This window comes from Phocoena phocoena, chromosome 10 (genome assembly GCF_963924675.1).
Source record: "Phocoena phocoena chromosome 10, mPhoPho1.1, whole genome shotgun sequence".
In the NCBI taxonomy this organism is placed as follows: domain Eukaryota; kingdom Metazoa; phylum Chordata; class Mammalia; order Artiodactyla; family Phocoenidae; genus Phocoena; species Phocoena phocoena.
Window position 1 is genome coordinate 77,592,043 of NC_089228.1, and position 60,948 is coordinate 77,652,990.

The 60,948-nt window shown below is 39.2% G+C and overlaps 2 protein-coding genes and 1 non-coding gene across 3 annotated transcripts; 1 reads left to right on the forward strand and 2 right to left on the reverse strand.

The window, feature by feature from the left end:
* Positions 1-11,566: 11,566 nt before the first annotated feature.
* C10H6orf141 (chromosome 10 C6orf141 homolog) lies at positions 11,567-12,142 on the forward strand. Its single transcript, XM_065886391.1, has one exon. The coding sequence runs from the start codon at positions 11,567-11,569 to the stop codon at positions 12,140-12,142; it is 576 nt and encodes a 191-aa protein (XP_065742463.1).
* An 18,032-nt stretch (positions 12,143-30,174) lies between these two features.
* Positions 30,175-30,282, reverse strand: LOC136130153 (U6 spliceosomal RNA). The gene has a single exon (XR_010656343.1). It is a non-coding gene; the product is annotated as a U6 spliceosomal RNA (small nuclear RNA).
* A 2,018-nt stretch (positions 30,283-32,300) lies between these two features.
* Positions 32,301-53,909, reverse strand: RHAG (Rh associated glycoprotein). Its single transcript, XM_065885970.1, has 10 exons — positions 53,725-53,909; positions 43,189-43,372; positions 42,494-42,644; positions 40,618-40,765; positions 40,262-40,428; positions 38,033-38,170; positions 37,368-37,489; positions 33,382-33,455; positions 33,098-33,171; positions 32,301-32,381 (listed from the first exon to the last, which is right to left on the reverse strand). Exons 1-10 carry the CDS (start codon positions 53,885-53,887, stop codon positions 32,301-32,303), a joined length of 1,302 nt encoding a protein of 433 aa, XP_065742042.1. The 5' UTR covers positions 53,888-53,909.
* Between the last annotated feature and the right edge of the window lie 7,039 nt (positions 53,910-60,948).

A 60,948-nucleotide genomic window follows, 5' to 3' on the forward strand; every position in this document is an offset into this window, starting at 1 on the left:
TAAGTTGTCTGTGATAATACCTAAAGTTTTGTATCCATTTTCCCTAATCTCAGTAAACACTAGGAGCAGAGAAAAAATAAAAAAAGTAAAACACAGCCAATGGAATAGCACAGCACCTACAACAAAGATGATTTCTCCCTTCTAACCTGGGATGTTAGCATTAAAATTATTTTAGTTGGGGAAAATAAAAATAGTAAAAAAAAAAAATGCAGATGGAGGGATTGTTGTGTCAGTATAGGTAACATTAACAGCCTAATTCTCTTTCCCCAAGTTTCTATTCACCCAGGTTTCTCAATCTCTGATAGAAATCTTGGCTCCAGCTATTAAAACCCAGTTGCCGACAGCCCTTTGCTTTTTCTGATCTTACTGTACCTGAGCAGTGAGGTGAAAGAGAGAAAGAAGCCACTCCCAGCCTCTCCCCTTTTCTTTACCCCCTCCAACCTCAGCAGTACTGGTGGCATATGTGTTCCAGCCCTGTTCCAATTTTGTTCACTTCTTTTTAAAATTATTTATTTATTTTTATTTATTTATTTGGCTGCGTCAGGTCTTCGTTGAGGCACAAGGGATCTTTGTTGAGGAGTGTGGGTTTTCTCTCTCTAGTTGTGGTGCGTGGGCTCTGTAGTTTGCAGGCACATGGGCTCTCGCTGAGGGGCACGGGGCTTAGTTGCCCCATGGCATGTGGGATCTTAGTTCTCTGACCAGGGATCAAACCTAAGTCCCCTGCATTGTAAGGCAGATTGTTTACCACTGGACCACCAGGGAAGTCCCTGTTCACTTCTTGAGTGAACTTTATTTTCTTGAGTGAACTTTTGTTCACTCCCCCTTATTCTGGCTCTTGTGATTTTAAAAGTTACAAATAAAAATAGCTAACATCCGGGTATTCTTCTTCCTAATTGATGTGCGGCTTTCTCTCCCTCTAACAGATCTATGTGTTTCCAAGGCAAAATATACTCTAGGTTTTAAACACTGTTAAAAGACATTGCTTATAATCCAGTAAGACTGTCAGACTTTAGTTAGTACCATGCAGTTACTGCAGTGAACACGAGATGTCAGATTTTAGTTCTAGATTATTTCCCAAAGAGAGCACTTGATATATTTCTAGTTGTCCCGTTAGAATTTTTGCATTTTTTTTTGGCTGCGCTCTGCAGCTGTGGTATCTTAGTTCCTGGACCAAGGATTGAACCCAGGCCCCAGCACTGAAAGTGCCGAGTCCTAACCACTGGACCACGAGGGAAGTCTCTCTGCTGCATTTTTGACTATTTCCTTTCATCAGATTCCTGAGACTAAGAACATGGAAAATAAATATGCAAAAATAACAATACAAATTTCAGGAAAAGAAAATAGGTTAAAAGGGGAGATTAACCCCACAAACATTAAAACATACTATAAAACTTATATAAAGTGTAGTAATGGTACATGATTGTGCAGAACAAAGGGGAAAAAAGGTCCAGAAATAACAAGTACACAGGAAAGTTTAAAATAAGATCAAAGTGGCATCTCAAGTCGCTGGGGTAAAGATGGAATTTTAAATAAGTGGCAGTGAGACAAATGGATAGCAATCTGAAAAAAAGTAAAATTAAATTAAACTCATATTTCATACCTATACAAGAATAAACTGCAAATTGATCCAAGATATAAATAAAGCCTTTAAAAAGAAAAGAAGTCATATAAATACTAGAAGAAAACATTGGTTGGTTCCTTTATAATGTGGGTATTAGGAAAGGCTTTCCAAATTCAGAAGTAATAAAAGAAAAATATTAAGTTTGATAAATAAAATACATATGTATGTGTGCATGTGTGTGATTTCTCAGTGGCAAAAGATCTGGTGTCAAAATATAAATTACACACTAGGAGAAACTATTTGCAATTTATATCACAAATAGAGAACTATTTTCCATAAAATATAAAGAACCCTTAACACTGAGGAGAAAAAAAATTTACTCAAATCCAACAGAAAAATGGGCAAGAGACATGGTTAGTTCACAGAAAAACAAATAAAATGACCCTTAAACATAGGAAAAGATGCTTAACTTCACTCAAAAAAAAAGTGTGATTAAACTGTCATGCAATACTTTTAAAAAATATTGAGAACCCAAGTTTGAAGCTGTAGAAAATAGGCATACTCATATACTGGTAGTGGGAGTAGGAAAGTTACAACTCCAGTGAGGGGAATTCAGTACCATCTAATAAAATACATATGCATTTATACAAGCAATTCAACTTCCAGAAATTTACCCTGAGGATTCCTCCACAAATATAAAACCAATGTTTGCACTGGGTTATTCACTCCAATATTATTTGTAATAACAAACTTTTAGAAACAACCTAAATTTCCATCCTTCAAAGTCCAGGTGAATGAATTACAACACATCTACACAGTGAAGCACTTATAGCAACAAGGAAGTTCTCTGTGATGTAATTTGAGGTAATTTCCATGACACGTTTTTAAGTGGAAAAAAAAGCTACATGTACAAGAGTATGTAAGAAAGAATGAGAAAATTAGTGTATATCAAATAGATCTCTGCTAACTTTCCTTTTGCAAACAGAAACACAGGAAGATTAAACGAGAAACTATTTTTTAAGTGACCTATAAGTAGTGGAGTTAGGGATGGGAGCAAGACTTCCCCGAATATATATCCCTTTTATATTGTTTTGACTTTTGAACAATGTAGGAACCTGGGATTAAAAATAACATCTATTCTTTGGCTCTGTTGACTAAAAAGGGCTACAAGTAACAACACTCAGTGATCATCCCTGATAGTCAGATCTTCATAAATACCTTTCAGGGAAAATAGAACTCTTGGAGAAAAGGCTGAAGAACAGGAAAAGGAAAGAACACCTTGGGCAAGAAAGTAAGGAAATGCTCGAGACTAAATGTGGTCATGTTGGGAATTCCCTGGCGGTCCAGTGCTTAGGACTCCACGCTTTCACTGCCAAGGACCCGGGTTCAATTTAAAAAAAAAAAAAAAAATTGGTCATGTCAAAAGAAAACAGAACTGGTACAACAAACTTCCTACTTGGCAAATTTGATACCATATATAACAGCATCGAAAATAACAATAATGTAGTGGATTATAACACATGAATTTTTTAAAAAAATCCTTGAATCCACAATGATAAGAAAATGAGGTGGTCTGGCAAACAAAAACTCTTCTTTACAGAAGAATACCTACTAAGGAATGTAGAAGGAATGGCAAATTAGAAAGTTGACATTTTGCAATCTCCAATTTAAGAATTAACTCAAGCAAGGATTATTATTAAATAATATTAAATAAAATTTATTTAATATTATTACTACTTACAAATCGTAAAGGGTAAAATGGACCTGTATAATGGAGATGACCGGTGGTCACCATCTTTACCAAGTGGTCAAACTTAGCATGAGCCGCAGTGGAAGAACCCAACATTGTGTGCCTTTTGACACAATGCAGTGAGAAGTGCAATATATCACCACATAGATTTCTGGCCAAGACTGCGTAACCTGAATCTAATCATAAGGGAAGAATCAGAATAATCCAAATTGTGGATGAAACATTCTATCAGATAATTGGCCTGAACTCTTCAAAAAAGTTAATATCAGGGGTGGGAAGAAAAGATGTGAGTGCTTCATTCTAGATTTTAGGAGACTAAGAAGCTTAATCACCTGCGACTCATGAACGTTTATTGAATTCTGGATCAGAGGAACAAACTCTAAAACACACATTTTGTAGACCACTGGGAAAAATTTATTATGATACATTAAATGATACTATCGAATTAATGTAAATTTTCTTAAGTACGATATTGGTAATGTGGTGGCATTTATTTTGTTAAGATGCATGCTGAAATATTTAGCAGTAAAGTATGATATCTGTAACTTAATTTCAAATAATTCCTAGTAATGTCTATATAGTGTGTGTGTGTAAAGACAGAGAGGGATCAAATATGATAAAATATCAGTGAATCCAGGTGAACAACAGCTGTTTATTACACTCTTCTTTTAACTAATTTTATGTTTGAATCAAAATAAAACTAATGGTAGAAAGTGGCAGATTTTTACAGGCAGCTTAACCTATGTATAAATGACAAACACAGGTCACCACAAATTTAATGTAAAATATTGCATTTAAAGTATTATTTTATTCTCAGTTTTCCTTGACTCAAGAGTTCTTTCTCTTTTCATTGGAAACTCCATGACTAATAATTACTGATAAATGTTGAATTTGTGATGTTTGACTCTACTCAAAAACCTTAGACCCAGAGACATAGGAGACAATTTAGGTGAGCAATAGATGATGGAAACCTGAGAGGCAAAGAATGCAGAAGTAGAAACAGAGAGGTCTTAAAGGAGGAAAGAAAGAAGAAGCAGAGCTCCAAAGAAAAACACTGAAAGATAAACACAGTAGAAATAGAGAATTAATTATTTCAACAATGGTATCAGGCACTGGTCTAGGTACTGGAGATACAACAGTGATAGTTACATTGTGGTGAACAAAAGTTTTAAAAATCCCTGCCTTCATTTATTCTAGAGGAAATGGCATCTACTATGTGGCAGGCACTGTTCTGGAGGCTTTACACATATTAAATCATTTGCTCCCGACAACAACCCTATGGGATTGGTACTATTCTTACCCCCAGTTTTCAGATGGGTAAACTAAGGTAAGAAAAAGGTTAAGTAGGCCGCCTAAAGTCGTTCAGCTAATATATGGCAAAGGTAGATATTAAATCCAGGGAGTTTGGCTCCATAACTCACGCTCTCAAATTCTGCACTATATCACAATAGAAAGGAAGGAAGGAACTGCATAAAAGACCAGAAAAAAAAAAAAGGAGGAGAAAGTGCAGAGAAGAGGTAAAAGAGACACAAAGCATGGTCAGAGGAAAGGAGGAAAGGGTACCTATCAGGAGTATTAAACTGAAGGAGGGCTAAATTCCATGCCTTTCTTAATGAATTTATGGCTTTGAAAATAACATAAGATTGTCCTCAGTAAAAGAGTTGAGAAAGAAGGGGGAGGAGAGATAAGCAGTGGGGTTACTAAATGATCAGTTTAATCTACTACAACATTCTGTCCAAGCCTTGCCCTGGAGGGATGAATTATGAAGTATGAATAAGAGATAACAAGGGATTATTACTAACAGTTTCTTTGAGTTCCTAGACATTCCAGGTCAACTCGTTTGCAGACTTGCTAAATGAGAGACTCAGTATTTTCCAGCCACTCTTGTTGATAAAACGTAGCAAATTATAACAGCTAGATATTTGGGGAATGAAATCTCTCTAGATGTAAAATATCACTGAGGATTTCTACAGCTGTTATACCCCATATCTGATCACATGCACATTGGTTAATAAAATAACATAATGGGAAGAAAAATTGCCTTGCCCCATTAAAAATATTTTATTATAAACTAATCAAGATTGGGTATATTAAGATCATGACCTTTATTTTATTAACCTGAGTGATTATTTTATATGAAGTATTTCATAAGTATTAATTCACCCATATTGAGTCAAAGATTGAATTATCTCTGGAATAGTACTACAGGCTGCTGTTGAACAAGTCAAATTTTGTTTATGCTGAAGATGAATGTAGGGTAAAGAACATTCGTTCTTTATTATCATAAAATGCCAACTCAATTACTAATGACAAAATTTCCTGTTAAATAAGTTGTTTATTCATAGTCAATGAGAGAGCCTGGTCTTAAATCCCAATCTCTGACAGGAGAGGAGGATGATGAATATACTTTAAAATGTTGGATAATGCAGGCAGCTGACAATGAATTATAGTTTAAAAATCCCCTTTATGCAGCTACTATTCAGAGCGCTACATGCATCATCTCTTGCAGCTAACTGGCACACCTAGCATTCTTTGTCCTTTCAAAGTACCTGGCCGACATCTCTTAAGGGTCGCCAACTCTCTGTGGAGTGAAAAGGCAATGTGCTTAAATGTTTCATTCAAAAAATATCATACATATATACCATGTTAGTCTCAGGGCCACATGTTAGGTAAACTAAGCCTCTTCTTCTCCCAGGAACACACCCTTTGGTAATACAAAATTTAAAACAAAGACTCCTTTTTAAAAAATTTGCCTCAGTTTCCATTTTATCTCAGACCACTGGGCTAAGCTGCTTGATATCCCCAGAACTGCCACATTCCCTCTCTTCCTCTTTTTTCTCCAATTTATAACTAATAACATTAGCTCCTCTATTCTAAGATTATGGGTCTGGTACTTATTGTCTAGCTCCAGCCATTGACTTCTGCATCTTTCCCTAAGGATTTCATTAAAAACTGTGGTTTGGGTTCCCAGTTCTAAAAAACAATAATGAACTTTAAAAAAGTAAATTTAGGGCTCCCCTGGTGGCACAATGGTTGAGAGTCCGCCTGCCGATGCAGGGGACACGGGTTCGTGCCCCAGTCCGGGAAGATCCCACATGCCGCGGAGCCTGCGCGTCCAGAGCCTGTGCTTCGCAACGGGAGAGGTCACAACAGTGAGAGGCCCGCGTACCGAAAAAAAAAAAAAAAGTAAATTTAAAATATTTTGCAAGTTTCATAGTTTCAAAGTGTTACCAGAATTGTTTCATTTGACCTCCACGAAAACCCTGGGAAGCACACAGGACAGGTATTATTTATACCTTGCAGATGAGAACATAGATTTGGAGGCATTGGGAGACTTGCCCAAGATAACACGGCCCATCACAGTCACTTGACTCAGTCCAGTGTAGATTTTCTTTGCACAGTCTGAGTTCTTCAGGTCCCAAGAACCTTAGTTGTCAAAGGAAATATGATTAGAATCTCTTCTAAAAGGCTCGTAGTTTTCAAGGTCTATCCATAATCAGGCTGGATTTTATTTATACACAATAACCTCACCCTAGTCTCAGACTTGCACTTTGTGTTCATTTAGGTGGCTTGTTTCTTTTTTCATTTATTCATTAAACTATAAACAGTGATAGGCTGGGGTAGGATTTTGAAGATATTTTATGTCATGCCTAAGGGTCTGAGTTTATTTTTGTAGCTATGGGGATTGGAGAGGTAAGGGCAGAGAGGAAATACACACATACACATCAGCACTCAGTTAAATATTAGATATGTGGGGTGGGTCTAGCCACTGAGGGAAAGGGAAGACAATAGAATTGCTAGTCAAGCTAATCCTTGGGATAAGGAACACTTGAAAGAGGGGACTGATTTAAGAGAATAAATAATGAGTTCAGTTTTAGGTATTTTAGGTTTCTAGTGTGTTGACTGAAAAAAAAAAAGCACAACATAAAAGTTGAGAGTTATGTTTTATATGGGGGACATTCTTAGGACTTCAAGCCTGGGAGACAGCATCTCAAATAACACTGAGAGACTGCTCCGAAGAGGGCGGGGGGTGGGTGTGGGAGTGGGGGAGTTTTTGCAACAAAACCAGGTAGTTGAAATATCAAAAGATTATTGTTAATAAAAGAAAATCGGGTATCTCAAGTTAAGTTTAGCGCTTCTCTATGTTTGGGAAGATGCAGGAGTCTGGGCTCACTGAAATCATCCCTGTGCTATGCACCCCAGCTATCTGGGGTCAATTAGCTATCTGGGGCAATTATCCTATGCTTTCTCATCCTGAGTTTCCTTAGGTGCACCGTCGGGGGTGACTGCCGGGGCTGACGGCTAGATGGGCTTGGAGTGGGCAGCCCCTTTGCCTCCATCCTGAGTTCCCTCAGGGCCCACAGTCTGGGCAGCTGTAATGTAATGGCTTAATGGCTGCAACATCCTTTGTTTACTGATATGGCAGGCAACATTTTAGTTCTCAAGTGACATTCAAAAGAGGTGTCCAATAGAAAATTGAACAGAAACATTTTTCACTAGGTTAGACTGTGGTAGGAAGCAACCCTCAAATTTCATTGTTTTACTGTAACAAAAGTTTGTTTCTTGCTTAGAATATGTATCAGCTGCTGTAACTTTGCTGGATTCCAGTCAGCTCTGTCCCATGTACTGTCTTCATTCCCAGATCACAGCAAAGATGGCAGCTCTGATTGGAGCCTGCCCAAGGCCAACCTTGCAATGACTCTTCCTTTTTGCTCAGATGCATCCAACGTCACACCTGTTTAAGCTGAAGCAAGTCACACGGCCAAAGTCAACATCAGTGGGGTAGAGAAGTGTATGGGAATAAGGAGCATTGCAAGTCATGTGGTACACAAGCCAGGAAGTATGATCTTCTTTCAGGATGAGGAAATAAATAATTTGAGACAATAATACAATCTACCACAAGTCTGGAAATAAGCATCATGGTCTATAATAGAGAGATAAATTGGAGAATCATCAGAGTACAGGTTGCAGTTGAAGCCACGGGATGGATAAAATCATGGAAAGTGTTTTAGACGTGAGAGAAGAGAAATGTCAAGGACAAAACTATTCTCTACACGTGCCTCCGTATTCACCATTGCACCATTGCTCATAATGTTGCCTTATCCAGAATACCCTATCTGTCACTCCCATATCCACACTCTGTTTATAATAGTTAGTGTGATAGACATCAGTGCAATTTAAAAAAATTCTTAACAACACCCTGACTTCTTTTTTGGAATGTTACCTTTCCCTACCATACAGTTTTATTAGGTGGGGAAAGTCCAGCTGTTTGCTTTTCCATTACAGAAACCAAGGGGATCCCCCAAAGGCTTCTTTGACTGTACCTTTTCATTTACTGTCCTGTATTGTGAAGGGGTAAGCAGGTTGCATAAACTGAGCCAGATGGATACTTCTGAGTGGAATTTGACTCCTGAGTAAATGCTACAGGGACAAGTGTGAGAGTTGGAGTGCATTCCATCCAGCGGAGAAATCTGTTCCTGTTGTACCAACTCCTTATTCCCTCGGCAACAGCTTTGATTTCTACCTGTTTTAAAGTCTGGTATTCCCACTTTCCCAACAAATCTGTCAATATCTCCTAACAAATCTCCTAATATCCTTATGACAAAGCCTCTTTTCCTTAAATTAGAGTTGGTAGTAGGCAGTTCAGAGGGGAAGTAAATGGGTTCACTTTATCAGCACCCTTTATCAGGCTTTTATGCACTGTGAGATATTAAAGCATAGCAGACACCACTATCCTGAAGGCAAGCTGCCTATTTCTTTGTTTATGTTCTTTTTAGACTTTATCTCTTTGAAGTTTAATTTATTTGGCGTTTCCTCTTAACATTCTTTTATGCATTAATACACAACTCCTTGACATCTAGAAATTCAGGTGCTTTATGGTGGGTGAATCAGGCTCACTCCTCAGCAAATAGGTTTTCCCCATTCCCCATGCCCACTCTAATCCCTCACCCAATCCCCATAGGCATGAAAATTTGAAAGCAATAAATCTTGTGGTTTACATTACACTTCCCTCAGAATACAGACACCTTCATTGGAATTCTCCCAATATTCCTGCAAGGAAGGAAAACACAATGTTCTTATTGTCACATGAAAGCAAAAAAAGACCTAGAGTTTATCTATGGTCTAGAGTATTATCATTGGTAATGTTTCTTATAATGTTGTCTATGAACCACTAGCATCAAAATTGCTGAGGGTCTTGCTAAAAATCCACATTCTAAGCCCTCCCCGAAACCTATAAGAGTAGAATCTTTGAGAGTAGGGTAGGGCATTAGCCTGCAGTTGATTTTCTTGTGCATTAAAGTTAACTTATTATCTCCTACGTTTGAACAGAGAATTTGATGTATGTAACTGATGTAAAGAATGAAAATTCCAACAGGACAAGCAATTCAGCTTCTTTCCTCCATCACCTAGAACAGTAGCTGACATTTAGCACACACTCAGTGATTCCTGGTTAAGTAAATGAACAGAAAAGAACATGAAGTCATTTAAAATAGGACCAAACATTTAAAGAAGGTCATTTAAAATAGGACCAAACATTTAAACTTGTGAGACTCCTGGCTCCACTGTTTATTGGTATTTGATCTTAACCTCCCTGTGCTTCAGAGTTCTCAAGGAGACTGTAGAGCTACTTCGTTAGTTTGCTGTGAAGAATAAATGAGTTTGGGCTTCCCTGGTGGCGTGGTAGTTAAGAATCCGCCTGCCAATGCAGGGGACACAGGTTTGAGCCCCGGTCGGGGAAGATCCCACATGCCTCGGAGCAACTAAGCCTGTGCGCCACAACTACTGAGCCTGCGCTCTAGAGCCCGAGAGCCACAACTACTGAAGCCCACGTGCCTAGAGCCCGTGCTCTGCAGCAAGAGAAGCCACCGCAATGAGAAGCCCACGCACCGCAACAAAGAGTAGTTCCCACTCACCACAGCTAAAGAAAGCTTGTGCGCAGCAATGAAGAACCAATGCAGCCAAAAAGAAATTTATTTTAAAGAAAAGAATAAATGAGTTTAAATATATCGAATGCTTAGAGCAATTCTTGCCTAATACACTCGAAAAATTTAGTTAATTGTAATTTAGCAGTAACTGGCCCAAGGTCAGGCATCCAGTCAGCAGACATCAGAAGGTCCTCTCTTTCCAAAATATCTTTCACCATACTACTTGGTCCTTCAAAGTATGGGCAGAAACTTCCACCATTGCAGTCATTTTTTTCTAAAGCAGACAGGAAAAGTGAACACTTTCTAATAAAGCAAGGACCTGTAACCAAGGACAAACTGGAAATCACAAGCTAAGCTTCTTTTTTTCTGTTAGCTAGCTTTCCACATTACCCTCAGGCAAAGTTAAGTATGTCAGAGGGCCTGGCAACGAGAGATTCTGAAAGCCTACCCAGAGATCCATATATATGTATTTTTAACTTCTGGGGTTAAACAGGTTGTGTGTGTGTGTGTGTGTGTGTGTAGGGGTGGGGGTGGGTGAGGGAGGCAGGGGTGTAGTGAAAGGGGAAATTTTAAAAACGAACACAAAATTCTAAATCCTTAAGTTCTTATAGTGGTTTGGTTTTGTTTATTTCCGTTTGATCAAAGGCACTTATGCCCCTTTGGACAAGCATGACCAAAACCAAAATGAAGACCGGTGTGACATTCCCGCATTCCTACGAAGAACAACAAACAATACAAAGGCGTTTTCTCAAAGGGCTCAACTTTCCCAATCAGATGCTTTTGATCTACATTCGATAATCTTGGTAGGATGGCGAGGGTGGATTCGGAATGGACACGGAAACTTTTATCAGAAGAACTTGATTAAATAAGACTTTTTTTTTTTTAACTTCCATGTTCCTTCACTTCAAGGAGAGTCCTTGGAAAGAAGACATACACTGTGTTGGGCATTTCGTGGGGCAGTGCGGGTGTGTGTGCGGTGCAAGGGTGTCTCCTGTTGTTTAGAGACAAAAACGGTGGTGGGCTGGAAACTAGGATAGAACTGAGAAGAGAGAGGGGAAAGACTCAGAAATGAGATCGCGGCCGCAGGTCTAGGATCGCAGGTAAGAAGAGGAGGAGCGATCGTGGGGTTGCGGGGGAAGTGAGGCTTTTCGCCTTTGAAAAGCCCGAAAGCCGCGAGAGAGGGAGGGAGGCGCGGACGGGAGGGGGCGGGGACAGTCCCAGGCCCGGGAGGCGGGGAGCGCGGAGGCCACGCCCACGGCCGATCAGCAGTCCTGCGCTTTCCAGAGCTCCTCTGGCGTTCGCTGCGAGAACCGGCGGAAGATCCACCGGATGAATGGCCCTCCTCCCGGGATGGGGGCCCCGGGTCCGCGCGGGTCTCCGAATCTCGCGGCCTCGCCCCACAGCGGGTGGTGCGCCCTGCCGTTTGTGCGCGAGGCGGAGCGCGGGGCTCTCCTGGCCCTGGGCGCGCCGAACCCCTCGGTAGCGGGGGCTAGCAGCAGCCGGCGCGGCGCCCACGAGCATAGCCCCGGAGAGAATGTGGACTGTGACTCCTGGGTCCGAGAGAAAGTGCTCTTTCTTCTAAACCCGGAGAGGTGGCTGGGGACTCAGGGGGACTCCGTACGGGAAGAAGTGGCCGATGAGGAGGACCTTTTCAAAGCGGGAGGACAGGACCGGGAACCCGACTGCCCTTCGCCTCTCTTTCCAAGGGAAAAGCGAATTTCTGGCAGCCGTGTAGACGCTCCCTCCCGAGCTCCAGGGCACCCACCCAAACCCCTCCTCGTCCGGGTCGTGGATTATGAGGTGACACAAGAAGTCCTGCAGGTCGCGTGGGCGAAGGGCTGCATGACCACGCTGACCGAGGAGCGCTCCATGACCGCGGTCACTTTCACCGCCAACACGGAGTGAGACCAGTTGGGGGACGCCGGGACCCTTGGAGAATCCCGAGCCCTCGGCACAGAGAGAGAGAGAGAGAGAGACCCCTGTGTCCACGCCGCGGAGGGAGAGTTTCACGGTCCCTCAGGACCTGACTCCCCGAGGAGATTCAGTGGGGAAGAGGAGCCCGAGGAACGTTCAGGAGTTGGTGAAGGAGGGCTCATCCTTAAGAAAAGAAAATGCTCTTCCGGAAACTCCAGCCAGAAGTTAACCGACAACAAGAACCTTTTAAGAGGCTTCAGGGAGGCACACGGCACCCAGTGCAGACTGAAGAACTGTAAGCAACACGATACCTCCTTTATACTGTGGCTTAAATGCTCTGACGGTCTGGGGACCTTAGAAGAGGGGAGGAAAGGTATTTTCAAATTGGCAGAACGTGGGAATTTTGAAATAAGAAAATCTGTTGTTAATTTTTATTTTGAGATAACTCTCGGTCACTTTTCTGCCTCCCCGCCCTCCCCTTCTCTTTAAGACCTGAAAGCAGAAGTGAAGTTTGAAGTCTGCTGTCTGCAGAAGGGTGGGGGTGGGAATATATGGGGAGAGGGGCTTGTTTTGAAACTGAAAAAGAAAGTAAAAAGTGAGAAAATAAAATGTAAAACAAAACAGCCAGTAAACAAAATCGTTTTTTGTTACTGTTTTCTGGTGTGCACATCTTTTTCTTTCTTTCTTTCTTTTTTTAAAATGTTTTTATTACCTTTAAGTGTTAGGAAGAAAAGAGAGGAGCTAGGAAAAGAAGGGGAGGAAACAGAAGACTGAATTTTGAAGGTGAAATGCTGTTTCAAAGGGCTTTACCCCAAGTATTTAATTTAGTTCAGTAAAAATGCTATTAATATGAAATTTTTAGTTATCTTAATGTTTGAAACACTGCAGATAAATCTTCTGCTCCAAAGGTAGATAGAAATATATAGTTTGCCATAAAATGACTGTATATCTTATTCTTATTCGAAGTTTCTTACTAATAAGATTTGTAGTCGAGACTGGATTGAAAAAAAATCTCTCCTGATACTGTTGAAAAAAAAATTTCTTCTGATGCTATTGAAACAACTCATTTTTATTTTGTTTATTTTTTATTAAACACCATCTTTATTAACTCCAGTAGTGGGGCCTGGTTTGGAGGTGTGGAGCAAAGCACCCCCTCTAGAGATGACCTGATGAACTGAAGGAGTTATCTGGTTACTGCAGGAATTAACAAAACAAATGGGACTCTGGCTTTTGAGGAGTAAACTATTGAACAGGGAGGGCCCCCTCCCTTACTCTTCCTCCTTTGCCCCTTATTTTCAGTTTAGAGCTTGACAGGCCCTCAAATATCATCTGATCCACCTCTTGCCTCTTGGCAGATAAGATAGGTAAGATATGTCCCTATTTTACAGTTGAGCCAACCTAGGCCTAGAAGCCATGTGGCTTATGTAGGTCACGAAGCTAGTTACTGCATATGCCTACTAAGTAGGTAAGAATATGATCATCTCCCTCCTAAAAGTTTGGGGATGCCTTTAGGACTTACTTCTAGGGAGTCAAAAGATGAGTGAGGGCAGCCTAGGTTTTCTGACTCAGTCAGGTATGAGAACTACTAAGATCACCTTGATGTCCCTGAGTCTGGCCAGGCCTGTGGGCTTGAGATTTATCACTAGCAGTTCTCAGTGTGATCCTCACTTGAGAGAGGAATTCAGCACCTGAGCTCATCTGTGCTCAAAACTGCTTGGTAGGTAGAAAAGGTAATACAGACTCCATGAAATGAATGATCTTTTCATCCAACAACCCTGCCTGGCTCCAGTGTGAGGTTAAACTTCTTGGCAGACGAATTTCAGACCTGACTCAATAAGTTTGGTTGTTGTGAGTCAACATATGCCCCATGTGATAGAGCTTTGAATAGAGACAAGAAAAGCCTCTTTAAAGTTGACCAAAAACGGTAGCGGCATTCTGTTGCCTTCCCTATGGAGCCAACTCAGGACTTAAGCTACTTGGGTTCACAACTACTCCACCTCTTACTAACTGTGTGACACTGGGCAAGTGTTTCACCTCTCTGTGCCTCTGGGTCCTTATTTGTTAAATAGGGATAATAAATAGTATCAATCTTATAGGGTTTTTCCTAGGATTAAGTTAGATGAAAGATATTTAGATCAGTGCTTGGCATATAATAAATGCTCAAAGTGAGCGATTATTAGTATTATCGTTATTGTTTAGTTCACTTTCATCCTAACCAGGCTTTAGGGCTTTATTTAATAAAAAGCACCAGAAGGCATACAACACAAGAAATCTTATAGAACCCAAACAAGTGGTTTTTAAGGACTTTTTTCTGCATTCTTGAAACAAAATTCTTATTTCTAGCTTTCCCCAACATTTAATGGATCAGTAAATTTAAATTCCTTAGTAATGATACCCCCCACATACATAGCTTGTGATAAGATTCATCCTAAGTTTAAGAGGCCTAAGGTACACCATGTTTGACAGTCTTTGAAGAGGTTTCTCAGACTGCTTCATTCCCCTTGGCAGGTAGGAGCTTGGAGTACTTTCTTTAGGACCTGTCAGGTTAGTTTGTTTGCCCTCAGGGATTTTAAATCTGATGCCCTTGTCATCTCAGAAAAGCAGAATAGGCACAATTAATTTTCATTTCATCTCCTTTCTGTCAAAAAAGTATTCAAGTCAGCTGGACTCCTTTAATCCAAATATGTTTGGGTTAATTTTCTTTCCTTTAAGTAAAAATTATTTTTAAAGTACTTAACCCCCCTGCTAACTGCCTATAATGTGCTTATACGTCTTCTATAAACAGATGTCTCCCTGATTCAAAAAGTAATAAGTTGAAGTCTACTGAATTTGCTTCACAGATTTTCCCAATCCAAGCAGAACCCTGCTGTGGGAGGAAGCTGAGGAATCTTTTCCCAATTAACAGTGTCCTGGGGGCTTCCCTGGTGGTGCAGTGGTTAAGAATCCGCCTGCCAATGCAGGGGACATGGGTTCGAGCCCTGGTCCGGGAAGATCCCACATGCTGCGGAGCAACTAAGCCCATGCGCCACAGCTACTGAGCCTGTGCTGTAGAGCCCGTGAGCCACAACTACTGAGCCCATGTGCCACAACTACTGAAGCCTGCAAGCCTAGACCCCATGCTCCTCCACAAGAGAAGCCACCACAATGAGAAGCCTGCGCACTGCACCGAAGAGTAGCCCTCGCTCACCGCAACTAGAGAAAGCCCACGCACAGCAACAAAGACCCAATGCAGCCTAAATAAATAAATATATAAATATATTTTAAAAAAGAAACCAAACAGTGTCCTGGGAGTGAATCTGAAGGGAAGCCTGGGCATCCTCAATACCAAGAAGTCTCTGAGAATGACTGGGTCTTGGCTCTGTGGTCTTACCTCCACCTCACCAAAAGTGTGATCATCTACAATTGTCTTATGTGGATGAGTCACAGCAAGGACTTTGGAAGCCAGCTGACCACTCAAGTGACCATAAGACACATATTATAGTCACATAACTGCCATGGATCAAAGCAAGTGTCAACCTCTCTTAACCTTTGTCCACAGCCTCCATCACCTTTGAGAGTCATTACATTTGAATCACTGATCTTATTCTTCTTGGTCATCACCAGCACTTGATGTGCCTTTCTGCTTAAAAACAAGAAAGAAAGAAAAAAGGAGAAAGAGAAAAGGCTTTCTGTTAACAGAAAAAGTTATATTCATTGCAAAAAAATATGAGGAAATGTTATTTTGTGAGGAAAAAGAAAAATGGAATAAAAGAAAACAAAAACTCACCCATGACCCCAAATCTCTTTTAGTAATTGGTATGCTTCCAGTCTGGTTTTATTTATTTGATGTTTTAATGTGTATATACATACACTTTTCTGATCATAAACTGTATATAAAATCTGAGTATTGTTTTTATGTAAACTAACGTATACTGTTGCTATCCAAGGTGGGGTCTGTGAACCAGAAGCTTGGGCATTCCAAGAATGATTTTTAAAGAAATGCAGAATTCCAAGCCCCACTCTAAATCTGTTGAATCGGAATTCACATTTTGACCAGATCCCTGGGTGATTCACATTAAAGTTTGAGAAGCATTGACATATATGCTATATTTAGTTCTGTATCCCACTTTGTCACTTACAAAAACTTAAAGGTTTTTCTTTTTCTATATGGAAAACAATGCCATGGTAATAACACTTTGTAGAATTATGAAAACATTTAGAGATTACAAAAGAGTGAAACATATATTGATTTGTGAATTGGCAAAGAGATCTCTAAAAAGCTTCGCAGTGTTTTTTTAAAGAGCCTTATTATTCTAAAGTTTTCCTAATGAAAGATTGATTGGTTATTGGAGTTCAAACTATTTCAGAAATGTGGTTCTTTTATTGTCTAAGAATGTGAAACCTTACTTACTTAAAAATCCCCTTAAGGGAAGAGGGCAGGAAGTCATTAAAGAAAGCCGATTCCAACACTTGCAAGCTGAGTCAAGACTCGCCAGCCACTTGTAATGAATTGCCAGGGGGTGGGGAGAGAGGTAGAGCCTGAATTTGAATCAACTGATTCAGATAAGAAAGCAGGCTGTGACTCTTGAACACCCTGACATCCTTATAACCCTGGTCAGTACTTTGCTCTTTCATTACGGAGGGCAAATCTTTGTAACTTTTCTTCTGTAGATGAAGATAAGAAACAGTCCAATTTACTTTGGAAAGAATAAGGAATTATAATCATTTATTAGGCACAATGTAGCTAATAGTTAACAAAACATAAGACTTGGTTAGCTTTAAAGCAAGGAATAAATTTAAATTCAAACTCAGATTTCTAAGTGTAAGATAGAATGACTACTTTTAGGAGGCTGCAGGCTTCACAAAAGTAGGACAATCAGAGGCTGTTTATTCAGAGCTTGATTATAGAAAGGGAGTCAGCCAGCATCACTTGCACTGGGCCAGGGAGCAAAGGCAGGCGGGGCAGTGGGAAAGTTTTACAGTGACCAAGATGATCTTAACTTTATTCTCAGCTCAACTAAACCTTAGGTTTCTTCCTGACTATAGCTCCTGAGCTCTTTAGAGCATTACTTGAGAAAACTTGCAATTGTAAATTTCTTTCTCTGCCCCTTTGAGATATAAATCTCCCAACGTCTTGCCAGTTTTACAACCCAGGAACAGGACCTTCTTTCTCAAGCATCTGGAAGCCATCCCTTTGAAATGTAATCTAGAAAGATGGGGGCCCTGACTCCCAGTCTCTGCAAGGGGGGGTCAGAGCCCAACTTCATAAGCCTTAGTTAGCAAACACAGATGGCTTAATGGCTTTGACCAACCTCCCCCTCTAGTACTTCTCCACTACCTCACCCCAGTGCTTAAAAGCTATCCCACCTTTTGTTTCAAAGGAGTTGAGTTCCGTCTCTCTCCCCTATTGCAATAGACTTGAATAAAGTCTTCCTTGCTTCTTTAACTCGGTCTAGTACAATTTTTGTTTGACAACAGTAAAGAAAGGAGGGGTTTCATGTATGCTCTGATTGGAAGCTACTAGCATGGGAAAGCTAGAGGTGGGCTATCAAGAGGGGCTTCTTATATAATGGTTTAGGGCTCTCTCTGGTAGGTCCTGAGTTGGAAGGGTGCAAAAAAAAAAAAAAAAAAAAAAAAAGAAAGAAAAATAGGGAAGCTGGTAGTCATTGACCAAGTAAGTCCTGGTCTTTCTGGGCTGATTGCAGCAGAGGCTGTGGTTTGCCTTCCCAGGCTAGTTGCTCCAGAGGTTGTAGATTCAAGTTCTACCACCTGGTAAATAGTATCAGCCTCAGGATTTTTTTCTAGGAGTAAGTTTAAACTACTTAGAACAGTGCCTGGTATACAATAAATACTCAAAATTATTATTATTGTTACTATTGTTGTTATTGTCGATTTTAATTTTTATCCTAACCAGCTTTTGTTTTGTTTGTTTGTTTTTAAGAGCAAAAGGCATACAACACAAGAAACCATATCAAACCCAAACCAGTGGTTTTTACTAAGACTATTTTTCTGTTAGAAACTAGAAGTTAGAAACTAGAAGACCCAGTCACAGAATTCTGGAAGGTCCAGTCACAGAATTCTTTTTTGGAGAAAATCATGTTATAATTATTTCTTAAAAACATCCGGAATGCAGCACCACAAGTAGTTTCTTCATGGGGTGAACTATGCTTTGGCATAGTTCAGCCCTGACTGTTGGCACCCAAAATGCTATGTAATGGACTAATGCTACCTTACTGAGAGAAAAGTCAAGGTTCACCTAGGTATTACCCAGTGATCACTGAGGTTGGTTAGTGCACAAGCTTAATCTTAAGGCTGGTTTGTTGGACGGCCTGCTCCAGGCTTGGAACCATGAGTGTTAAAGCTGATTTGTGTGCCTGTTGGATCATCCTTAGGCACATGTCTTACTTCTAAAAACTCTTGTGACTTTGAGCTTATTTTGAAAGCCTGTTAGGTCCATGGAAAAGCCGGTACAATTGCATAACCAGAATTCAACTTACTTGGGAGAGGGACAGGGAGGTATACGGGGCACCAGGTAATTTTTACCAAATCAAAAGAACTTGAAGGGGAGGGCTTGTGAACACAGTCACCTTGTGTAAGCATTCTCTGACCACTGATGTCCATGTTTCAGAGAGAAACCCTGTGCAAGCCTATGGACTTCCCAAGCCAGCCTCAATATTGACCCAGATTTCTGAGGTTATAGGTTCAGGGTTTACAGTCTTTCCATCCCAACATAACTGGATGGGAAAATGTGCAAACTTACAATTGAAATAATATTAAATCAAAATATGGGAGTAGAAGAAAGGAGGTTCTGTGACCTATATTCAGTGGCAGGATTATATTTAGGCAATGGGCACGGTTTGCCCCAAGAGTGAAAAATAAGCAGTACAACATCTTCAGAGATTAAAAAAAAAAAATGATAATGCTGGACTAAAAGCCTGTGTGCTTTTTATCATCACCACGGACTTAGTAATAAAATACTTGTCCCTGAAAAAAATCTATTGTTGATCTAAATTCTAAAAAATTCCTGTGATTACTGTTTGAACTTTAATAATACAGAGGTAAGCCTCCAATGAGCACATTTTCATTGTCCTTTATTATTATTTTTCTATGTGGAAGACAATTTAAAGAACTCTCAGTGTTGCCCCCCAAGTCAATCTCTCTCTCTCTCTCTCTGTCTCTCTCACACACACACGCACACACACACACACACACACACACACACACAGAATCAGTTACATGCATTCATTTAGAGAGTAAATTCCTAAGAGTTCAGAATCTTTCTTACTCACTTGGAATGCACTTTGTGTCTCTGACCCCTATATATTCCTGCATTTTAAGAGTAGATTCAGGGACTTCCTTGGTGACACAGTGGTTAAGACTCCTTGCTCCCATGCAGGGGGCCTGGGTTCAATCCCTGGTCAGGGAACTAGATCCCACATGCATGCTGCAACTAAGAGTTTGCATGCCACAACTAAGGAGCCCACCTGCCGCAACTAAGACCCAGCGCAACCAAATTAATTAGTTAAAAAAAAAAACTCTTTTAAAAAAAAAGAGTAGATTCAATATAAACTGTAATCCAGTGGTTGTAGTGATTTAGAAAAAGAACTAGAGTTCAATTCTGCCATTATATGTGACATGTATAAAATTTTAAATAGGGAAACAGCGAAATGTAATATTTTTTGTTCAATAAGTGCAAATTTAGTTCACACATGAACAGTTTTATTAGATTTGGATAATTAACATGAAATTTATTATTTATTCATCATTTTAAAACTAAAGAATGAATCAAGAAAATAAAATATCCCATGAATTGTATAATTTAGCAGTTCTGTTTCTTTTGCAGACATTTCAGTTTTATTAAAGTTTATTAGTTACTTGACAGTAGTTTACATACATAATTATTATATCAGACTCACAGAAGGATCAAAGTTATTGTTTTAGTTTATGATTATTATTGAATATTATTTTCTCATATTAGTGTTAAAAATTATCTGCTACTGGTGTCACATTCACTAAGTATGCCACTGCCAACATGTAGTCATAAAGTCATAAGAACGGGGGACTGAAAGGGTTGGAATTCAAACTCAGATTTCCTGATTTCGAATCAAAGCTGTTTCTGTTAATCCCTATATAAGAGAAAGTAAAATCTCTACCTTAATGCAGTAAGTAATAAGTGATAAGGATAGAACTGGGGAAAAGAGTGCCTTCAAACACAACCAGAGAAACATGAGGGTTTGGAGAGATTTAGCTCTCAAAGTTCAGGCATAAAATTGATTTTATAATACTTTTTCTTATTGTGACACTTGGGATTATATTTTAGTAATATTTCTGTTTGTGTATGATAAAAAACAGTATTACTACTCCTAGATTTCCTAAAGTAGAATTCCTGAGGTAAGCTGGGCAAAATCCTTTAAGGATGGGGCCACCCTGCAAAAATCTATCTGCTGCTGCCTTGTAGGCCGAAGAAGCTCCGGGTCCAGGTGCGTGAGAAACCATGGAAGCCCTGAACAGTGTCTGTCAGAGCTCAAGAATAAAAGTCAAAGTAATTATTGTTTACAGGGTGTCATAGAAAACATAATTTCTTTAAAGATGAACAGTAGTAAGTCCAAGAGCTGATAAAGGGCTCTGGAAATCAGTATGTATCTCTTCACTTGTAAAACGAAGGTTTGGAGTTAGATGTAGCTGGCGTATCCTCCAGAGATCATTGTTTACGTTTCTGTGGCATTTTTTTCCCCCAAAACTATAAGGCAAGGAAGTGTTGAGAGAAACTGAGCTTGAAACACTGCGAATACATGTATGTTACTTTTCATTTACTTTACCTCTTGTTCCAGGTGTGATATTATGTTTTTCATTTTAAAGCAGGAGTCATGAATACATGCAACATTTTCTTGTATATTATCCTGTGCCTATGTGTGTATGTGTGTAAAAACTAGGAGAATGGATTGTGCTTTGTATCTCTCTGCATTCCTTAGTTACCAGTAGGTAAAGAAAGTCTATTTTTGGGGTGACTGCTGTTTACCCATCACTGAATGGGAATCTGGAGTGATGCTAAGCCATTGTTTGTACAAGTGAAAAGATGACAAACTGCTTATGGTGAAGTTTTGCTAAGACTCTTTTCTGGAAATGGAGAACTCATTTCAGTTTCTTAGAAATCCAGACAATTATAGAGTAAGTTCATTTAGTTCATGGATTTCAAATTTAATGTAAAGCTCTTTTCTTTTCCCCGCTTTGCTTTCTTCAAGAAATCCTAAGAGAAACACTGGTATTTACACAATTAAAACAAAGCTTCTCTGGTTGGAATGAAGTGGGTTTGCCCATCGTTGCCCTGCTTGACTTTCTCTTCAAATTCCTGAGGCTCTGCCCGACCTAGCCTCACCCACAAGGAATCTTCAAGGACTCCCTAAGAAAATGTCCTTCCAATGCTTAATGTCCTACAGCCAATTGAAAACCGGCGGGAGGACTCTTCCATATTTCTGAAGTTTAGTGCCACATGGAAAGATAAAACCTTAGCACTGGCCTAAGACAAAGCCAAATCTCTCCAGATTTTTCAAATCACCTTTCTCAAGTAAGATGCCTTACCTGCTGAAAAGGGCATGAAAGCTTCCTTCTTGATAAGCTTCCTGGTAGAGTTAAGGAAATAAAATGCTCAGGATTAAATGTGTCTGGTTTTTCCTACTGTGTTTGATCCCAAAGCACAGAGGTCAGGGATGACCTCAGTGCCCTAGAGATAAAAGTGTTATTAGTGACAGAGATGAAACTTCTTCCTAAAAAAGTGGCTCTTTAAGATGTATGGTGACCTTGGTTGGCAATTTTTGTGAAGCAGTGTGTTCTAGAAGGAATAGGAAGTGGAGAAGGGGGAGGTGGGGCTTAGGATTGAGTGTGGAGTAGTCATGTACTCAACCAAATTTTCATTCGGTGCCTACTAAAAAACACAAGCTTCGGATTCAGAACTGGGAATAAATTCTTAGTCATGTATCTGCTATGTGATAACAGCATGTTATTTAACTTTTGATAAATTCCAGTTGCTAAATTCATATGATGGGAGTTAAATAGTCCTCATTTGGTGACTCTGAGCCTTCCTGGTGGGTCTGGGGGCTCTGTGAAGGTTTGATCTTTTATCTCCAGGGGCAGTGACGGTGGACAAACTAAATTTAATAAGCCCATCAAAACAAATCCTCAGAAGTAAGCTACCCCACTTCCATAGCATGCCACATACTCTGAAACAATGTAGGGCTGTCAACAAAAGTAGTTTTAATTTTGATATGGGAAAGAGTATTCTGAAAACTAAAACTACACTAAGATAATAATAAAAGCAAAAGCTTGCCTTGAAATCGAGGGCAATGTTCACTGCTTCAGCTTGGTGAATCAGTTTCCTCTTTTTTTATTTTTTATTTTTTTTATTTTTATTTTTTTGCGGTACGCGGGCCTCTCACTGTTGTGGCCTCTCCCGTTGCGGAGCACAGGCTCCAGATGCGCAGGCTCAGCGGCCATGGCTCACGGACCTAGCTGCTCCACGGCATGTGGGATCTTCCCAGACCGGGGCACAAACCCGTGTCCCCTGCATCGGCAGGCGGACTCTCAACCACTGCGCCACCAGGGAAGCCCTCAGTTTCCTCTTGAAGAAAGTTTTGCCATACTATCATTGTGGTTAGCTGTTTTATTGCAGGAATTGGTATAGTTTTCAAGTGACAGAAAGCAATCAACTGCTTTTAAGTGTTTTGTTAAATAATATTCATCCATTCATCCATTCATTCATTTATATGCCTGGGCATCATACATGGACTTTCTCCTTGTAGTTGTGCTAGATTATTTCCATTCCATGAAAGAGAAGACTGGGGCTCAGGGAAACAAAAGGACCTAACAGCAGTAGCACGGGGTCAGTTAGATGCCCCACAACTCCAAGGCTCTTTCTAACAAAACGCTCTACCTAGCTCTCACCAGTTCATCTCAGCGCCTCTGTGATTTTGAGCAGCACGGTGTTCTTTCCCTTTCCCCTCACCCCTCTTCTTAAACCCTTACCTTTGGAATATAGTGATTTTCAAATATAATATTTGTGGTGGTTGCACAGGGTAAGCTTGCGGGCAGGATATCAGCAAATCTTCTGTACTTCATGAATGACAGCGTCTTCGTAAGGCATTTGAGTTCGGTGTGCCATTCGAGGCACCCACGACTTTGGTGATCTCATCATGGACCTTTTCTGGATAAAACAAAGCACGGTTACAGTCTGCAGTGGGAGGCGGGTATTGAAACAGTCTCCCCATTTTCTTTAAATGTGAAAGTCAAGCCCAAGTGCTCTCTGAGTTCTGACTCATCTTTTCCCCCCACTGCTTCCACCTCCAGGCCTCTATTCCTAGGGCTCCTCTGGGGACCTGCACGTAGTGATGCCTTCAGATCATCTCAGGTTGCTTAGAGGGCAAAATCTACTTTCTTATATCACGAGGAGACTAAAGGTACAAACTATCCTCAAGGGTAAAAATTAAGGTATCAGGGCAACTCTAGAATTCTGCATTGTCCAGTCCAAGAGTTTCTGCTTCCTCTCCTTCAGACAATGCTCTGAATTTTAGAAGACTTACTCTGGGTCTTAGGATATCGCATCATGAGCAGAATCCCCCAGCACAGCGTGGAGGCTGTGGTCTCTGTACCTGCTGCAAACAGATTACTAACAAGTGCCACCAGATTGTCATCACTGAAACAGTCAGTAGATGTTATCTTTCTTCTGAAAGAGGAAAAGGAATCATTAGTGATGAAATAATTTTATCCTGGGCAGCCATCACAAATAACCTTAAGTGAATTGAAAAAACAAAGTGTTACATTCTTGCCTCAATCGAGTGGAATTTTATTTTATGAGAATGTTGTGCAGAATTTTAGGATAAAGCACATCCCAGATGTTAATAATGATACATAATTCTAAAAAATGGGAAAGTCTGCTTCTCATTTAGGAAGACTGGGAATAAGTTGTTTTTTTGTTTTTCTGCGGTACGCGGGCCTCTCACTGTTGTGGCCTCTCCCGTTGCGGAGCACAGGCTCCGGACGCGCAGGCTCAGCGGCCACGGCTCACGGGCCCAGCCGCTCCGCAGCATGTGGGATCTTCCCGGACCGGGGGCACGAACCCGTGTCCCCTGCATCGGCAGGTGGACTCTCAACCACCGCGCCACCAGGGAAGCCCAAGAGCACTGATTTTTAACTTAATGAGAACTGCGTGCAGATCCTAGCACAGACCTTCAGCATGTTACTCAACCTCTTTGAGCCTTCATTTCTTTATTTTAAACTGAGGAAAATAGTAATAATACATAAATGGTTGACTTGTTGTGACAAGTTAAGAATGAACAAATATACAGCTCCTGAAATATACTTAGAATTATACCTGGCATTTCTCACTTTTTTCCCCTCTTTTGTTCCCTGACAAGCATTTTCATTTGTTTCTGTCTGTATCCCCCTTCTGTCAGAGTTGACTCTTTCATTTTGCTGTCACTAAATTTTCTACCTTTTTATGCTACTGACTTTTAACCATGCATCTGAGAGATAACTCATTCAGTTGACTTGATCAAGAAAGAAATATCTTTCCCTTTTGTGTTAGAATGACTATGAAAAAGGAACTATATTAATAGACTGGATTGAACAATCTTTTACCTATTGTCTTCTTGATAGCAATATTTCCTCAAGTTTTTACTGGTTGCCATTATATTATATATTTACCTTTTAGTGTATCATTCTTTTTCTCCAAGGAATTAAAAATTCTTGAAAGCAAGGACTCTTCCCCTGACCATTCCTACCCCCTGCCCCCAACTATGGAATCCCCAATGTCTAGAACAGAACAGCTCCTGACACTTACTGAATTGAAACTGGTCAATAAATGCAGGAGTAAATGAATGATTGAAGTCTTCTGAACATTTTGTTTCTAAAGAGTCATTCCCAGTAACATAGAATTTGGGGAAACTGAGTGACCATGCGTATCAAATTCTGTCATTTTATGGGTAGTGCAATTTAGACCCAGAGAGTTCAGATTTGGTAAGGGTCATGCACTTCTTCCTAATAGAGCTACGATTAGGACTTAGGTCTGCTCCTGCTGCAGTGTGTTCTTCACACCACGTGGCTTCATGCCATGATACTAAATATATACAACTACTTGACTCCTCTGCTTGGCATGACTTTGGCTTGCTGGAACACAGTCCTAGATAATCCTGTCTGGCAGGCACTAACGAAAACCTTGAGCCAAGTCTAAAAGAGGCAGCTGCAGGCACAGAACAAAGGGCTGTATTTCTTTGCATAAAAAGTGACTGTTAGTTTCAGTGACATCTTTTCTGTGATATCCACACTTAACAGTGTTCCCATCAACTAAGCTCTTTTTCTAAAACAAAGGACGGAGGGAGAGACAAAAAAGAGATTCCAATCAGACCAAATGGGAGCGTGTCAGGGATTAAAATGACTTGTAGCTGATTCAAATTGTTATTATAATAATAGGTAATGTAATATGTAATAGATCCTAGTGATGCTGTTATAATCCCAATATTACAAATGAAAAAAATGAGGCTTTAAGAAGTTAACCAATCTGCCCAAGGTCATGTATTTATTAAGTGAGAGAATTCAAGTTTCCTTGATTCCTGGGCTATTAATTTCTTTAATATATTGCTACTTCCCAGTATTGATTCACACATCTGGCTCTAACTAATATAGCACCTGGAAATGATGATAGCTGACCAGCAATCAAATGTTTCTTGATTGCTCTGATTCTGACTGTATAAAGAAAATTGCTGGATATACTCAACCTTATCTCCTAAGATCTGAGTGAAGAAAGCTGGGGATTTTCTGTCTATATCTGTTAACTATTGAGAGAGGAGTAATGATTTTTCTGACCATAATGGTGGATTTACCTACATCTCTTTGCAGTTCTATCCATTTTTGCTTCATGTATTTTGAAGTTTTGTTATTAGGGGCATAAATATTTAGAACTGTTATGCCCTCTTGATTGTTTTATTATTATGAAATTACCTTTTTTATAACTGTTATATTCTTTTTTATTAAATCTACTTTGTCCAATATTAATACAGCTCTCCCAGCTTTCTTGTGACTAGTGTTAGTATGGAATATCTTTTCCTCATCCTTTTACTTTTAAGCCTATTTTTGTCTTTATATTTAAAATGCATTTCTTGAAGGCAGCATATATTTGGGTTTTGTATTCTTTATTTAATCTGATAAGGATAAGTCTTTTAATTTGAGCCCTTAGCCCATTTATATTTGATGTAATATTGTTAAGCTATTTGTTTTCTATTTATGTTAGTGTTTTTTGCTCTTTTTTTCCTGTTTTTCTCTGTTCTTTTGGATTATCTTTTTTTTTTTAACATAAATTGATTTTATCGCCTTTGTTGGCTTATTAGCTATAAAACTGTTTTGTTATTTTAGTAGTTGCTTTAGGGATTTCGTACACACCTTTAATTTATCATTCTCTATCTTCTAGTGATATTACACCACTCCTTATAGTATAAAAACTTACAATAGTATATGTCCATTCCTTTTTCTCTGGTTTTTATGATACTATTCTTACACATTTTACTTTACATATATTATAAATACCAGAGTACATTGTTATTTTGTTGTTTAAGCATTTAATTATCTTTTAAAGCACTTAAATAGTAAGAAATTTTTTTAAAGTTGTGTATTTATCCAAATAGTCACCATTTCAAGTGCTCTTCATTCCTTTGTGTATTATGTTTCCATCTGGTATAATTTTCTTTCTGCCTGAAAGACTTCCTTTAACATTTTTTGTAGTAGTATGGACATTCTGGTGATGAACTCTTCTATCTCTTTTTCTTTTCAATTTATCTAAACTAAAAATACCGAGAAAAAAAAAAAAACCCAAAAAATCCCACCCAAAAAATAGTTCACCTATTTCTCCTACTCTCTACTCCCTGCTTCTAGCAACCACCAGTCTGTTCTCTGTATCTATGAACATAGTTTTTTTTTTTTTGTATATATATTTTTAGATTCCATACAAGGAGAGATAATAAGTTATTTGTCTTTCTCTATTTTCACTTAGCATAATGCCTTCGAGTTCTGTCCATGCTGTTGCAGATTACAAGATTTCTTCCTTTTTTAAGTCTCAACAATATTCCATTGTATATGTATACCACAATTTCTTTAGTCAATAGTTAAAAACTAATTTCTCAGATTTAAGACATGAACCAGAAATACAAAGAATTCCAGAAATAGGCCATCTGAGTAGAGTTTGAGAATTTTAATCAAATCGTCCAATCAATCTAAATGGTATTATTTACTACTTAAAGTGATTTTGGAATGGATAAGGCGTAAACACACCAAAAACATTCAGTGCCTCAGAGCTGGGCTACGTTTTAGGGGTGGACCTCAGGGAGAGGGGCTTTGTGCCCTGTGCCCAAGCCTGAGATTAAAAGGTCATGGAAAGCATGAGGGGGGGCAAGGAAGGGCAGCATTTGGCTGCCAACTGGGTAGTGACTCAAAAAAAGCAGTAGAGAGGAGAGAGGCCTTCTAGTCTATAAAAGAGGAAAAGGAAGAGAAATAAGGAAGAAAATTAGAAAGAAATAAAGAACAGACAGAAAGAAAGAAAGAAAAAATATTTTAGGTTCATAGACATACTATATATATAAAATATATGCATATAGCATTTTCAGATTTAAGAATATTCACATGACAAAAAAATATATTTATATACATATTCAGGTAAAAATCCCCTGAGAATCTTTAAAACAAATGAGTGGGTCCCTAACTTCATTTTCATATTCACTCCTGAACTTTACCTTATTTTTCTTGCCTCAGTATGAATTTTAGCCTAGTTTCCCTTACATAAATGTAACCTATAATCTGTATAGCCCCAACATTTAGTCACATCTGTCAAACAAAAAACCAACTGAGAAAGCAGAGACTTAGTTCAAAAGGATTATTGCAAGGCAGGGAAAGGGACTATTGTAGTAGGGTGAATGCTGCAATCATAATGAAGTCTGCAAGCATCTTAGGAGTACAGAGAGGGGTGAACAAGGCCAGGAAGGACAGGGTGCATGGAAGTGGGGTGACAGGTGGGATAGTGTCAGAGAATTTTCACACCTCCCACCCCAAGCCAGCCTATTCTGAGCAGGGTTGTCTGCTGGCTCATGCTAGGTGTGGGCAAAAGTTCAGGGCTGGGTGTGGGCCAAAGTTCAGGGCTCTGGAGGAAGGAGAGAAGCTTAACACTTGTCTAACAAGTGTTTTGTTCTGATGGGTCAGTGAAATGAGTAGTTCAGGAGATAAGTTATGAGGCAAAGCATAGAAATTTGTGCCTGGCCTTGTCACAGGTAAACAAGGGGTTTTGTGAGTCTTATCTAATCATATGGGGAAAGGCTTTTTTTTTTTCTTTTTTCTTAAGTAAACTGTGAGGTTCCTTTAAACTTCCCTGTTTCCAGAAGCACAGGGCTTAGGTAAAATTCAACATTGTCAAATCCCTATTATCTAACGTTTGACATATTATTGAAAAAAATTGCTAAAAACTGAAAAAAAGAATTAGAGAATAAAGATCCACACACATGCATTCATTCACCAACTTTTTGTGGTAAGGTCAAGGGTGCACCCTTGGGTCTGCTGATTGAAATTTCCTATCTTCTTCCTGGCATAAATTACACAAAAAGTGCATTGTCTAAGATATTCAGCTTCAGATTCTTTAAATAACAGAAAGAAACTAGACAAGCAATCTGAATGAAGAATCTTTCTAGATTTTTGTGTTGTTTACTTCCCAGTCTTGATTGTTGTCTTGTTTATTTTATTTTATATGTTGCTCTTGTCTGATGCAAGGGCAATTTCTTTGTTTCTTTTTGTTGTTGTTGTTTTAGCAACTTGTCTTTATAGTCTTTCTAATATAGCCAACCTAGAAATGACCACTTTCATTCATTGCACTTACAAAACAAGTGAGCGTTGAGTTGGATGTTTTTGAAAGGTTCTATACAGGCAAGTTACTAAAAATGCATCATTCAAATAAGTATTAAGTAAACTGATAACATGTAATTGTTTGAGGTCTGGCCTTTGCTCTGAGCTTCTGGGAGGTAACCCCTGAACCTTGGAATGTCCTGCTTGATAAAGTGTATTTGTTTACCTGGGAACCTTGGGCCACCTGGATGGTCTCTGCTAATATGGTTTATGGTGTGGTCTTTGGCTGTGTGGTAATAGCTAAGTCTCTGGAGGGTAAACACTAAGGTCAGCCATGTGGGTGACTGGCCAAGTGTATATGACAAAGCCCAAATAAAAACCCTGGAAGCCAAGGCTGAGTGATCTTTCTGGTTGCCAGTACTTCATGCACATTGCCACACATCATTGCTGCTAGTAAGCCCAGTCCACTTGACTCCACTGGGAGCAGACCACTGGAAGACTGTGTCTGGAACTTTCTTAGACCCTGTCTTATGTGCTGCTTCTTTCACCTGATTTTAATCTGTATCCTTTTGCTATTATAAACTGGAACTGCAGGCATAATAGCTTTTCTGTTTTATTTTGTTTGTTTGTTTGTTTTTGCGGTACGCGGGCCTCTCACTGTTGTGGCCTCTCCTGTTGCAGAGCACAGGCTCCAGACGCGCAGGCTCAGCGGCCATGGCTCACGGGCCCAGCCGCTCTGCGGCATGTGGGATCTTCCCAGACCGGGGCACAAACCCGTGTCCCTGCATCAGCAGGCGGACTCCCAACCACTGCGCCACCAGGGAAGCCTTGTATCTTTTTTTTTTAATGTAATTTTTTTGGCCACGCCACAGGGCTTGTGGGATCTTAGTTCCCCAGCCAGGGATCGAACCCGTGCCCCCTGAAGCATTGGGAGCACGGAGTCTAAACCACAGGACCGCCTGGGAAGTTCCATGCATCGTTTTTTTTTGTTTTTTTTTTTTGTATTTCGGCTCTACCAGGTCTTAGTTGTAGCATGTGGGATCTTCATTGCGGCATGCAGGATCTTTAGTTGAGGCATGTGGGATCTAGTTCCCTGACCAGGGATCAAACCCGACTCCCTGCTTTGGGAGCACAGAGTCGTATCCACTGGACCACCAGGGAAGTGCCCCCCACCTTTATAAAATAGGGAATGCTTCATGAATTTGAGTGTCATCCTTGTGCAGGGGCCATTGCTACTCTTCACTATATCATTCCAATTTTAGTATACGTGCTGCCCAGTCGAGCATTCAAGTAGCCACTTTAGAATAAATGTTTGTTTTTTTTGTTTTTGCGGTATGTGGGCCTCTCACTGTTGTGGCCTCTCCTGTTGCAGAGCACAGGCTTCAGACGCGCAGGCTCAGCGGCCATGGTTCACGGGTCCAGCCGCTCCGCGGCATGTGAGATCTTCCCGGACTGGGACACGAACCCGTGTCCCCTGCATTGGGAGGCGGACTCTCAAGCACTGCGCCACCAGGGAAGCCCTAGAATAAATGTGTTTTTTTTGAAACCTATTGACCTGCATATCCAAATGAACTCTCTGGAGACCCTCTTAATGTCGTCTTATGATCAGAGGAATGAGGAGGACTTGGGACATCCTGGTGTCGAAAATGATTCTTTGTGATGATCATCAAGAGTGGGGACAGTGGACTTTTATAGGTGAGCTTTTTCAAAAAGCCCATTTGAAAGAGAAACTGATGCAGGTTTGAAAGAAGTCACCTATTTTATCTAGTAAAATATTTAGGATCTACAATAAATTACACTATTTTCCCAGAGCAATAACATATTAATTAATTGTTATTATAATTTTTCAGTTCTAGCATCTAGAAACTGAAGTCCTGTTAATTATGGCAGGGCCTCACTGATACTTAAGCGCATCCTGGCAAGAGACCAGGACTCCAGAGATAGAAGAAAAATCTTCAGCGTTAACAGAGAGAAAAAAATTTTATGTTATTTCCCTAGAAATGGTTTTATATGACTATGTCAGTTACCTTTTTCTAAAACTGAGTTCTTCAAAACGTACCCTATAACATGAGACATTAACTTGATTTTTTTGGTAGTGAATACATAGTAACAACTTATTTGAACTGAGTATGGACTAAGTATGAGGAATGTGTGTGTATGTGTGTGTAATGTGTGTGTTTGTTACTAAAATGAATTCTAACCACCAAAGAAAAAAGACAAATGCTTTATTGTATAATAAGATTTAATCCACTGAAATTTTGTACAAAACAGACATTGGTCAGATAGCATTTGAGCTCTTATTGCAAATAGTAAACATGCAAAGGAAGTTAAGCATAAGAATATTCAAACTGTGAATGAAACATGTTGCCTGCCATATCAGTAAACAAAGGATGTTGCAGCCATTAGCCACTACCTCCTTTCTTGAGGGTGAACCCTGAAGGAGCTCAGGATGCAAACAGCAGGATGCCCACAGGCTACCGGCCCCAGATAGCTGAGGTGCACAGCCCAGACTCTTGCATCTTCCCATACATAGAAAAGTGCCAAATTCATTAACTTGAGATGTCTGGTTGTTTTTAATTAACAGTAATCTTTTGATGTTCTGACTACTTGGTCTTTGTTGCAAAACTCCTGTATATCCTGGTTCCTCCCTTACCTCTTCCAAGCAGTCCGTCAGAACTCTCTGAGAGGCTGTCTCCCGGGCTTATGTCCTCAGAAAGTCTACCAAATAGAACACGATTCTCAACTTTTAGGTTGTGCATTTTTTTTTAGCCGACAAAACAAAGACATAACATTACTAACTAGACCATTTTTAGAATCAAGAGAGCTCAGTCAAAAAACAATCATATTACTGCTTTACATACGTACGTTTCTTTCTTATTTCTTATATAGATTTCTTACATAAATTATTGTTTCATTGGCTTCGGTTTTATAATCTTTGGGATTGAAGACATAGTACGTACATTAAGACATGATTAGAAAATGTTGGTTTCTTTGTAAATTTTCCTCTATGTGGAAAAAAAAAAGATACAAGAAAATACATGGAATGTTCACCCTGTACCTACCCACTGGCAAGAGTAATCTGGGAGTCCTGAATAGAATCCATTTGACCATCTGTTGTATGTCACATTTCTTCAACCAAACGATCATTGATGCCAAGAGACAGCACCAGATTATGTTAAAACATTTTCACACGGGACATTTGGGGCTCAGGATCTGTCCATTCTGGTCCATATTCTCACTGGATGCTGCCATCTTATTTCAAGTCTAGGCAATGGGCAAAGAGGCGGAGGCACAGGAATGGTTTTTAGGCTTCAGGTTCTAACTGGTTGCGGTTGCCATGTTCATGGAAATGACTGAACACGTCCAGTTCTGTCCTCCTAGGGACCTTAAAAAAAAGAAAAGATTAGGGCACTTTTGATAGTTTCTTTCACTGGGCTTGTCAGAGGTTAGTATCACAACAAAGATTTTCTGTAATTAGTATTCAAGCTTAGAAAAAACTGGAAATAAAAATTGTTTGAGTTGGGAAAGAATAATAAAACAAAAATATTTATCCCGCCCACCCTGACTACATTCGCTTTCCCAAACCTGTTCTCTTTGGAAATCCCATGGAACACATCCAAATATCTATCAGTCTTAAGCTTTGCAGGAAATAATTTGGGAGAAAATGTCAATGAAATAAAGAGGTAGAAACTGCAGGATGGAAAGAAGCTGTTGTTTTGTTAGTCCTAGAACCTCTTGTGTACTCACTGAAATTCTTCAACCTTGGTGCTCCACCTGTTTCGTCAACTTTTATATGTGGGGTAAAATCTCACACCACTGCCCAGGATTCTTACAGTTTTATGAGGAGCTTTTTTATTGCCCTCGGAGGAGTGCAAGGGCACTTGCCAACTAAAGTCTGTCTTTTCTTCATCTAGTTTCTGCTTTGGAAAATATCATAGCTTCTGATTTTATCTTTCTGGGCACATTTTCTCAATTTCTCTCTATAAATAGGGAGTTCAACCAATTTCATCATGGGGGTGCCACACAGACATCTAGACATGAGGTGAGCAAAACTTTCCCTAGTGTAGTCATCATGTACGTCCTTAGAACACTATATAGTACCTCCCAATAAACAGAATCATCATAGCAGTCCTGGTCAGCTGGTTGTCCCCAGATAGGTATCTTTAGAATCAAACCTGTGAAAGTGGGGAGAAAATAAGTCATGTTATGATGCTGAAGAGGAAAATCAACTTGCAAAGTAATTAAAATACTGTTGTAAAGTCATCCCCTTGAGCTTACATGATTACTGTCAGAAGTTTAGAAAAACTTTAAATTTACCAATATTTATTATCATCTATTATGCTGAGAGCATGAGATATAAACATATGTTTACTTTTTATGCTCACCTGTGACTAGCCCTCCAACAAGTGCTGTTCCGATGGAAGAACCTAGCGCAGCTGCCTGCATGGCCATGGCAGACCTAGGAGGCCAAAAAAATTCCATTGTTTTTCCAAGCCAGCAAACAAAGCTCATCTCCTGAGGGCATGCATGCCTGCCCCTTCCAGGCCAGAGTGCATCATTACATACCAGCAAACAAACATTTGTTACAAGTTTTCTTTTATCTCATATATTTATTTTCTTTGAAACTCTTGATCAACGTTCACAAATTCTTATAAGCACTTAAACAGGAACTACCTTTTTCTTCAGGAATGATGAAAAGATCTTCCTCAGATTCAATATATATGTGTTAGCACACGGTATTTGTTTTTCTCTTTCTGACTTACTTCACTCTGTATGACAGACTCTAGGTCCATCCACCTCACTACGAATAACTCAATTTCGTTTCTTTTTATGGCTGAGTAATATTCCATTGTACATATGTGCCACATCTTCTTTATCCATCCATCTGCCAATGGACACTTAGGTTGCTTCCATGTCCTGGCAATTGTAAATAGTGCTGCAATGAGCATTGCAGTACATGACTCTTTTTGAATTATGGTTTTCTCAGGGTATATGTCCAGTAGTGGGATTGCTGGGTCATATGATAGTTCTATTTTTAGTTTTTTAAGGAACCTCCGTATTGTTCTCCATAGTGGCTGTAGAGAATGGACTTGAGGACATGGGGAGGGAGAAGGGTGAGCTGGGATGAAGTGAGAGAGTGGCATGGACATATATACACTAGCAAATGTAAAATAGATAGCTAGTGGGAAGCAGCCCCATAGCACAGGGAGATCGGCTCGGTGCTTTGTGACCACCTAGAGGAGTGGGATAGGTAGGGTGGGAGGGAGACGCAAGAGGGAGGGAATATGGGGATATATGTATACATATAGCTGATTCACTTTGTTATATAGCAGAAACTAACACAACAATGTAAAAGAATTATACTCCAATAAAGACTTTAAAAAAAAAAGAGATCTTCCTTAGAGGGTTTAGTATTTTCTAAAAATGTGGTACGAGGTTCTGATTCATTCAACAGCTACTTATTGGGTACTTGCTTTGTGCCAGCTTCCCTTCTAGGCACTGAGGATGGAGCAATATACAAAACAAATGTGAGCAGCCATCTCTCCTTACTTCATCCCCCCAGAAACAATTGTGATGAAATAAAAAATCAGAAAAGCTAATTTTACCAGGTATTGTAGGGACAACTCACTGAAAATATTAAAGTGCATCTATATCTTAGAAGTAGTTACCTTAAAATTTAATGAGTGAAAAATTCCTTATAATTTGGGGAATAGAAGAATGTGATAAAAAGCTATAGAAATGCATAAGGGTGTCAAATGAACTAGGAGTGTGGGAATCTCCTTAGCACAGTGCCTCACTCTTAACAGGCAATTAACAAATAGTTGAGTTATTGCAGGAAAGCAAACCATTGAACTAGGAGAATGTGTGGTTTCTTCCTCATCCTTCAGGGAGAAGAATGTACTTAACTCAGATTCCTTTTTTTCTCTTTATCTGAAGGGTTTATTATTTTTTTTCTACTAAAGAAAAATTTGTACGAGTAATATATGATCATTGTAAAAATTTCAAAACCACTAATTAAGAAGGGAAAAAGTTTAATTTCCCTCCAATCTTATCAGTATAAACATGTAAAATATAAGCAAGTATTTTTATAAAAATGCAATCATGTCATGATACTGATTTTCCCATTAAATCTTAATGTTTTTTCATGTCAGTAAATGTAGATCTGGATCATAATTTTAATTACTAGAGTATTACACTGTACAGATATACTGTAATTATAGTTCTATAGGTTGGGTATTTAGGTTGCTTCTGATGTTTCATATTTTTAAATATGCTGTGAGAATATATCCTCTTAGGAATATGCTTATGGACTTGTCCAATAATTTCCCTAAAATAAAACCTATCTAGAAATGGGATTATCAGTAAAGGTTTATATTCTTCTTAAGGGCTTTTCCAAATAGGACCTTGTATAATTTATATCCCCATGTTTCCACTTTAGCCACCATTCAATATTATAATTTATTAAATCTTTATCAATTTGATAACTGAAAAATGGATAATTTGTTTTAATTTGCATTTCTTTGATTACTAGCAAGGTTGAATATTTAATATGTGTTTAACTCATCTGATTTTCTTCTTTTGTAAGCTGCCTGTTAATTTTACCAGCATCTGCCAAGATCTTTTACAAGGTATTAAAAGATGTTTTTGATGAAAGTTATTCCATGATAAAATAGGCTTGGAAAACACAGTTAGACAAAATTAACAGCACTGTTAGAGTAAAGCTGCCATAACTTGAAAAAATGTCCCTTAAGTATATTAACTTCTCCTTGTTCTATGCTTACCAAGAAACCCGATTTGCATTGTAATATTCTGAATAGACATATGTGAATAAATAGATTTGGCTCTTGTACAAATGTATTTTATCTGCTGTGTGAAATATGTGTGAATTTTACCCACACATGTGAATGGGCCTTCCAAGGCTTGCCCCTCTCAACGCCTCCTGAGTAAATTAAGAAGTTGCTAAACCTGTATACCCAAGGATTGGACTCTTAACCATGAAACCTACCCCAAATCTGGCCACCCAGCAAGACCCAGCCTTTGAGGGCCAGACAGACAAGTTTTATCGCATCTATGGAACTGATCCAGGCATGATGCTCAAGAATTCCTCTATTTCTAATCCTGAGACACCTCTTAAGTGTGTGTGCAGAACGTTTACACACTATAATACTTAGGAGTTGAACTATTTATCTCAAACTTTTGTCATGCTTGATTTGCATTAAAATACATCAGTGTTTGATCTCAACACTCTGTTGGGTCCTGGAAAGAACTAAAAGAAGATGTGATATTTCTGGGGTTGTCCTCCAAATTTACAAAAGTAGTAAAAAAAAAATAATAATAATAAAACAACAGAAGAAATGGGTCACCTATACACATGAAGAGGAAGCAAATTGTCTATTCAGTAGAAAATATGATGAAGCAAGTTTTTCAAATATTTATCATTACTGGTCTTAACATGGTAATATTTTAATCTGCTAAAATGGAAGAGAAACACTTTCTTTTCATATTATATAACTCCAGCCAGTGGACTTGTTGAGACATCATCAAACACATTCACCTTTTCCTCATGTTTTCAATCAAAAATTGAGCATTTTGATTCCTCCTTCCTTACTCCCTGAGTGATCTGAACTCTACAATTTTCCTAGCTGTTTTGCATGGATGACATTCATATCAAATTGTTCCAATCTTGTTGCATAAAATTACAACTGATGGCTTATGGCATCACTTCCATTCTCCTAAATTTGACTGATGGCTGTTCTTTCTCTGGCCACTTGGGGAAGAATCTAAGTCTGTTAGAGCCTAGAAGGGATTTCAGAGAATAAATAGTACAAGTCTCTCATTTTACAGTTGAGAAAACTTAGAAACAGAAATGCTGAGTGACTTGTCAAAAGCCACTTAACTAGGTAGCAAAGTTGGAACCATATGCCAGTCTTTCTGATTACCCAGATCCAAATGCTCTCCACATTATGCTAACTCATCCTTCTTTGTGTGGATTGGATGCAAAGGTTGCCAGTTCATCATATATGCCCCATATGCTTGATTTTGGTAGGACCAAGTAAAAGAGTAAGCCTACTGTAATCTGAATGTGATGATCAAATTGTCCTATCTGCAATGAGACAGTTGCCTATGATAGAGAAATTTAAATAAACACGTTAATTAAACAAAAAAAAAACATTAATAATGCTAGTTAAGAAACATCTTCCAATACAATTCTTTTATCTTGGTTGTGTCTCTTTGGCTTCAATAAGAACAGTACTTACGAACTGTGGTCTGGACTGCTAAAGAAAAAGCTCTCTCATCACTGGGTTTCTCTAAGAATAAGAGAAAACAGCACTTGACCTTGGGGAACAGGAAAACCCATTCTTTCACTCACGTGTCAGCTGTCTCCAAGGCTATGAACACAATGCTGGCGAGGCCTCCTATCACACCAGGTAAGCCGTGTAGGTTATGGACCCCACACGTATCGTGGATCCTCAGTTTAGTAGTGAAAAATGGCTAAAATTGTAAAAAGAGGAAGCTTTATTTTGTTAGCTATAGAGAGCTGTGTGACTGAAGTCAATGACCATGCAGGAAAATTTTTATCTGCAGGCCAGTTCCCCATCTTTATCTGACACCTGCTTACATCAAAGAATCTGAATACACTGGTGGCAAAACTGCTCATTTCGGTCTTAGGTAGATAGATTTGAAGGTGAGTGACTTTAACTCCTACTCATTCTTACCTACTGATGGTATCCTAAATCCCATGAATAGGGCTCAGAGTCCTTAATTATACAAAACAAACATCAACAACCACAAAACCTTTAATGGAACTGCCCTGAGGAAAGCAATACAAGTATGTTCAGTTCATACTGTTATAAGTAACTGATATAAACAAAAGAAAGCAAGAAAGAGTAGAAACCACTGGAACACTGACATGTTGAATGACCCAAGGAGAGGTGCTTAGGAAAGGACTTTTCGTAGCTTTTCTCTGCTGGTGGGATGCGAGAAGAAGATGGGGCAGATCCAAAGTTTGACTCAGAGTGTCTTGTTAATACTTACAGTCAGAAACTTGAACCCAAACACGGAGACCACTCCTGCAATGCTCCCAATGATCATAGCATAGTATGGGGTATTTGCCATGTCTGCAGTAGTGCCCATAGCCACTCCTCCAGCAAGGGTTGCATTCTGAATGTGAACCTGTGTAGGGCACAGAAATGTGAGTGAGGTGAGAGGAAGGAGGAGGAGTTCAGAAGGACTGTAGCAATCGTGGGTTCAGTGGATTCCATACACCACACATTCTTCAGTTGGGAGGGTTATGGATTCGTTCTTTATTTTTTAATATTTTTGGGGAATGGACTTTTTATTTATTTTTAAAATTTTTATTTATTTATTTGATTGCGCTCAGCCTTAGTTGCGGCAGGCAGTCTCCTTAGTTGTGACTCAAGGGCTCCTTAATTGTGGCATGTGAACTCTTAGTTGCGGCATGCATGTGGGATCTAGTTCTCTGACCAGGGATCAAACCCAGGCCCCCTGCACTGGGATCATGGCGTCTTAACCACTGTGCCACCAGGGAAGTCCCAGGATTCCTTTTTAAGAAGAAGGTCCTTTGTAATTTCAGAAGGCCTTTCTTCCCAGCAGTTGACACTTGGTATCCTTGCTGTAGGGTTCTTTGGTCATGCATGAGAGATCAGGTTAGTAAGACCAGTGTGGAGAGGGATGTGAGGAAATCAAAAGAAGTTGTAGTAGGAGGGTGGGAATATACAGCAGTTATTCTGGCAGTGTTCTGCCTCTTTATGCAGCTTTGGAATGCATTTGTGGTTACCGTGAACTGAAAGAAGCCTGTGGCCACTGTGTGCTTTTGCAGAGTCCATGATATTCCCATAATCAAAGAGGGGATTTAGAGACATTGAAATGTACACATTACACATCAAAGACAACAGCTTTTGCAAGTGTCACTCTTCTGAGAACATTTGAGGGTGGAGGAAAGAGTAACCAGTTTCCATTTACCAGAATTCCTCAGAAAAATCATATTCTGATTGTTCTGCCAGAGAAAGACAGGTTATCAGTGCTTTTGAAAGAGAACCACTGAGCTGTACATGTACGATTGCTTCTTTTTATTGTTTTCAGTTTTTTCTCATGAAACAATTTGTAGAGAACAGAAATACATGTCCTTAGCTATGCTTAGAAATATTTTAGTGGGACTTCCCTAGTGGTGCAGTGGTTAAGAATCCACCTGCCAATGCAGGGGACACGGGTTCAAGCCCTGATCTGGGAAGATCCCACATGCCGTGGAGCAACTAAGCCCGTGCGCCACAACTACTGAGCCTGTGCTCTAGAGCCTGTGAGCCCAACTACTGAGCCCGTGTGCTACGACTAGTGAAACGCCTCGAGCCCATGCTCTGCAACAAGAGAAGCCACTGCAATGAGAAGTCTGTGCACTGCAATGAAGACTAGCCCCCGCTCGAGGCAACTAGAGAAAGCCCGCACGCAGCAACGAAGACCCAACGCAGCCAAGATAAATAAATTAATTTTTAAAAATTTTAAAAAAGAAAGTAATATTTTGGTACAATATCTTTTTTCTCCCTCAGCTCAGAAAGGAAGAGTGGCTGATCTGAGGATTATTCCTTCACTGATATTTCTTTAAGCTCTTAGTCAAGAAACTCAAAAGACTATTTTGGGGGAGAGATAAAAAAAGTTTGATTTTGAAATAATTTTAGACATGTAGCAGTTACAAAAATATTGCAGAGGGTTTCCATATATACCACACCCAGTTTTCCCCAATGTTAATGTCTTACATCACTGTAGAACTAGGAAATTAACATTGGTGTAATATTATTAAATACCTTTTTGAATTTCACCAGTATCCCCACTGATATCCCTTTTCTTTTCCAGAATCCTATTCAGGATCCCACATTACATTTAGTTGTTATTTCTTTGAGAGAAATATCTGCTGTTAGAAAATCAACTTGCATTCCCCCACTCTCTTTTTTTACTCTTGTAGAAATTCCTGTTTCTAAGAAAGATTTTCTAAGAACTTGGGGACAGTTAGCTCTATCATTAAAGAAATATGCTTCAGATCTTTCATTTTTGCATAATTATATTCCCTACTAGATTTGCCAGAGTACACATTTGAAGAATAAAGGAATGTTATTTTCAGATTATTCTCCAAGGTCTGCAGTGTTGTGATTTGTTTGGGCAGCTCAGCAGTGATGCAGAAGTGAACTAGTCATAAGAGCAGCCATCAGGGTTGCTTAGCGAAAGTTCCATGGGGGTTAACATGGCACTTACCATATGGAGCTTGCCTCGGCTGTCAAGAAGGCTGGAGCATGCATAGGCTGTAACCACGCTGGCGGCAAGAGAGAAGTATGTGTTTACGATGGCCATGTACTGGTTCTTTCCAGCATCAGCGATGGCCGAATTAAAGCTGGGCCAAAATACCCATAAAAAAAGAGTCCCTGTAGTAAATCACAAAAAGGGGTATTAGTTCTGAATATGGAAGGCAGTCCAGGGGAAGCCATTTGCCTTGGGCACTGACAAGATGTCTTTACTTTTATGCTTTGTTATCTAAGAGTTAGGAGAAAATAGGGGTATTCCCTTGCATCTGACCAAATAGACAAGAATCAGGCAAGTTCATCCCAACTCACCAATCATTGCAAACAAGTCCGAGTGGTACACAGACTCTTCATTGCGATGCCCTTCTTTCAGGCTTGATCGATACAAGATTCCTGCTACAGCCAAACCAAAGTAGGCCCCAAAGGCATGGATGGTCATTGATGCTCCAACATCAGAGGCCTGAGGGTGGCAAAACATTCATGTAAATAGAGGTGAAACTCACTATAGGAGGGAGGTCAATGAAAGAACTGCTTCATGGGTTAAAGAAAAAGAGATCAAGAGACAGAAAAAATGTGTCAGAGAAAGGGAATAAAACAGGATCAGGAAAAACAAAAAAGTGCAAGCATTGGAGCCACACAGAACTGACTTTCAATCCTAGGTCAGGTACTTCTCTGATGTGACTTTAGTCAAATTACTCTACTTCTTTGAATCTCCAGTTCTGTAAAATGGGGAAATGTTACCCAGCTAATACAGTTTGTGGTAAGATTGAGCTGGGACCATATTTTTCAACTGTTAGGTCTTTAGTGGGCACTCAATACATTTTAGGTTACTTTTCCAGGTTAGGGAGATTCTCAGTGAAATATTATGCATTGCACTTGACACAAAACAAACATGATTTTTGCATTCACTTGACATTGCAGTAAAAGCTCACTTCATTGTAACTCAAAGACTTGAAGGTTCAAGAAGCTTCACCCTGCAATGATGATATGAAAACCAGCTGAGGGACTTCCCTGGCAGTCCAGTGGTTAAGACTCTGTGCTTCCACTGCAGGGGGCACGGGTTCGATCCCTGGTCTGGGAACTAAGATCCCACATGCTGCTCAGTGCCGCCACAAAAAAAAAAAGAAAAAAAAAAAAGAAAAAGAAAATGAGCTGAGGTCCAAGATTCACTTGAAGAAGCGCATTTTAGGTCCCTCTTCAGGACACAATGGATTTGATCCAGTTTTCTACATTTCTTGTCTCTAGATGGAAAGTTCAGTGTGCCAAACCCAAGGCATTGCTCTGTACTTATTAAAGTAGGAAAATGATACAAATTTATTAATTTATTTACATTTTCATGCTTGATAAACTCCTATATACCTTTCAGGTCCAGCTTAGCTGTCACTTCCTCGGACAATTCTTCCTTGATTCCACAGTCTAAGTTAGATCTTTTAGGTATACTCCTTCAGAGCCGCTCTATTTATTTTTTCAAAGCACGTGTTGCAATTTATAGTAATATTTTGTGTATGTGTGCGTGATTCTATAGGTAGATGGTTGAATGTATGATCATTTGTTGGATGTCTGTCTCCCCCACTAGATTGTAAACCCTATGAAGACAGAGACCTTAACTATTTGTTTGTCACTGAATCACCAACACATGACACCTAGAAAGTTACCAAAAGTATTTGCTATTGAATTACATGTTCAATAGAGGCATAAATAAAATACTGGAGAGTGCCCAGAAATATTCTATTTATTTTCCTTGGGAGAATCAATGAGATTTTCACGGAGGAGAAGAAATTTCATCTAAGCTTTAATAAAAGGCTTTGAAAGAGCTATTCAATGAGTAGTTGAAATATAAATAGGAATTGATCATTGATAGAAAATGTATTTTAATAAAAAGAGTTGTAGAGCTAGAAAATTCTGGATTTGAATCCAGATTCAGGCAAGTAAGTCATTTAGCATCTGTGATCATCAGTTTTATTGTGTATAAATAGTAACATCATAATACCTACTTTACACTGTCGTGGTGATACTGCAATTAAATAATGTTTATAAAACTCCCGGTTTACAGTAGGCACTCAAATGATGACTATGAGTACTATTTGCTATGGTATCACTGTCACCAAGGTTTGTCCCTGAATATAGTGGGCATCCAATACATGTGTTGTGGTGTTCAAAGCTAGGTAAGTATCACTAGAACACTTACCCCAAATACCTCGACAACCAGATATTCATTGACAGCAAAGACAGCAATTTCTAAAATTGTCATGGTCAGCATTTGCATTGGACTTGTTTTTCCCAGGACAACTCCAAAAGAAATCAGAACTGCGGCTGTACTGAAGTCTGCATTTATCATGCTGAGGGAAGAAGAAAGAAGACATTGAAGAATAATGCACACCCCACATATATGAGTTGTAATGAACTATAGCATCACCCTGTCCAGAGTTCAAGGGCCCTCTCCCCACCTGTCCCCATCAGGTGCTTCTCCCAGGCCTACTTTTATCCTCTCCCACGTCCTTGCCCACCCCCACCTCCAATTAACATACAATCTTTAGTTGCTCTCACATTTCCTTTAACCTACCTGTTCTTTACCTCATTTAGGGTTTTACTTTAATAAGGTAAAGGAATAATTATTATTATTATTACCTTAATAAGGAAGGAATAATAATTTTATGGAAGGAGATTTCTCATACCCTTAAGGTCAAATCATAGTGGATATAGACATGAATGTATGGTCCAGCTCAGTTGAGCAAGGCATTGATTTAGATCCTTGGATCTCAACGATCTTCTATCATGGAAAGGAAACAATTTGCAAGCTAGTTCAGAGGCTGGCTGTCAAGAGACTAAGCAGAGAAACAATTGCTCTGAAAACACAATGGTTGGAAAATAAGAGGTGCTCACTTTTTGATTTCAATGTGGAATTTCTCTCCATGGCTCTGCAGGATCCCCTGTGCAATAGTGCCCCACTGGAGGCCCAGAGCAGCAATGAGTAGGTTGATGCCCATACTGCTGAAGCCATATTTTCGCAAGAAGGTCATGAGGAAGCCAATCCCAGCAAATACCATAACATGCACATCTTGGAAGACTGCAAAAGAGCAGAGGAAAAAAAATCTGCATAAGGGGACCACTGAGAAAGTGTTACATCATAGCATATTCCATTTACTAAGTGCTACATCCTTTTCAGAAAACACTACAAAGGGAATGTTAACTGGGCTGCCAAAGGCTGGGTTCAAGTGACAGCTTGGTTACTTAGCAGCCAGGAGACCTTGGGCAAATTATTCAGTGTCTGAGCCTTTTCTTGGAAGACTATGCACTATCATACCAGTGTGTCTTTCATCCTCTCCCTGAAGAGTTTTCCATTACTTTCCACCTGAGGAAAACTTTGCAAAACATAGTGCAAGTATCACCCGCTCTTGCAGACTTTCCCAATATTACCAGGGAAAATTAATATTTCCTCTTGTCTTTTCCAAACCTCAGCTTTAGCATTTGTCACATTGCATTACCATTTATTTAGCACGTATCACACTGTAATAGTTATTTGGTGAGGTGTCCATTGCCTGCACTAGATTGTGAGTTTCCTGATTGAAGGGATTAGGGCATACTCATCCTTTGCTCCCCTGAATCTGTCATAAAAGCGTGCATATAGGAAAAGAGGCAACATTGACTAAATGAATGAGCTGCTGTCTTTATCTATCAAATGTGTATAATAGGACCAGCCCTGGAAATCTTACTAGATCATTATTCAAGTCATATGGGATAATGGCTTCATTAACACTTTCTAAGCCAACGGAAGGAAGGGTGTATCCTCTTGAGGAACAGATACTTGACTTGGTTCTGGAGATGTAGGCTGATATCCCCCAATTGTATAACGTGACTGTGAGACCTTGGGCAAGTCACTTATTCTCTGGGAGCTTCAGTGTTCTCATCTGCAATACTGCAAAAGCTATATTTCACATTTCCTGGGGCTGTAGGGAGTGCTGCCAGGTGACAGCTCTCCCTTCCCTCTGGGAAACACTCTTGTCTTATACAGATCACAGGCCTTCCCTTGTGGAGCCTGAGCCCAATGACTGGTTGACATGTGCATCCCCTTGCCTCGGGAGAGGGCCACCTGAAGCTAGACAATCCCAGTCTCAGAGTTTCTGGTGGGGTCAGCTGAGGCTTCTCTCTCTGCCCAAACACTTCTGCTGCAGGTGTTGATCATAAGACACTCCCCAATAACCTTCTTTCAGGCTAATGTCGCTCTTAGAGTCTGTAGCACCTTCCCTTTGGGCTCCCCTCGTCTCTGTAGAACTGTCCTGACTCTCTCCCCAACACAGCTTGCATACTACATTTTTTTCAAACTTTTCAGATTAAATCCGATCAACTAATCTGTGGCAGTGATCACAAACCCGGAAGTGGATGAAGAGGCTGTCTTTCCAAAGATTCCCAGTATTTGAAAAGGGCTGGTCGGAGCCATGGGGACTTACCCTACCATCTTACTCTATGACAAATACCAGGACAGACAGAAGTTGGCATCATAGACTGAATTACGAGGTTCCTTTGGTGGTCTAGAAGCTAGTCTCACTTATATATGAGTGCTGCAAATGTAAGAGAATGAGAAAACCAGACCAAACCTGCTGATCAGGTACACACAGTGTCATCATTCTTTCGACTCCATCCATGCAGTGAGCCTTTTGGTCATTTTATTTGTTGGTGCAACCTCCCAAGACAGTCAGTCTGAGGAGGGTGAAAAAGGAAAAAGATTTCTGAAGATTCCCTCTCATTAGCAGCTTTGAGGGAGGTCTCAGAGAGGAGAATGCTGCAGTCTTTTTTTTTTTCCTAGTGAGATAATGCCTATTGGCAATAATCTGACTTACACCCGCATTCTGGATGCCCACCCTCATCTCATATCTTCCCAGAGAACTTCAGAATTGGGATTTTACCTGACCTGCCAATGGGCAACTGTCAACTAACATCAACCTGTTTGATTTTGGAAATATAGGTGACCACATGCATTTATCTATTTTTACAGATTGTTTTACCATCATTTAAATTTTTTATATAAACATTTGATTTAGATCATAGACTAAGTTGGAGTGGAGCTCAGAGAGTATGCGTGACTTACTGTTTATGATTTTCCTAGACCTTTCTGCAACTCAGTTTTCTCCTCTTTAAAGAACAGTTTGGATTAGATGAAGCCCAAAGTCTCTCCTAGCTCTATAAGTTGTTTCATTTATTTTATTTTGTTTTTAGGTCAGGACTCTAAGATCCAGAGAAGTTAGGTGAGTTGTTTATAATCACAAAACTAAAATAAAAATAAGAACCCAGGCTTACTGTCTTCACTGTTTTTTTTTTATTACGCCAAGTTGTTTTTCTAAACGTTCTTGTTTAGAAAACTCTTTTTCCTCCTGTCATCAGCTGATTTTAAAGTGTGCAGTAACCAACTAATTTAAAAATTGTTTTAACTCATTTTTTAATGTCTCACACTGGGAGTAATAATTATTCAGATTCTATCCCCCTCTTCCTTTGTTGGAAAACCAGACGTTATATAGAGGGAGGAATTTCTTGTATTAACAGTGCTCCACTGTTTCCCACCCCTCCCCCAAATCTAATTCTTGTTACTGCTTTTCGCCACAAGGGGGCTTTAAGAACCTCATCTAAGAGAGCTTACAAAGTTGAGAAGGCTCTTGACAAATAATGATTCTGTATAAAAGGTATGGATAAAAAGGTTTATAAACAGGATTATGTATTGTCTTTCATCCTGCACTAGGAATTTTTTTTTGAGGGTGGGGACAAAGGAGAGGGTCATGAGTTTAGTTTTATGGTGCAAGACTCTGCCTTTAAAGGAATTAAGTATCCTCTTCATAGAAGGAAAAAGGGATTTCTTTAGTGATTGGAACTTTTGTGAAGTCTTCTGACAGGTTTTAAGGACTTCCAAGACTTGTCTAAATCAGATATTCTCAGTAGCAGGCAATTTTTTAAAATTGAAGTATAGTTGATTTACAATACTGTGTTACTTTCAGTATAAGGCATAGTGATTTGCCTTTTTTTTTTTCCAGATTATGTTCCATTATAGGCTATTACAAGATATTGGATAACATTCCCTGTGCTATATAGTAAATCCTTCTTGCTTATTTACTTTATGTATAGTAGTTTATATCTGTTAATCCCATACTCCTAATTTGTCCATCGCTGTTCCCTTTCCCCTTTGGTAACCATAAGTTTGTTTTCTATGTCTGTGAGTCTGTATCTGTTTTGTATATAGATTCATTTGTATTATTTTTTAGATTCCACGTGTAAGTGATATCTTATTGTATTTGTCTGTCTCCGTCAATAGCAGGCAACTTTAGCCTCTAAAGTAAACTTGGCAACGTCTGGTATTTTTGTTCTATATTTTACTTCACATTTATCTTGGACTAGGGTATCTTTTAAGCCCTGATAACTCAATATCTTTGAAATGCAACTGATGATTCCAACTCTCCCTCTCCCACCACCAACCAACAGAAAAATGAAACAGAACCTTCTTTCTCCTCTATTTCCTGTATACGGGTGCTGCCTAGAATGTCCGCCCCATCCCACCTCCAACACTTTTTCTTTTTTGGCCATGCCACATGGCTTGTGGGATCTTACTTCCCTGACCAGGGATTGAACCCGGGGCCCTGGCAGTGAGAGTGCTGAGTCCTAACAACTGGACTGCCAGGGAATTCCCCTATACCCAACACTTCTTTACCTGACGTACTTCTAGATGACCCTCAAGAACCAGATGCTCTGCACAGTGTCGCCGGGCACAGCTGTAAGATTGTGCACGTCCCTCTGGTTTTATTTCATTTGTTTATGTGCTTGTCTGTGCCCGTTTATCATCAATTTTTCTTTGTTTCAGTGTGTTATAATCTATTACCATCATACCATTATTATTTTTAATGCTCTATTTATCCCCAATTTGGCTAGCTGGTGCTCTTTCAAGTAGGATCTTGTGTTCTCTTGGCATGCCCCCATTAGTCTTTATACACTTGGCTTACCTTGAGCTTTCTTTGCCCTGACCTGGAATGAGCCTCTGAGTGGAAAATGGTAGTTAGAAGGCAAGATATGGGTTCTATTTGTGCTCATTGCTTCCAGTCCTTTTAAGTAAACAAAATGAGTCAACTCAAAGGCAGCATACAGGAGGCTGGTATCTTATTGTTAGATTATAAAACACAGCATGTTAATTCAAGCATTGTATCACTTAGGATCGCAGCAAACAATTTCCTAGGAATCATTTACCCTGCACTTTTTGTAACCTTTTGCCTGTCACGTATATCTAGATTTGCTGAATCTTTTGTAATAAATGAACTGAATGAGGAATTCCCTGGTGGTCCAGTGGTTAGAACTCGGTGCTTTCACTGCCCTGGCCTGGGTTCAATCCCTGGTCAGGGAACTAAGATCCTGCAAGCCGTGTGGTGCAGCCAAAATAAATAAATAAATGAACTGAATGATATCTGAATAAAATAGGAGCATATTCTTAAATTGGGATTTTAAAAATAAATCATCGTACTAATCTGTTGCTGGTATTGAAATTCATAAAATAATTTCTAGTGCTGTGTACATTCGTTGCCAGTTTACCTATACCTTCAGTAATTCTTCAAGTGTGATCTGCAGACATCTTGGGCATCTTGGAAACACTTTCAGGGAATCTGAGGTTAAAATTATTTTTATGATAATTCTAATTCAGGGTGTTATTTGACTTTTTCACTGTGTTGATATTTCCGCAGATGATGAAAAACAATGGTATAGAAAACTACATGTACTTTAGCATGAAGGAAAGCAGTGGTACCAAACTGAATTAGTAGTCTGGTATTCTTCATGAAAAAAAAAAGCCAGTTTTACTTACAGATTCCTTGATGAATCAGCAAAAATTATTAATTGTAACTATTGACCCTCTCATACATGTCTTTACATGTAAAGCACTACTGAAACATGATGGTTGTCTCAGAAAAGAAAAAGCACGCTTGTTATTGTTTGAGTTATGAGCTGAGTGAGCAACTTTTCCACAGAACTCCATTTTTTTTTTTTTGGAAAAAAGATTGATATAAACTATGGTTTTTCAAATGGGTATTAACTTTTTCTGAAAAATGAACGAAGTGATGTGATTTCAATGAAAAGAACTCACAGTATTTGTTGCCAGTAATACATTTTGAGTTTAAAAAAAAACCTTAGAATTCCACCAGAAACTAACACAACATTGTGAATCAACTATACTTAGTTAAATAAGAAGTAAATTAAAAAATTAGAAGTAAATTAAAAATTAGAATTTCAGAAAATTTATGTCTGCCACTACAAGCTTGTCAGCTTTCTGAAACTTCTTGGGGTTTCTGGTGAGATTGTTGGTGATATTAACAAGTATCCTTTTTTGATATTATATAATGAAATATGTCAACATTTGGAGTATCTGCATAACTGTGAATCAGTATTTTTCAAATGATCAGTGTAACAAGATCACACATGGGATCCATTCAAAGTTCAAGATAGACTAATGGGGGCTTCCCTGGTGGCACAGTGGTTGATTGTCCGCCTGCCGATACAGGGGACATGGGTTCGTGCCCCGGTCCGGGAGGATCCCACATGCCGCGGAGCGGCTGGGCCCGTGAGCCATGGCCGCTGAGCCTGAGCGTCTGGAGCCTGTGCTCCGCAACAGGAGAGGCCACAGCAGTGAGAGGCCCGCGTACTGAAAAAAAAAAAAAAAAAAAAAAAGACTAATGGATTCTTATGTTTAACAGAGGACATAAAGTTCATTGATGTGGTTTTAATGTCCTGTAGGCATTAAAGACCTTGTGTTTGTAGAATCTCTAGTAACATGTTAACAGCATTCAAGGAGCCTTCTCCTTAAACTTTACTTTTCTCTAGTCTTGCTATGTGTTAGCAAGGATTAGTTGACAGTCACAGCCAAACGTCATTCCTTTATCAAATTATTTGCCTCAACAAACTGGCCAACACTTTGCTGGGTGCCATGAAGGCCAAAAACCATGGAGTGTATCTAGTTCCTCAAATGAGTTTCTCTGAGGTCCATCATGACATGCAATGTGATATTCAGGTGTGTTGCCCACTTCCGTAGTTGTGCCCTGGGATGGGAGCAGATGCCAGGATTGTGTGATATCACCCCTTTCTCTGCATTGCATAGTGAGGAATGCAAGAGAGGAGAGAGATGAATAAAATTATATCCAATTGAATTTATTTTAAATATAAATTAAGGTCCTACTTTATTTATTTGTGAAAAATTCATAGCTTTCACCACACTGCAACTGAGAACTGGTGAAAGTCCCTGTGAGCTTCTTAGGCAGGAAATGAGCCTCTTCTGTCCTTGAACCCCTGAACTTGGCACCATCCATGGTGCTGGGTAGGTGCCCCCAAATATTTGTTGACCTGACTTGAACTTTGCTTCTTAGTGAGTGAATATTTAATAATCTTCTCTCCAGTGACTTATGCTGTTGCATAAGTTTGATGTACATCAATTGTTTGAAATGTAGGAAAAAATATATAGGTATAATTAGTATAATTGTGTGGTTTCTAGGGCTGTTCTACAAAATATTTTAACCAGTGATAACATAGCTGAACTGGAAGATTAGTACTAACCAGAATTTTAGATCTTGGGAGCCACCTTACAGAAGAGAGAACTTTTAATTGTGTATAGACTTGAGTTACGGGGAGCATTTTGAATGAGTGAAGACTGCCTTCCATGTAAAATTTCACTTTGTGTTCTGTGTAATGCCCTTCTTCTGGGCCCCCAGGGACCTCTATTGCTTAAATTCTTCTTCCCTTATCCTGCCCCCTGCCTATGTCCTGGCTTCACTGCCCTTATAGTGAGGAAGATGTTGTGGTTTGTGTGTGTCTGTGTTGGCTGTTGATTGTTAATCATTATTATTATTGGCAACTGTGATTTGATGTTTCCCTTAAAGAAGTGAAAAAGAATCCTGCCCTAGATATCATTTTTTGATCCCTCTCTTGTTTTCATGTTTGATACAGCTGATATAACAGAAAATCCTTTTAGCGATACTTTCAAGTTATAGCCAGAATTTGACCGTTTCTCGGAACTTCCTCCATTATGACCTTGGTCCAGCCTACTTTCATATCTCTTCAGGATTACTAGATGGTTCTTGTAATATGACTTTCTAGTTGTTCCCTTTATCCCCTACAAACTCTTTTCTACGTAACATCCAGAAGAATGTTTTTAAAACTTAAATCATATCATACTCCTCCTGTCAAAGTCCTCCAATTGTTTATCAACTCAGAATAAAAACAGTTTGCTTACAACAGTCTACAAGGCTCTGTAGCACCCAAACTCTCACACTTCTGAGTTTGTTTTCCCTGCTTGCTCACTGCATATACTAAATACCCCAGGGCCTTTGCGCTTGCTGTTTCTTCCATATAAAATGTCCTTGTTCCGTTTCCATATAGCTTATTCTCTTGCCTCTTTTAGTTCTGTTTAATGTCACTTCGTATCAAAAAGACCTATCCAGACTCTACATTAACTGCCTTTCTCAATCAGATTTCTCATTTAAACCATGGAACAAGATAATGATTTAAGTAACTATTTTCTAGTTCTCTCAAAGATGGTACAGGATTGGTACCACTGTAGAAGCACAGAAGAGAAGTTAATTAATTGTATGCAGTGGATGCCTTGGGCTAGTAAGACTTAATTCATTCACATAACCCTGGTTGAGAAAGGCTGAAAGGATATCCCCCTTGTCCAGGTACATCTATTTTTTAAATATTGCTTTGTTTATTGCTGTGGCATTTTATTACCATGTGAGTGTGTGTGTGTTAGTGTATGGCTGTGTGCTGTGTATATGTATAACATACAAGCAAATATATACATGTATATATTTGCTTGTATTATACACAGAGATGCATATGTATATATATACACATGTACATATATGTATATATGTGTAAATGCTTTTCCCCTCCCAGCACAGTACATATGTGAATATGAATATATATATATACATATTGAATATATATCTATTCATATATATATATGTGTGTGTGTGTGTGTGTGTGTGTGTGTGTGTGTGTGTCTGTGTATGGTCTGGGTTTCCTCATTGGAATGTAAACTTTATAATGAAATAGAGCAGGACCCTATGGTCCTCGCCCAATCCATGTTCTCCACCTGCCTTTTGTGGAAAAACTGTAGCCAAAGAATAAGTTTAATAGAAGTGAGAAAATGCAGAAGCAAAGAATAGCAGTCCAAAAAGACTAAATAATAATAGTTTAGTCATTAACCAAAGTCAAGGACCTTTAGTTCCTCCTCATGGGCTATAGATAATATCCTGAGCCACATGCTGTGAGCTGCCTTATAGACACTGAAACCCCGGCCAGGTGGAAGAAGTTAACTACATGATGAACAGACTGTAGCCATGACATAAGCTGTCACAATTCTGAGAATTGGCCTCAACGAAATGGGAACAAACCAACCCTGGAACTGAAAACTAACAGTACTTAAAACAATCAATATGACACTGATCGTACCACTGATGACCAATATCAAGAGGACTGTCAGAGCTGACTGTGCTCTTTCTGCATGTAGCCCCCTCCCTCTGTCTATAAAAGCTCTTGCGCCCTGATTGTCGGGGGGCGGGGGGGAGTCGGCCTTTGGACAGGAGTCTGCCCTCCCCCTCAGCTGCAGCATCTATAATAAAGCAAACTTTCCTTTCCACCAAACTTGCTTCTTTATTGGCTTTTGAGCAGCCAGACTCCACTTTCGGTAATAGCAAGGGCGTGGACTTGGCTTGTTTTGTTTGCTTTGCTTTATTTACTGCCTAGAGCCTAGGACCTCGAAGATTGCTTGATGAGAATTGGGAGCTAAATAGATATTTTCTTAATGCATCATAAAATGAATGAATTTCTATGTTCCTTGCAAGCAGAGTATAAAGGTTAGATGATTGCTAGGCAATTGAAGAAAATGACCATGTTTAGTAACTCTTCTCTCCAACTTGGCTTTTATCTCAAATTCTGAATTGAAGTTTTACCTATGAGTGTTGACACTGGAACTGAGAGAATTCAGCTTGAATTATGCAAATTACAAAGCTTTTAATCTCTTAAGATAACTTTATTTGAATAACACTAATCTTATATTTTTGGCATTTTGTTTCTATGCCATACTGCAGCTCTTCGTTTACATTTGTACCGAACAGTGGAGTCTTACAATAAAGACATCTTACTTGTTTTATCTTTGAGTAAGTTTGCTGTAGCACATGCTTGGTACACAGTAAAAATGTTTACTGGATGAAGAAACGAAATGTACAAAAGCATACAGAGTTGAACAGAATTCTTTTCTGTTTTGGTGTTCTTGAGCTTGCAAATTATAAAATTCTTTAATCAAGAACCCGTTTGGATATCTATGTAGTGTAAAAAGAACTAGATTTGGACCCTGAGTCTCTGACTTATGATCCTAATTCTGCCCTTAACTTGCGAATGTGCATTTTGGCAGAGTCGCTTGGCAGCTCTAGGTCACAGTTTCTACATGAGACTACTCCGCATTATACAAACTCCCTCAAAAATGTGTAGGAATGAGAGAACAAATGTCATATTTTCTTAAAAAAGCTTAGATATATGCTATAGAACTATAATAAATATCGCTACAAAAATAATTTAATAAATTAATAAAATTTAACACTTAATAAATAATAAATACTAAAATTATTTGTGCCTCACTGAATAAACAGTCTATATAACAAGATTATATCACAACCTCCCTCCCTGGTTAACAAGGTGATGAATATGCCTGGCTCATAGTAAGCAGTCAGTAAATGGTAGTTATTATTTTTATACTAAGTATTTTATAGCCTGCCTGTCCAAACTTGAAACTATATCCGTTCTTTCCTCCAGTTGCCATTCCCAGGGAAGGGTCCTGCTTTTAAAATATGTCAGGTGTTCACACGTTTCTTCTCATCTCAGAGGAACAAACGGTCTTCCTTTCAGAATATTATAAAGCCTTGAGTACATCATATACATCCTATATCATCCTTAATACCCCTTCTTATACCTTAAGGCCCTTACATGAATTCCTTCTCAATATTCCATTTTGTTTCTACTCTTTCTCCTCCAAAGTTAACTTTGAGTCTTTTTTTTGGGGGGGGGATATTTTTATACCTTGCAGAACTAGTGATGAAGGGAAAAATAAGGTCATTTAGCAGCATGTAGGCAACACAAAACATTGATCAATTATTTACATTTTCAGCTTCTTTGTTCTGATATTTTAATAAACACAGATTCTATCCAAACACATTAACTATAGAGACCAGATGCCCCAGCATAAACTTATAATAACCTTAGCACTCAGAACTATCACATAATTCTGTAAAGAGCTCCCATGTAGAGTGCTAGGGGTTACAGTATTCACAGACCTCACATTCTGAGAACGTAAAATGGGTCCACATTCTGAGAACCCAAAAATGTACAATAAGAAGCAGATTGCTTACTCACGAGGATACAGGTCAAGGTATCTGTCCACATCCACGGTAGGTGACTTGGTGCTGTTGGGCTGCTGGGAAACATTCTGATCCATTTCATACTGAACAAATAATCCAAATAAAACAATCATGGCAACTTCCAGGCCAATGGCCATGAGAGGGAACGTGAACCTCATGTTTGTGGCAAAGGACAGAGGCACAGTGAGGGCTTCGCGGTCTGTGGGAGGTTGATAAGGACAGAAGGGCTGCTCTGTGTGTGGAATTAGGCTGCATGCTCAAGGCACTCCAGTGACATTGCAAGAAAAAAAATGGGCAAGACTGGTGAAAACGCCCCATCCAGTGGAGTGAATTATGCTCTGTAATCAAACTGTTGTAAATGGTGGTTTGAAGAAAATACAATATAGATTGAAAGAAGCCAGCTGATGGAAATGATCTATTGCACACAAGTGTCTAGACTCTTTTTTCCCCTTTTTATTACATTTTTAAATTAAAAAAATTTTAAATTAATTAAAAAATTTTTTATTGGAATATAGTTGATTTGCAATGTTGTGCTCTACAACAAAGTGAATCAGTTTTACATATACATATATCCACTCTTTTTAAGATTCTAGTCCTGTGTAGGTCATCACAGAGCACTGAGTAGAGTTCCCTGTGCTATACAGTATGTTCTTATTAGTTATCTATTTTATATATAGTAGTGTGTATATGTCAATCCCAATCTCCCAATTTACCCCTCCCCCAACTTTTCCCCTTGTTAACCGTAAGTTTGTTTTCTACATCTGTGACTCTATTTCAGTTTTGTAAATAGGTTCATTTGTACCATTTTTTAGATTCCACATATAAGTGATATCATATGATACTTGTATTTCTCTGTCTGACTTACTTCGCTCAGTATGACAATCTCTAGGTCCGTCCATGTTGCTGCAAGTGGCATTATTTCTAGTGTCTAGTCTCTAATGTAACTTTAATTCAGCAGAAACTTGGTGCTAATTGTATGACAGGCACTGAGCTGGGCCCTCTAGGAGACACAAAAGTAAGCAAAGTATAGAATGGGTCTATTAACTTCCTTGAGGAAGTTAATCTAGTTGGGAAGACAGAAATGTAAGCAAGTGATCATATAAAAACAGATAAGTAATGTAAGTGTTCGTAAAAGTATTGGGGAACATAAATAAGGCAGCAACTCATTTTGTCTTGGCCCAAGAACACTACTAGCACATGAAATGCTATGGATGGAGGCATTAAAAAAATAAATAGGCTTTACCAGTAAAACAGAAAGAGGGACTAGCATAAGGCTTGGAAGCACACGGCATATTTGAGGAATAGCAATTCGTTAAGTAAAGCTGGGTGAAATGGGGAGGAACCAGGTGTGGGGTATCTGGTGATAAAGCTGTAATGGTAGCTGGGCTGGATTATAAAGGGTCTTGCATTCAGTATTAAGAATGCTGCATATATACAATGGAATATTACTCAGCCATAAAAAAGAACAAAATAAAAAAAAAAAAAAAAAAAAAAAAAAAGAACAAAATAATGCCATTTGCAGTGACACGGAAGGACCTAGAGATTATCGTACTGAGTGAAAGATGGCACCACAGGAGTGGATTCAGATGGTTAACTTCAGGGACACACATGTACATCCTCCACTTTGGTTTTGGTTTTGCAGTGGCCCAAAGGGTGCTCATGATAATTCCAACAGATCATAAAGGCAAAGTACTAATGCTGATAAACTCTACACAAGGTTGTAAAAAACCAAGTAACAGGGAATTCCCTGGCAGTCCAGTGGTTAGGACTCTGAGCTTCCACTGCAGGGGCCCTGAATTCCAAGTTTGATCCTTGGTCGGGGAACTACGATCCCATATGTATCTAGTGAAGAAAAGGTTTTTCCTGTCCCCAAAAAGGCTCTTTCCACCCCTCAGGGCTCTAGCTGGGGGGCCCTGTGTTTCCTCATCATCCTACATGGCTGTGGAATTATTTCCCAGAATATTACCACCGAGCTGGGTTACAGGACCAGAGTGAGCTCCAGCACACCCAAAGCAGCTGTCTGCGGTGTAGTCCCTTGTCTTAAGCCAAGGGTTCTTAACATTTCTGTGCTATGGACACTTTGGCAGTTTGTTGAAGCCTCTGAATTCCTTCTCGAAATATTTCTTAAGTGTACAAAATAACATGCATAGAATTATCAAGTTAACCAGTTGCATTGAAATTCATGGATCAAAATATAATAAAATCCAAAAGTCTGATGTAGATGCGTCTTCATAATATAGAAAATAACAAGATCTAGTGGCATTTCTAATAACTAGTATAACTTCAAAGTAGGAGTATGAGTATAAACAATTTTTACTCATTATTTTAAGATATTTGGAACAAGAATAATATGAGAGAAAATTAGTTGGGATTTCTATTGGTGACAAAGTCATAAAACTACTAATGGAAATACTGAATTTCAATTAAATGCACTTTTTTTCCTACTCAAGTATATGGGCCACCTGAACTCTATCCATGGAACCCTGGTTAAAAATGTCTGTTTTGGGGACTTCCCTGGTGGCACAGTGGTTAAGAATCCGCCTGCCAATGCAGGAGGGCATGGGTTTGAGCCCTGCTGGGAAGATCCCACATGCCGCAGAGCAACTAAGGCCGTGCATCACAACTACTGAGCCTGCGCTCTAGAGCCCGCGAGCCACAACTACTGAGCCCACGTGCCGCAACTACTGAAGCCCGCACCTAGAGCCTGTGCTCCACAACAAGAGAAGCCACCGCAATGAGAAGCCCGCACACCACAATGAAGAGTAACTCCTGCTCACCACAACTAGAGAAAGCCCGCGCCGCAACAAAGACCCAAAGCAGCCAAAAACAAAAAAAGTCTGTTTTAAATATGGCCTTACTTCCCCTTTGTTTCAATGTAATTTTACCTCAGGAATCTCCTCATCATTTCTTGTCCTTGGTAATTCTCATGGACACATTAGTTTATAGCAATAAATCTCCTTAACTCTACATCCCAGGGACAATTAGAGGAATATTAGTCAAAATCTTCCTAGGAGATCCTATGCACCTTAGAAAAGTTAATTCAACACCCCTCATATGATCGGCGTTGCATGAGAAGAGCTAGAGGACCTGTGAAATGATCCTTAACAAAGACAGTAAAGCTAACTTTGCCAAGTAGAAGAGAACTCTATAGACAGATAATAAACTTGAGGCTTAGAGAGTTTAAGCAACTTGCTCAAGTTTGCACAGCAGGTAGAAGGCAGAGCTTGGCCAAACATGTCTGTCCAATTTCCTAAATTTAACTTCTTTCAGCTATACCATTTCATTTTCTGTGTAAGATAATTTAGGTTCCTGCTGATCTCAAGGTACTGAAAAATGTCAAAGAATCTTCTGAAATATTAAAGGAAGACATTTCTAATTTTAGCTCTGTCTTCTGTTTATTATATTTTATTTTACTTTAATTTGGAAGGTACTATCAAATTAAGATAGATGTCAACTTTCTTACTTGAGGCACTCTTTTCCCCAGTGAGGACATCTAGATAATAGAGAATATTTTATGTTTGCATATAGTTATTTGACAGATGTCCCCAAACTTTGTCCCTGATACATAATGGCTTTACTGCAGAATACTAAAAATTGCTATGAACTTCAAACTTCGCACTGAGAAAAAAAAATATGCCCTATGTACTTTTCAAATCAAAAGATATGAAAACTACATTTCTATTCTGTTGAGGACTGTTATACATTTATATTATATAATATATATTTAAAATATAATTCTATATTTAAATGTAGTTTTTACTATGGAAAGAGTGGGCATCACTAACATGTATTTACCCCTGCCTATTAAATGGATGAATCTCATCAACCAATGGTCAAAGAATCTTCAAATCTGATCATTACTATGGGTTAAGTGTTGAGCCATAGTTGACATTCTATAAAAACATCCCCTTTTTAAGGAGGTCACTCCTTGCTACCTCAAAAATTTTCAGTCTAGGGCTTCCCTGGTGGCGCAGTGGTTGAGAGTCCGCCTGCCTGATGCAGGGGACATGGGTTCGTGCCCCGGTCCGGGAAGATCCCACATGCCGCGGAGTGGCTGGGCCCATGAGCCATGGCCGCTGAGCCTGCACGTCCGGAGCCTGTGCTCCGCAACAGGAGAGGCCACAACAGTGAGAGGCCCTCGTACCGAAAAAACAAAACAAAACAAACAAACAAAAAAGCTAACAAAGTGTCAAGTGTATGGGGCAGTTTGGGGGAAAAATTTGAAACCTTGGTATAAGGACAATATATTGGAAAAATGAAGGCATACTATTTAAATAATAAAATTACTAAAGTGTTTATCTCCTATCAACATTCGGAAGCAGAAGAGATTTTTAAATTTTTTATTTTGAATAATTTTAGGTTTAGAATAATAGCTTAAGATTTATCTCTACTGCAAAGATAACAGAGAGTTCCTTATTACCCTCCATTCAGTTTTTTTCTAGTGTTGACATCTAACATCGTCATAGTACAATGATCAAAACGAGTAAATTGGGCTTCCCTGGTGGCGCAGTGGTTGAGAGTCTGCCTGCCAATGCAGGAAACGCGGGTTCCGTGCCCCGGGCCAGGAAGGTCCCACGTGCCGCTGGGCGGCTGGGCCGGTGAGCCATGGCCGCTGAGCCTGCGCGTCCGAAGCCCGTGCTTCCCAGCGGGAGAGGCTGCAACAGTGAGAGGCCCGCGTACCGCAAAAAAAAAAAAAAAAAAAAAAAAAAAAAAAATGCTATTAAAAATGCTATTAGCTCCAGACTTTTTTGCTAGTGTCCTTTTTCTGTTCTAGGGTTCAATCCCATATTACATTTAGTCATCTTAGACTCTGATGTTTTCGAAGAGTACTGCTCAGATATTTTGCAGAATGTTCCTCAAATTGGGTTTGCCTGATGTTTTCTCATGATTAGACTGGGGTTATGGATTTTAGGGTTAACTACTCCAGAGGTGAACTGCCCTTCTCCTCCTATTGTAAATTCACTCATAATAAAATGCAGTAGCTGCAATTCCACTGTACAAAATTAAAATAAAGAACAAAAGAGAAGGAGATGATAGTAGAGGAGAAAGGTGGGGACAGAAACTTGTATCTGGGTTCCAGGGAGATCCCGCCTGATTAGGGTCCTGGCCGTTGGGCCCAAGGGAGGGTACAGCTAAAATGAAAGGGAAGTCGTGTAAACCAGGCACGGTCTTGAGCAAGCTGCTTTCCAAAGATAAGGTTAGAACTGAAGGGCCTCCCAGAAAGTATGGCAGAACTTTTTTTTTTCCTCCCGGGTCTTGCTTCTTTCCCCATTGCGTTTTATCGAGGTGCATCAGCGTACTGGGCTTCGGGCACTAATGTGTCTTTCCAGTAAGCATTTAGTGACCTTTTAAACATCCACTGGCACCTGATAGCTGCCAGACTGTTTACACAGGTTATTATCCTTGAGACAGTCCATCAAGGTAGGTTTGTTTCTTACTGTCATTGTACAAATGGGAAAACCAAGAAACTAAATCACTCCCAAAATCTAACAGCACCTAGAAAAGTTCCAGGACGCAATTAAAATGCAAGTCTGTCTGACTCTGACACTGTTGTTCTTTTTCTTGGGCTAATTGTCGTTGGCGCTCTTTTACTAAGTCTTTCAGGTATTACTTACCCTAATGAGAATGATTTTAGAGGCCTAGAGGAGATGAAAGCTGGAATGGAGTGGGTTGAGGAGAAAAATGGGAAAGTCTAAATGAAGGAATTAACAAAGACAACAATGTGAAATTTTCCTGTGAAGGAAAAAAAAATAGCTTTTCGTGTGAGCAAAAGGAATTGGGCTCCAGAGCATGGGTTCCATGGTTGGCCTTGGATGGAGCAAGGACAGTTTTCCCATGTGAACAGGAGTGAAAAAGGTAAATATATGTACATATGCCTGATGGATACCATTTTTTCCAGTATTATAAGAAAGAAGGTCTTTAGATAAAGAAAACACGTTTTGTTCTTTTTGGTTTTGCCAAACAATATTTCACATGACTTGTCCTTCTTTGCACATGAATGATTTTTACTGGCCATGGTATCCCATTCTCTAGATCAGAAGTCTGTGCCAATACTATATTAATGAAAAAAAATGAAGAATATGTGATAGAGATCTTATGTGGCTCACAAATCCTAAAAATTTTACTATCTTGACCTTTACAAAAAGAGTTCATCAAATAGAGAACAGACTTGTGGTTGCCAAGGGGGAGAAGGGCGGGGGGTGGGGGTGGGGAGGGAAGGATTGGGAGCTTGGGATTAGCATATGCAAACTATTATATAGAGAATGGACAAACAACAAGATTCTACCTTATAGAGCAGGGAACCATATTCAATATCCTGTGATAAACCAAAATGGAAAAGTGTATGAAAAAAGTATATATATATATGTATAACTGAGTCACTTTGCTGTACAGCGGAAATTGACACAACATTGTAAATCAGCTAGACTTCAATAAAATTAAAAAAAAAATTGTTGACTCCTCCTGTAGACATACCATAAGGTCTTTACTCAGTTCCTTCCTGATGTAGATTTAAGCACGTAGGCTATTTTCAGCCTTTTAAAAAATTTTTTATGATTCCACGCAATACTGCAATCATATCATTTTGTTCAGACATTTTCACACACATAAAAGTAAATATAGCTATTGAAGAATTTCCCAGAAGTGAAGTTGCTGATCAAAGCATATGTGCATTTAAAAAATCGTCAAATTGTCCTCAAATTTGCATTAATGTGTACTCACATAAAAAAGTGATTGCTTTCTTCCCTTACCCTGGGTACTATTAAACTTTAAATTCTCATCAATGTGATGCATGAAAAATGTTAAGTTTTCATTCTCTATATCTATATATAAAGCCAGGCCTCCTTACATATGTTATTAGTGATTGTATTTATTTGTTTATCATCTGATAAGGACTTCTGCCTATCTTTCTATTGGATTTTCTTATTTATGTTGTTTTGCAGTAAGACTCGGCAAGTTGCAGAAATTATCCCTCTGATGGCCACATAATTTTTTTAGGTATCCCTTGTCTTTTCTCATATTATTTTTTTTATTATTGAGTTATGTAATTAATGTTCCTTCTTCTTTCCTTTCTTCCTTCTTTCCTTCCTTTCTTTTTGTACATTGGTTTGACTTGACCCCACTGATGACTTTCATGTTGCCTTTGAGTTTGTTATCCTCTCCAGCTCTAGTTCAACCTAAAACTTGGCAAGTCAGCATCCTAACTCACAACTCCAAGTTA

Excerpts from the sequence above, each read along its gene's own strand:
- C10H6orf141 (XM_065886391.1), top strand. The coding sequence starts at position 11,567 with ATGAATGGCCCTCCTCCCGGGATGGGGGCCCCGGGTCCGCGCGGGTCT.
- RHAG (XM_065885970.1), bottom strand. The coding sequence starts at position 53,887 with ATGAGGTTCACGTTCCCTCTCATGGCCATTGGCCTGGAAGTTGCCATG. Across the intron at positions 40,766-42,493 it reads TGGTTGTCGAGGTATTTGGG|GCCTCTGATGTTGGAGCATC; the intron begins GTAAGTGTTCTA and ends TGCCACCCTCAG. Across the intron at positions 38,171-40,261 it reads GCCGAGGCAAGCTCCATATG|GTTCACATTCAGAATGCAAC; the intron begins GTAAGTGCCATG and ends TGCCCTACACAG.